This window comes from Gossypium arboreum, chromosome 12, assembly GCF_025698485.1.
Source record: "Gossypium arboreum isolate Shixiya-1 chromosome 12, ASM2569848v2, whole genome shotgun sequence".
NCBI classification, from domain to species: domain Eukaryota; kingdom Viridiplantae; phylum Streptophyta; class Magnoliopsida; order Malvales; family Malvaceae; genus Gossypium; species Gossypium arboreum.
Genome location: NC_069081.1, coordinates 117,375,886 through 117,436,833, shown reverse-complemented (window position 1 = coordinate 117,436,833; position 60,948 = coordinate 117,375,886). Strand labels below are relative to the sequence as shown.

The 60,948-nt window shown below is 31.6% G+C and overlaps 7 protein-coding genes across 12 annotated transcripts in view; 5 read left to right on the top strand and 2 right to left on the bottom strand.

The window, feature by feature from the left end:
• Positions 1-1,025: 1,025 nt before the first annotated feature.
• LOC108456075 (PP2A regulatory subunit TAP46) lies at positions 1,026-5,006 on the bottom strand. The gene is given in 9 exon segments (XM_017754668.2): positions 1,026-1,535; positions 1,712-1,992; positions 2,885-2,920; positions 3,695-3,856; positions 3,970-4,074; positions 4,233-4,319; positions 4,521-4,570; positions 4,573-4,642; positions 4,724-5,006. Coding segments are annotated over 9 exon segments (1,134 nt in total). The 5' UTR covers positions 4,820-5,006; the 3' UTR covers positions 1,026-1,288.
• A 525-nt stretch (positions 5,007-5,531) lies between these two features.
• On the top strand, positions 5,532-9,856 carry LOC108454154 (uncharacterized). 4 transcript variants are annotated; one of them, XM_053022926.1, is made up of 5 exons: positions 6,434-6,666; positions 6,821-6,890; positions 7,084-8,326; positions 8,441-9,309; positions 9,395-9,856. In XM_053022926.1, exons 3-5 carry the CDS (start codon positions 7,087-7,089, stop codon positions 9,734-9,736), a joined length of 2,451 nt encoding a protein of 816 aa, XP_052878886.1. In that variant the 5' UTR covers positions 6,434-6,666; positions 6,821-6,890; positions 7,084-7,086; the 3' UTR covers positions 9,737-9,856. The 4 variants fall into 4 exon arrangements, with proteins under 4 accessions (XP_017607993.1, XP_052878886.1, XP_017607992.1 ...); XM_017752504.2 differs by lacking the exons at positions 6,434-6,666; positions 6,821-6,890 and adding an exon at positions 5,532-5,726; XM_017752503.2 differs by lacking the exon at positions 6,821-6,890.
• Positions 9,857-17,076: 7,220 nt separating this feature from the next.
• On the top strand, positions 17,077-19,069 carry LOC108455999 (uncharacterized protein At4g00950-like). The gene is made up of 2 exons (XM_017754590.2): positions 17,077-17,835; positions 18,716-19,069. Exons 1-2 carry the CDS (start codon positions 17,251-17,253, stop codon positions 18,791-18,793), a joined length of 663 nt encoding a protein of 220 aa, XP_017610079.1. The 5' UTR covers positions 17,077-17,250; the 3' UTR covers positions 18,794-19,069.
• Positions 19,070-40,808: 21,739 nt separating this feature from the next.
• On the top strand, positions 40,809-44,422 carry LOC108455871 (protein ABIL2). Its single transcript, XM_017754440.2, has 10 exons — positions 40,809-41,049; positions 41,527-41,657; positions 42,112-42,194; positions 42,277-42,427; positions 42,667-42,766; positions 42,852-42,944; positions 43,038-43,104; positions 43,545-43,639; positions 43,728-43,846; positions 43,937-44,422. Exons 2-10 carry the CDS (start codon positions 41,562-41,564, stop codon positions 44,093-44,095), a joined length of 963 nt encoding a protein of 320 aa, XP_017609929.1. The 5' UTR covers positions 40,809-41,049; positions 41,527-41,561; the 3' UTR covers positions 44,096-44,422.
• A 985-nt stretch (positions 44,423-45,407) lies between these two features.
• LOC108454880 (uncharacterized) lies at positions 45,408-51,053 on the bottom strand. 2 transcript variants are annotated; one of them, XM_053022461.1, is made up of 12 exons: positions 50,812-51,053; positions 50,519-50,667; positions 50,224-50,422; positions 49,871-49,953; positions 49,627-49,727; positions 48,987-49,082; positions 48,465-48,518; positions 47,727-47,875; positions 46,715-46,832; positions 46,289-46,376; positions 45,750-45,933; positions 45,408-45,665 (listed from the first exon to the last, which is right to left on the bottom strand). In XM_053022461.1, exons 2-11 carry the CDS (start codon positions 50,634-50,636, stop codon positions 45,767-45,769), a joined length of 1,173 nt encoding a protein of 390 aa, XP_052878421.1. In that variant the 5' UTR covers positions 50,637-50,667; positions 50,812-51,053; the 3' UTR covers positions 45,408-45,665; positions 45,750-45,766. The 2 variants fall into 2 exon arrangements, with proteins under 2 accessions (XP_052878421.1, XP_017608974.1); XM_017753485.2 differs by lacking the exon at positions 50,812-51,053 and having other exon boundaries at positions 50,519-50,797.
• A 2,943-nt stretch (positions 51,054-53,996) lies between these two features.
• LOC108457168 (RNA-binding KH domain-containing protein RCF3) lies at positions 53,997-58,924 on the top strand. The gene is made up of 8 exons (XM_017756065.2): positions 53,997-55,149; positions 56,289-56,762; positions 57,041-57,289; positions 57,420-57,653; positions 57,893-57,978; positions 58,157-58,265; positions 58,369-58,495; positions 58,578-58,924. Exons 1-8 carry the CDS (start codon positions 54,415-54,417, stop codon positions 58,595-58,597), a joined length of 2,034 nt encoding a protein of 677 aa, XP_017611554.1. The 5' UTR covers positions 53,997-54,414; the 3' UTR covers positions 58,598-58,924.
• Positions 58,925-59,835: 911 nt separating this feature from the next.
• Positions 59,836-60,948, top strand: part of LOC108454361 (protein PLASTID TRANSCRIPTIONALLY ACTIVE 7) — a 2,162-nt gene continuing 1,049 nt past the window's right edge. The window contains exons 1-3 of one of the 2 annotated variants that reach the window (XM_017752801.2): positions 59,836-60,000; positions 60,096-60,155; positions 60,253-60,312. In XM_017752801.2, coding sequence (XP_017608290.1) covers positions 59,935-60,000; positions 60,096-60,155; positions 60,253-60,312 — 186 coding nt within the window. In that variant the 5' untranslated portion in view covers positions 59,836-59,934. Of the gene's footprint in view, positions 60,001-60,092; positions 60,156-60,252; positions 60,313-60,948 lie in introns of both variants that reach the window. The other variant, XM_017752800.2, reaches the window with a different exon arrangement.

The window sequence follows — 60,948 nt, the reverse complement described above, 5'->3', positions numbered from 1 at the left end:
TATCCTTTATTTATCTCTAATATTTTTATAAATTATTAATTAATATAATTGAAATATTTGTCTTCCAAATTGTCTCATAATATCTTTATTTATATATTTAATTCAAAATTATTAAAAATTTCTTTATAAAATAATAAATATTATTATGATGGTGTTTGTTATATTTTATATAAAATTAATTTAAATAAATTTAAATTAAAATATTATGGTTTCTAAAGCTGAAATTTAACTTTTAATTAAAAACACTTTTAAAATCTAATGTATTTTGTATAATATTTATATGGTATACACCACTATTTATGTATTTAAATTAAATTTTACAAATAATTAACATTAATTGTTTATGCAGTATATATAAAATATTAATAATAATTAATAATAAGTTATTTTTATATTTTTATTAAAATATCATAGTATTGACTTAATTTGAACATCATTTAAATACTTTTTTTAACTTTACAACATATGTTTAAAATAGATATTTTATTTTTTAGAGCACTTTTAGATAATAATACCAACACTTAAATCTCAAGGCAAATATTTGATATTCTAATAATACACTCTTTTGACTCTACAAGCAAAATTATAAATTTATCATATGTTTCATTTCTTTTATAGATTTATTTTAAATATTTTTACCATACTCTATATACACTGATCATCAACCTAACTCTATTTGTGAAACTTTTAAATTCCATTGTTAGGGTATTAAATATTTTCTTTAAATCTTAAACAAAATTTTTAGCACAGGTGTAAGTCATTCGCCCAAATCCAAAATCAGAATCGATATTTGAAAGGGTTTAGATAAAAATATTAAGCCCAAAATATAATCTTAGACTAAAAAATTAAGCCCATTTAAAACGCGAATCAAGCTTAAGCCCAACTCGATCCGACCTATTTTTTTAATTATGTAATATTTTATTTATAATAATTCTATATATTATATAATTTCTATCATAAAAGTCAGATCTATGATAATATATAATATTAGAATGTAAACATTAAATTAAAAGTGGCAATATAGATAAGTATAAAATAGACTTAGTTAAAAATAGACAAATATAAATAGAGTAAGACAAAATTCGAAGCACATAGACTAGTGCAAGCATGATCAATTTTGTTCTAATTGACGTGTGAATTTAATACATTACTCAAAGCAAACTGCTAAAATTTCGTTAAGTGAAAATCTATAATAAATATAGATTTCGAAGAATGTTCCTAAAACCACCATTAATTAGGTCTGAAAGAATACGTTATAAGAAAAGTATAAGAACTTACTTGTCAGCTTTCACCCGCAGGGTGTGAGCTTTTTATTGCCAGCACCTCGAGGATTATCATCTTTCCAGTCATCCCATGCCCTCGCCTTCTCTTGGGCAGCATCATCATCTTCATCATGTTCACTCTGTCCCAACTTCGGGCGGTCCTTATACCATGCCGAGTTAGCTTCTTCGAACATTTTTGCATTCCTCTCCTGCCATTTGTTCATCATTTCCATCTCTTTCAGACCAGCTTCCTCGATGCTCATCGTTGGCATCCTACAAGATAATTTGTTGTGTATGACCGCAATCAGTATCTGCTCATCATCACATGTTAATTTGGCATGATATGGTGCAAGGTGTTTAACAAGAGAATTTGATGCTCAAAGCTCTGCATCATCCCAGAGAACAGAACAGAATATACATAAAAGTAGTGTTAGAGGACAGGGATTTACCTATGAAAAGGTTGGAAAACTTGGGCTGCCATCCTTTCCCTCTCACTTGTAAAGCTTCCACCTGTAAGGCTTTGTGGTCCAAAGATTATTGGCTCGTGTTTGTGGTCATGTGCCTGTGAAACATTTGCCCTTCCTTCTATAACATCTTGAGCAAATGTAGCACACGTGATAGGTGGTGCAGGTTTAGTATATTGAGCCCGAGTTGCAGCATCACGATGCCATGCCTCAGCTTTCTTGGTGCGATCATCTAGGATAGCCTGAGAAAACTCCTTTTCCCCTTCCTGGTATACAAGGAAAAATATAAATGTACCAATGCATATTCACATTAGAAAGTAGTTCATTAGGCTTTAACTTTCAAAATTGGAGCAAAAAAAGTAAGAAATGAATATGATGATTGCTTCAAACAATTACTTTTCTAAAACCCTGAAAAGAAAAACAATGAATCTTTTTCAGCACAAGTTACCGACTGAAGCTGGCCAACATCACTGGTCTAAGCAATTCACAAGAAATTGGTTATATTATCAGTCAGAAATTGTAACAAGTCAAGGTTGGTCCGATAATAAGTGAAAGGTTGTAGCAGATCGAGTAATTTATCATTTAAACAACAGTACAATGTTTTAGCAGATCGAGTAATTTATTGCAAAATCTCAAATTTTCTACAAAATCAATGATCAGTTGGACTTGTAGCAAGTATCAAGAATGAAGGCAATGCAAATTTATGGTTCCCTTTCTATTTATCAGAAATATCTAGTAACCAAACTCTTCAGTGGGGTGAACAGTGTCAGCCTCGGCATTGTTCATTTATGTTTCCCTTTCTAATGCCTAACAGCATAAAATGTTTAACTCCAGTGATGCCGTACGCCTCCTAAGTGGAAAGTATGGTGTCGAGCTTAGGTAGTGCTTAGCTTAAAAGCTTCGAGTCTTCTTGTGGTGTAAAATTTTCAGCACAACTCACCTCAAAAATGTTAACAAGGTAAAGAAACAAAAATTTTCAGTAAAAAAGGAGAGTCTAATTTAAGAAGAATAATAACTTTAGGTGTTTTTCCCTAATGGCAGAAAGCATCTCTTCTTCCTTCTTTAGCATTTCAAGCAGATCAAAAGCCTACAATTCGTGGAACAAAGATATCCCTATATGGTGAAAACACCTTTGAAGTAGTGACATATAAGACTAACCTTACAAATAGCCAATGAGATGGTGGTAAGCCAAGCCTGCACAAGGGGAATATCATTCTTTTAGAGAAAGCAGAAAGTTTTGTGGAACCAAAACAAGCACAACTAATATTTTCAACAATAAGCATTAGGTATAATATTTCAGTTCCAACTTTAACGCATAATAGATTTATTCTGACAACTAAATAACCAAAATAATTTTTAGCATCAGCTATAGACTTCATGAAATAAGAAGGGCCATCCCAATTCAGTCCTAGTAATAGTAGATCAGATAAAAGGAAGGAAAAAAATGCTAACACTTACACACATCATATAAAGTAAAACTCAAGTCACAAAGCTTCAAATTATAACTTAGAAATGTATTACCTCACATGACATTTCAAACTGCTAGGCACCATAGTCAACCAGAACACAATTACAATTCTTGCTAGAAATTGCTTATGAAAATCGTACAAGAATTAGAAACAAACAGAGAAACAGTTCAGGGGGGATCTTATTCTGTAGTAGCCCTAACTAAACTTTCCCTGATCTCTGGTTTCATGAGCAGTATCTCAAAAAGTAATTCAAACGACAAACAAATTCAAAAGAAATCTTCTTATAGTACCTTAACTAAAACCTCCCTAAATCCTGGTTTTCTGATATAGTTGATATAAAAGAGTTGCTAGAGGTTCTTGTGCAACATTTCATGCAATAGCTTCTATAAGTTCCATGATTTTGCAGATTTTCAGATGATAACAACATAAACAGGAAAGTCTTAACAATAATGTCACATCTAGAGAAGAGTTTAAAAACCATTGTACGGATAGGACTAACCTCTCGTTCCTCCTCCCCGTCGTCATACAGCACATCCTCCTCTCCATGCTCAACAGGAGTGGATATGGCAGCAGCTTTTGTTGGACGCTCGCGTCGTTCCTTCTGTTCCTTTATTTCTGTCAGCTTTGCTTCTGCTGCTCTTTGGCGTTTGAACCGAGCAATCTGATTGCAGGCACAAAAAAGCACGTACACCACAACAGAATTTCCATTCGAATCTATGTATTCCTCCCCAAAAAAATACAAATCATGCTGTTAGCAGGAGTATACATAACTACCTTTAAGGCCCTTTGATCAGCAAAAGAATTTGATGCTCCTTGTACAGCGACTTCCAACTCTTCCTGTGGTACAAGCTCCATTGCCTCGCAAAAAGACATGAGCTCCTAGAAGACACCACACTTTCTATAAGTTCCAATTTACATACTAGATGGACTATAGACTACAAGTTGAAACAGATTAAAAAGTAAACAGCTATCAAGCAACACTATTCAGTATTATGACTAATCTTTCAACTACACTTCATGTTATGAACTAAACTTACTTTCAATTTTGCCTGTGAAGTTTTGAGAATCTGTATCCTATCGTCCTGCACAATATTTTCAGTCAGCTCTGCAAGATAAAATGGCACCTGAAATGAAAAAAAACGTTAAAACCTTGACGCTATGACATAACTACAGCGTAATACAAAAATAAGTAATTCCAGAAACATTATGAAATAATTAGAAATCCAAATTTCAAATGGAGCTTTTTCTTTTTTGAAACTTAATGTAGATACTACGGACAACTGATTTATCAAAAAAGGAAAGGGAATTATAATATTGAAGATTACCAGAATATACTTGAGATTGGTGGTGCTAATGTCATCAATGGTCTCATTGATGAAAAAAGTCCTAGCTTGCTTATCATGTCCTCGCACTTACCCAGTGCCTCGCATCCTTTCTTTACCAGATCCTATGAATCCACGGAGTGCAAATTTTATCAGATAAGAAGGTAGTAAAGGGACATTGAATCAAGCATGAGAAGGGAGCGTACCTGATCAGCACCGGACTCCATAGCCGTCAGATGGATCTTACTAGTTTGTTCGAAGAGAGCAGGCAATGGCATGTCCTCCATTTTGCTCTCACACATGGATCTATATCCAAAAACCTAGAAATTTCGCAAATTCATCGAGACAAATTTTGAATTTAACAATTTGCGATGATTTTGATTTGAATGTACCATGTGTACATAATATACATGGAGTAATTTTTAATATTAAAAATAAATTAAATTTTTAACTCAATTCACTCTTTGATCTAATGTATAAAGATTAATCAAATCTATTTCTTTTAAGTAAATGGATAAAATATAATCCAACTATTAATACAAGGGCTTTAGAGTAATTTTACCGTAATTTTCCTCTGCACTAGTGCTCCATGTTCTCAAACCTTTCATGGAAAAAAATTTCTGGAATCCCCGCGACTTCACCGGAATGCCACGTCACTCCACCAAATATTATAATCATTCAAAAACATTTCGCCATGTTTGATGGATATTTTAAAAGTCAATTCACATTTTCTTTATTATCATTTAGATCGAAGAATATACAAAAGAATACATATAAGAAATGCAAGAGGAAGAATCTTTTGATGGAAATGGAAGCCTTCTAATTATTATTCAATGCAACATCCACAGTAGGGTCACACTTAGCTCATATTCTTCACATTTTTTTAAAATAATTTATTTTTTATTGATTGCTTTGAGTATAATCAAGTGCTGGGTTAATCCAAATTCCAAGAGCAGATCTCGGAATATACATATATAAATTACAATCATGGAGCTGTGAGTGCTCTTCTCTTTTCCATTTGTATACTTCTTTTTTTATCATGTAAACAAAACAAAACTGATTTAATACCATTGATTTGCATATCATTTCCTCAACCAAGGAAGCAAATCGAAACACCCTAATAGTTCTGGACCCATTGAAGATTTCCTCTCTTTGTTTACAGATAATGCTCTTCGCCACCATTTTTGGTCAACCAAGGAGCTTTCGCAGGTAATAAATTGTATCAAATTGCCATCCTGTTTAAGTAAATTGAGTCTTCATTAACATTGTCAAGCATTAGGGTTCGATTTGAGTATTAATTGTTGGGAATTGGGATATTGTTAGGCTTTTAGGGAAGCAATTGAACCACGTAGAATTGGTTTTTTTTTTTCTTTGACTTTAACTTTTCATGAGTTTTGATTATCCGATAAATGATAAATGCATTGGTCTAAGGTTTTTTTGTTTGCTTAATAGTGTTTTAAAAACCGAACTAATGTTTTAGGTGATTTTTCGGTTTAATTAATTTATTCGTCCATTTAATAATAATTAAAATTTTATAAAATTAAAAAAATTTATAAATCGGTTTAACTGCTAATTTTTTGTCCGGTTCAGAGTAATTTATTTATAAATTGATTTAATTTTTTTGTCCAACTAATATACTAACTTATTTTCATTCCAACCAATTTATCTAGTCCAATTCTAACAAAATAATGTGGTCCAACCTTAATACTTATATGGTTGATATTTTCAATATAATCTTTAGGTATTGGCTTGATTTATTATAGGTCTGGTAAGAGTTGTACTCTAAAGTCTACAACATAATTTTCCATATGGTCCTAAATCATTAAAATGGAATTAAATTACACATTTATATTTTAACTGAAAATTAGTTTCATAATAAATTTTCAATTCTTTTCCTTTTCCAGATTATTATTACAGTTTTAATTTTCAACTAATAAGTTCATGCATTTAAAACTGAAAGACACTTTGGAAACAATAAAATATTTCCAGGATTGTTCAAGGAAACATTTATTTAAGGTCTTCAAACTTTTTTCCTTGTTAGTATTGGTGACAAACCATCAGAAGAATTATTTAAAAAAAGTTGATGGGATAGCATGTGGGTTATCAGGTCACTGAAAACCAGGGAACAAGCCCTTCCATTCTGTAAAAGGTTTGCCCTTTTGTTTAACAGATTTCGCAGAGTTTTTCACATGTAAAAGTTCATGCTTTTGGTATTCCCTGATCATTTTATAAAAAGGATAAATTGCGACTTTGGGTTTTTTTTTTCTTTGGCTATCCCTTACATGATTTCCATGGAAAACCAGCATTGGGGGCTCTACTTTCTAGCATTTTGTCTAGTTTTGAATTGAAGACATCTTTCAACCTTTTATTCTTGTAAGTTTTACATTATTCTTGTCATGGATTGTCCTGTTTTTATAAGGTGTCCTTGTGCTGCTTACTGTGTAGGATATTATTGTTCCTCCATTATTGTTATCCCTTTTTGTGCTCAATTATTTGTCCTTTTCTGAGTGACTATATTGCCATGAATATATCATATGTTTTCTTTTATGGGTCTGAATCAAAACAGTGAATGCCTGGAATTTCAGTTCCAGAGGTAAAGAAAGAAACAAGTTCCTCAGCTATGGATGAGAAGGGAATCTCTGGTTCATATCCAATTTTCTCCGAAGACAAAAAGGATAGCTTGTATCCAATGTATATTGGTGTTTCTTGTGCCTTTTTTGCTCTCAGACTCCTTACAGGACCCGAAAAGGAAGATGAGAAATGGTCTGAATCCCGAGATAAAATGCTTCATGGAAGTGCTCAACTCTTGGGATTGCTTATATGGAGAATCCAGAGAGAAGAAGCCAATGAAGCACAGTGCGAGCTTCTCCGAAAGCTCGAGATTGCTAAGATAGAGATCGAGGAGTTAAAGAAAAGGAGACATGAAGATGCAAAGGCAAATGAAAAGGTTGTGAGCATCTTTGCATCTCAAGAGCAAGGATGGTTAATGGAAAGAAAGTCACTTAGGCAGCAAATCGGAGCTCTTTTAAATGAATTAAGAGTCCTTGAGAAAAAGAAAGACCAAGAAATCGATGACTTGAACAAAAAGTTGAATGAAATGGAGATGGTGGTGGAGTCTAAGGATAAGGTAATTGAAGAAATGGAGCAAAAGGGGAAGGAATTAGAAGAAAAGGTAATGGAATTTGAAAGTATTGCGGAAGAGTTGAAGGAAGCTGCAAAATGGGAAGCTCAAGAGCATTCTAATGAGCTTTGGAAGCACAAAACTGCCTTTATCGAGATCGTTTCAAACCAACGGCGACTTGAAGCAGAGATGGGGCGAGCCTTTAGAGAAGTTGAAGCTACAAAGCTGGAGCTTGATGCAGTCCTAGAGCAAAAAGAGGAGTCAGTTTTGTTGGCTCAAAATTTGTCCATGGAAATCGCGAAAATGCGGAAGGACTTGGAACAGAAAGATAAGGTCTTGTCTGCAATGCTGAGGAAAACTAAGTTGGATACCGCAGAGAAGCAATTGCTTTTGAAGGAGGTTAAAGTATCAAAGACAAAGAAGAAACAAGCTGAACTAGAAACAGAAAGGTGGAGGGCAGTATCTGAGTCTAGACATGAGAGACATTCATTGAAGGCCATGTTTGCTAACCAAGCCAGTGCAAAATTAGATGCTTCCTTTGGTGCTAAAGAGGTTTCTAACTCTGCCAAAACCAGATCACTGCCGACTGATGCTGGTTTTGAATATGACCTTTCAGAGCTAAAAACAGACCCAGCGATCTGTTCTCCTCTTATGGATTGTAACTCCCCAGAAATGAGTGAGGATTGGGGTAAGAACAAGATCCAGTCAAATGCTTAACTTGTCATGAACTTAAGATCATTTTCTTTGTTTGTTCTGTGCTTTTATTCCCCCTTTTTGTTTTTCTGTTCTTGCATTGAAGCAGTGATGACAACTGATGTCAAAAGGTTGGAACATTGGGTTCGAGATGAAGCAGAAAAGTATGCAGCTGTCATTGAGAAGAGGCATCATTTGGAACTGGATGCCTTTGCAGAACAAATGAGACTGAAAGATCAGAAGTTAGAGGCTTTTCGTTGGCGGCTACTGAGCATGGAACTAGAATCAAAGCGGATGCAGTCCCATGCTGAAGGATTGAACCAGGACATGTCACAACTGAGACAGGACAATATGAAATTAGAAGCCTTGCTACTGGAAAAAGAAGAAGAATTGGACTCCTTGAAGGAACAGCCTTTGAGTTGTCACAAGAACAACCTAATAAACTTATCTCTGCATGATCCAGCATTATTAACACATGATACAGTTTGGCCCAATGTGAAGATTATAAAGAAAAAATCAACCGACAAGGAGCAAGAAACAAACACAACATTGCTTGATGAGTCTCAAGAAATCCCATCAAACAAGGAGACCAAAAACATCAGATTGATAGTCCAAGTACCCGAAAAGGAATTCAAAGAACAGAAAGAAACTCCTAAACCAGATCCAGTCGAGAAAGAAACTAATAGTTCGGCACTAGCCGGTTCAGTTGAATTACCTAGGCAGTCATTGAGTAAAACCAAAAGTACCCTATGGAGGATGGATCTTCAAGCTCTTGGAGTTTCCTACAAGATCAAAAGGCTGAAGCAACAACTTCTCTTGCTCGAGAGGTTAACAGGAAAGCAAGAAACTGGAGAGGACACGGAAGGAAGCAGCGACAATGGGATGAAAGGCTTTCTATTGTCTATATCTTTGCTAAACAAACAAGTCGGCCGCTATCAGTCCCTTCAAGGGAAGACCGATGATCTCTGTAAACGGATGGTAAGAAAGCTTATACTTTTCTGCTTATAGCCAATACAATGGTAATTCCTGTTTTCTTATCATTTTTACCGATTTCAATTTTCAGCACGACAATGACATAGACGTGAACCAAGGAGATTGTAGTAGTACTAAAAAAAGCAAAGGAGATACTAGAAAACTAGAACATTACCTTGAGGAGACATTCCAACTGCAGAGATACATGGTTGCAACAGGCCAAAAGTTAATGGAAATTCAACCCAAAATAGTCTCTGGGTTCATCGGGGTGGAGCTAGATAAGGTACATACCATTGACATGAAACGGTTCTCCGATAATGTAAGATCTTTGTTTCAGGAAGTTCAAAGAGGTCTCGAGGTTCGTATAGCTCGAATCATCGGAGATCTTGAAGGGACATTGGCTTGTGACGGAATGATACGTTTTAGAAGGTAATATCATATCATATCATGTAAGAGCTATAATACCAAGTTCTTCCTTGAACTCTGTATTCCAACATATACAAGTTAGTCAATACAATTTACTGCAACATGAATAATTTTGAATTTTACTTAATTTTTTCGACCTCCCAAATGATAAAAAATTTGTTAATATACTTCAAAATGGCATTAGTTTAATAGTTCAATTCTAGAAGTTTATGATTTTGCCAAAAGAAAACGCTGTATAATATATGTAGTAGTTTTTCTGAAGAAATCAGATACATGAAACTCTTGTATCCTTTTTTTTTTTTTTTTTTTTTTGCTTGTGTTGGAGTTAAAGTTTTAGGCTTGGTTTGATAGAATGATGGAAAATTTTAAAGAAGAAAAACATTATTAATTTAATTATTAAATTAACAAAATCTTTGTAAAGCTAAAAGCACTTCACAAAGAAATATGCAAAAAGCCCACTAAACTGTTGGATAATCATAAAACAACAGATATGGGCTCAGCCCTCAACACATACATATAAAAGGAGACATTTCTCTGTTGATGGCCGAAAATTTTAAGGTTATTATATCAAATAAATCATTTTTAATATATTTAAAAGTGCTTATATGAAAAATAGGTATTCAAATTATGCAATTTTTTCTATTTAGGTTTTTTTAAAAACCTCCGAAATTTATCAAATGATGACATGTATCATTTTAATTAAATAAAATATTTAAAATTAAAATTACTTTGTTAAACCGATTAAGGATACTTAACAAAATTTACTTTGTTGTTAGAAAGTTTAAGATTTTGACCATAATATTACAAAATTTTATAGATTTATAGATTTTATTGAATAATAAAATCTAAATGTTTAAATTTTTATCATAAAAATACATGTTTTTATTATCAAATTTATGTTTTTAAACCTCCTATATAAATATATTCTCTTCCAAAATTTACTATAATTAATACTTATAATGATTGACTTTATTGAAACGGTTGATATATATATATATATATATATATATATGTATAATTAAACCAATAACCTCTTAATCTAATAAGTATTGAAATATTATTCAGTAACATTAAAATTTGAATCCCAAAATAAATTTATAATTGGAAAAGGGAATAAAATAAATTATAGTGTGATTCCATATATATATATATATATATATATAAAACAATTTCATTATAGGTTTTGATATTTTTTTTTTACACAATGCTTATAACTATCTGTATGTAACGCCCCTAACCCGAATCCGTCACCGGAATAGAGTTACGGAGTATTACCGGAGTTACCGATTCATTTATCAGATATTTTATTAATCCGATATCTTTTCTTTTCCACGTTCAAGTCTCGTATTCAAGCCATCCGGATCTTTATAAAGAAATTTGATTGTCGTTTTCATTTATTTCATGTTATAATACATTCAACTAATGCTCTAAACAAAATTATCATTTTACCCCTAAACTTTTAATTAATGACGATTTCATCTTTAGGTTAAAATAAAATAAAATTATTGCAACTTAATCCTTATTTCCAGCCGTTATTCTCACACAATTTGATAACAACCTATGAATTCTATAAAATGTCAGAATTTTCCATAATTTCAACACTTTTCAATTTAATCTTTAAAACATGTTTTTCCCTGATCTTGAGCTAAATTAATAATTTCATTCAATTTTGTAATTTAAATAATAAAATAATCCATTTCATGCAAATTGGTCATTTCGAACATTTTTTTTTACAAAATTTCCCATAAAATTTTACTTTTATTCAATTTAGTCCATGAGCCTAAAACATACAAATTAGCCATGCTAGCTGAATATTCATACATATTTTCCTCCTCCTCCTCTCCATTCCACATCCTTAATTTATATAACATGCAACAAGTAACATTATCAATAATTTTACTATTTACTTATGTATATTCAAAACTGTCCATTTGCATCATAGTCACTAAATTATTTATATCTTAAGTTACAAAACTCAAAATTAAGATCCGCTAATTTTCCCTAAAACTAGACTTACTTATCTTATTACCATAAAATTTTCAGAATTTTTGGTTTAGCCAATAAATACAGTTTATTCTTTAAAGTTGCCCCTGTTCTGCTATCTGACAGTTCCGACCCTTCTTCACTAAGAATTAATTATCTCATCGTACGAGATTCAGATGATGTTCCCGCTTATTTCTATTGAAAATATACTCTTTAAGGATTTTAAACATAAAATTTAATCCCTTAATTATTTTTCTCCAATTTTTTTATGATTTTACAAAGTCAGAACAGGGGAACCCGAAATCATTCTGACCTTGTCTCACAAAAGTTATTGTATCTCATGATTTACAATTCCATTGCTTACATAATTTATTTTATAAGAAACTAGACTCAATAAGCTTTAATTTTATATTTTATTCATCCTCTAATTCGATTTATACAATTTTTTGTGATTTTTCAAAGTTAAACTACTGCTGCTGCCCAAAACAGTTTTAGTGCAAAATGTAGATTTCCATTTTACCCTAAATTTCACAATTCATACAATTCAGTCCTTGCTCAATTAACCCCTCAATTAAGATAATTTTCTCAATTAATAATTTTTCTAGACATTATAAGTTATTTCATAACTATTGAAATTTAGAATTTCCACATAAAACTCTAACTTCAAACTCTTTTACAATTTAGGTCCCAAACATTCACTTCCTATTCAATTCTTTCAATAAAATCAGCATATAAACAATTTAAAGCTCTAATTCTATGTCAAATCATCAAATACTTCCAGCACATATTCATAGAAACTTTCAATTTCTTTCATAGAATCAAAAACTAATGAATTCAACAAATGGACCAAGTTGTAAAAGTCAAAAAAACACAAAAATTTCAAGAATTAGTCAAGAATTGAACTTAATTGCAGTAAAAATATGAAGAATCAGCTTAAGGGAACTCTTCCATGGTGTTTTTGCTGATGAGACTGCAGAAAAATAAAGAGAAATCTAGATAATTCCACTTTAGTCCTAGCTTTATTAAGTAAATTTTGCAATTTTCTAATTTTGCCCTTATTTTCTTGGTGATTTCATGCTCTTGCCGTCCATCCCAAATAGACCTTGGGTCTATTTCCCTCTTAAACCCTCTTTCTTTTATCATTTAAGCTATTTAATTATTTCTCACAATTTTGCATTTGATACAATTTAGTCCTTTTTGTTCAATTAGCTATCAGTACTTTAAAATTTCTTGACGAAACTTTAATACTAACTTATTAACACTCCATAAATATTTATAAAAATATTTATGGCTCGATTTAAAATTTCCGAGGTCTCGATACTTCGTTTTCAATTCTAATTATTTTAATATATATATTTTTTTGTACATTTCACTATGTCAAAATTTTTCCTAACTTCACATTTAACTTATACTCACTAAATTAATAATATTTTCTACTCATTTGTCGGATTTAATGATCTCGAATTACTGTTCCGACACCACTGAAAATTAGGCTGTTACACTGTAGCCCATTCCTAACCCATAAAAATAAAAATAATAGATTTCAACATACTCAAACTCACATCTTCCTATATTAATAAGTAATATAATTACATAGGTAGTTACCATTTGGACCATCTTCATAAAATAAAATAGATCTTTGCCATATTTGATTATTGCCAATATCACAAGTTTTGAGTTCCAATCCAGAATTTAACATAAAATCAAATAAAATCTCGTTTTTAGTTATTCCATCAAGCTCACATTAATTTCACTAAATCTCCCAATGCTTCAACCACAAGGCTTTAACTAATTCCTACTTAAAAAGTCGTTACTTGTTAATTATGTTCCATCACCAATTGTTCCCTTTAAGTTTAATCGAGGAACCCATTGTTCCCTTTAAGTTTAATCGAGTTGAAATTTAACCGATGAAATCAAGTTAAGTTGAGTTTAATTTAATTAATTATTTGAATGTTTGAATTTAAATTAAATTTGTTAATAAAATCTCAATATTATTGACAAAAATTCATGTTTTGAGTCTTTGAATATTCAAATTTAAAATTTAATATGCATGATTGCCACACATGGTCGATATTTCATTGGCAAAATTTTGGGAAACTTTAATTATGCCTCTCATATTATTTAAGATTTTTAATTAAAAAATTTAATTAAACGTTCCAAATATTTTGAAAATTAACCCTAAAATTTTTGGAATTTTAAATTAGACTCCTAATTTTTTTTTGAAAATTTTAGATAAGTCCTCTCAAAATTTAATGGCACATTCCGCAGTTGTCGCCTTGTGTGGATCTCCAATCCCCTATGTATCGTTGTCATGTCATGAGATTAATTTGAATTATTCTGATTCTTAATCTGATTAGTACTTTATTATTATTCATACATATATTTATATTTATATTTATAATTGTATTATATTTATACTTGTAAATTCCCTAAAAATTAAATTAGATTTGATGGGTGTATAGCACCGCTAGAGGCTAATGTAGGGGGGACCAACATGCCAACCTAATTCAATGTTGATATGAGAGGGATATATTTATAAGAGAATAAGAATAAATATGGTCATCTGTAGAAAGGTATGGGCGAAAAAGAAATATACATAAATATTGGACCCCAAAAATTATAAACCCATGCATGCATGGCATGGACTAAAAGGCAAATACTACAAGATGTGATATACCAAAAAGATCATAACTGTAGCTGTTTGACCCTCTGATGGTGAGATCAATGTCATCGTCGGAAAAACGCTTTTGCATACGTCTCACTCGCATTTCAAGATAAATACCAGTACCACGTACGTATTGGTGTTAATAGAAATTTGGTCTATTTGTTCTCTCAGTCCCTTCACTCATCGCACTTCTGAAATTTAGTGTTTGTAGTTTTTTATAATTCAGGAATTTAATGGATATTTTTTACAATATTATCCATTGGATTTCAATTATTAAATTAAAAGAATAAACGAATTAAATTACTAGTATTGAAAAATAAAATTACTAAATTTCAAATATGTGAAAAGCTTAGGGACTTGAAAAATAATAAGACCTAATAGTTTTTAAACGTTCAAGTTTTTGGCACCTGAACTTGGCAACATTTCCTAACTTGGGTCCCTAAAGTATTTTTTATCCATATTAGTTCTAGAATTTAACAACTTTTCTAATTTTAATCCATGTGATAACGTGACACTCTAAAATTATATCACTTTATCAATTTTTTTTAATATAAATTTAATATTTTTTTAGATGTCGATATTATTACATGAGTCGAAACCGTGAAAAATTATCAAAATCAAGGACTAATGTGAAAGAAAATATTTCAAACCTGATGCTTACAACGGGTTTAACCATTATTTTATTTATGTCATTAGACATTCGAATATTTCTACCAATATTCATAATTGTTTTTCATGTAATGTCATTTTTCTATCGATTTTTTAATTATTTCTCAAGATATTGTATCCATTAAGTACATGATTATCAAAAGTCTAAATTTGCCAAGCCACCTTGAACTACCAATTTGCAAAATTCTAAAAGAAGGCCCTAAAGTCTGCTGACTCACAATAAACCCCCCACCCCCCAAAAAAATTGCTTTCATGTAGGGTAAAGATCACGTTAGTAATTTAATAATCACTTTTTTTTTAAATAAAAAATAATTTACATTCCGGTCAGGTGACCCAACCCATTTAAAAAGTAAAATGATTTAGGTAAAAATAGAGGCTCAAAAATTAGATTTGGGCTAAAAAATAAAACTTGTTTTCTAAACAGGTCGAGTCTCATGTAAGTTTTTTTAGCCCAACCCTGGCTCGACTTGAATTTACAAAAAAAAAACTGCTGCTTTTTCCTATTATTTTCCTTGTTTTGCTGTTGTTTTGTTTCACTATTATATATATTACTACTATTTTATTGTTATTATTTTAGATATTATATAACTATTATTTTATTGTTAATTTTATTACTATTTTAAAAATATTTACTTATTAAATTATATCTATTTTAATATTATTTAATTATAAATAAATTTATTAATTTATTATTAATTTATATTTTTAAATATATTTAATTAATAGAACAAATCAGATGGAACTTAAATTTTAACACTTCTATTCAAATTAGTTACGGACAAAATTTTAAATGTATTTTAACTCAAATCCAAACTTAAAATTATATCGAGGAACGACCTGACACATCTTCAAATAATATTGTTTTTTTTTTTTTTTATGAACAAAATACTGTCGTCGTTAGGTAAAGATGAGTCGAAAATTTATTCTCTGACGCAGTAAAGTCGCCATCATATCAACAACATGCCTTAATTAATTTTTTTAAAATCTTTTTTGTCTTCTTTAGGAAAGAAAATAGTTCGGAATATTCAAAATATCCGGCTCTTTATAGTTTTTGCACACCTTTTGACCCCCCCAACATTTTGCTTTTAATTTATTTTATTAATTATATTTATTCTTCTAATGACATTATTCTTATATTTATTATATTTATATAAAGGAATAAAGGGGAGTTTTTGGACCGTTTTGTGATTTGAATGACGTGTATTATAACTTGACCTTATGCCTTAAACTTACTTTAACAACTAGCTTAAGCTAAGGTGACTTTTCCAAAGATATCGATCTCAATTTCTTAAACTAATCAATGACTAATGATTTTACCCATTCCATCAATCAAAGCCCCCCAAGATTTTTCTATATGTGGAACCAAAGGGATTTTCGTTATATTTTCTTGGTTAAATTATACTTTTGATTTATTTACTTTTCCAATTTTGAAATTTAATCAATCTTTTCTAATTTCAATTTTTTTCCTTTTCTTTTATTTAATCAAAGTTGAATTAATAACATCTATTTAATATTTAAAGGTGTTATTTAAAAACTAAAGATTGATAGAATATATTAAAATTTAATGAAAATAAATTATCATTATTATCAGCCTCATTGAAGCCAGAACATTATGGAAAATTTTCATTGTGCTCTTCAAATTTTTGAATATTTTAATTAAGTCTTTCAAAATTTTTAGAATTTTTAATTAGATCATCCAAGAAAATTAAAAATCCTCTTTAATCCTCTCAAATTTTAAAAAAAAATTAAAACCCACAATTTGTTTTTAATATTTCAATAAGTCAAATAATTTTAGTTAGACTCTCTAATTTTTTCGAAAATTTTAATGAGGTGCCTCAAAACTTAGTGGCACATCCTGTCATTAAATTGAATATTAATTTTTAAATCAAACATGTTACTAAATTCGAGGAAGAAAAAGTAGGGACTAATTTCAAATATCCAAAACCTACAGAGGCTAAGAGCAGAATTAAACCTATTTTCACAACATCCGAACCGGTAAAAATAGAACCTTGGCATTTTCTCGTGTATATGAAGCGCCAGGAGCGTTAGCTCACATTCATCGGCACCTACTTTACCCACTCTTTTTTTTTTTTTTTTGTTCTCTCTATAAACTTTGAAACCCATTTTATAAATCTAAAGAACTTGTTACTATTTTACTGTGTTTGAAAACGTTTTCTGATTTGATCAGTTTTTTAGAGGAAAAAATGGGGTCCGTGGCAGAGTTCGAAAGTGAAACAACCCATACACCAAAGCTTTTACTATATTCGTTTCCAAGTAAGGCGGCGGAAGAGCCGCCAGGTATCGCGACGCCGCCGATCCATACCTCAGCTTCGATTCCATTCCAGTGGGAGGAAGCGCCAGGGAAGCCTAGGTCTTGTCCCGCCGCTGAAAGTCAACCAAAGCCACATACTGCAAGATGCTTGGAACTGCCTCCGAGGTTGTTAGCCGAGGCTAAGGTTGCTAACATGCCGTCTCCAACGACTGTCTTGGACTGGCCTGATTCGGGTCGGGTTGTGTCTCGTACCTTGTCGTTTCGGAAAGGCGGGTCTTTTAGGAGCCCTGATAACAAGAGGTTGAGTAAGGAGAAAGTTCTGTTCGGGTCGAGTCGGTGGGGGAGTTTTAGAAAAGCTGGACGAGTTGTTCAGGGAAGTAGTTTTGACTCTTCAGATCCTCCGATGGTTAACGGCCGTGATGGTGGCGGAAGTGGCGGCGGTACGCAGGTGAAGATCACGAGAGTTAGGCGGAAAGGGAGCCTGTTGAGCCTTACTCAAGCTAGGTCACACGTATTGGTAAGTACCCGAAACCAGTACTTCATTCACTGATTAATGAATATCCTTGAAATAAAATTACGTTTTATGCAATATTTTAATATTTAAAAATCCACATTAAATTAAACATAAAATATAACTAAACCAAATCGAATTTTTATATAATTTTAGATCATTTCATATTTTATATTCATGTTTAAAAAGTGAAAAATTGAAATTGCAATGATTGTGAATATTTAAATACATTAAATATTGTCTAAAAACCCTAAGAATCCATAGATAAACTTATCATATAATGCATTTAGATTGTTACCTGTTACTGTTGAAACTGATAATTTGATCATGCTATTCACAATAGTACTACTTATTGCCATTATCTACCAAATTAATTAATAAGCATTTAAGAACCCATTTTCAACCCCAACGTAATTCAAAGGAATGTTCTTCGGACAAGATTAGTTATTACTCTTATATTAGGTTTAAAACTTTTCTCGATAAAATTATTTTCGATTTAAAGATTTGGGGTAATAATTAGTAGTAAAAATTATATAAAAATAAAATTTTACTATTATTGAATTAGATTAATAATTAAATTAAGAATCGATTAATATATCTATTTGAATATATGAATTAAATTTAAAATTTTAATATTATTACCAAACCTGTAATAAATTCCTTCATCGATTACCTCTAAAAATTAGTGGCTAGAATCTGTCTAAAAAAAACTATTAAAACAATATTCCCACATGAGTTTTGAAAATATGCAGTCTTAGGGTAGGAAATTATGCTAATAGATATACTTTTTATTATACATTGACTTCTTATTTTCTATACTACATACATGATGTTCATTATTACACGTTCTCTAATTGTGCAAGACACTGTTATGTAATAACTGCAGGCAAGCATTTATGAAAGCTTTAAGCAAGTGGTCCCATGGAGACGTGGAGAAGGGAAAATGAAGAAGAAGGGCTCCTGAACTCATTACCCACCGTTTGATCTTGTGAGATTAGATCAGTCTAACTCTTGTATAGGGAAAAAAAGAAAGAACATATACGTTATATTATATTATATTATATTTCAGGGTATTTTACAATATATTCTGTTTGGTCAAATTTCATGTAATAATGAATAGTTTAGAACCCTAAGCGGCTAAGCCTTCTTCACACAGTACAGTGTGAGGTTCATTTGGCTTTTCTGTTCCTCATAAATCATTTGATATAAAGCATTAATGGAAACAATTTGTTACGACAAATATTTAAGGTTTTGGTGTGCGTATATCTATATATATATATATGAAATTTCGAGAGCAGGACCAAGTTGAGAATTTTGTTTAGGGATCAACATAAAATTATAAAATTTTAAGGGTAAAGATAAAATGTGTTAAAAATTTAAAATTAAAGGCATAATTTTCAAATTTAGTCATTAATATTTATTTTTTCAGTTAAATTTGATCTTCAACCTTCAAGAAAAGTCATATTTGACGTCAACATTTAAGAAAGAGTTGAATTGTTAATATGACAATTCACATAGCAATCAACATATACTTCAAGCTATTTTTTTTTAAATTTTAAGTTCTTGGTTGGCATGATATATAAGATAAATATCATGTCAATATAAAATACACGTAGACTATCATGCGTGTTTTAATTCATATTTTAGTTTAAAAAGTGATTTCAGTCTTTTCTAAAAGTTAAAACTAAATTTAACTAAAAAAATAATGAACAAATTAACAAAAATGTAAACATTAAAAGTTAAATTTAACATTTTTCTAAATGAAATTATATTAATTTTTAAATGTATTAAAATACATTTCTTTTCATTTAATCAAAGTTGAAAAGAAATAAATTGAATATTTTAGTATTTGAGAGGAGCTATAAAACAAATATATCCATTAACGCTAAGCAAGGTCAAGCCCCTACCTATGCTTTTGTTTGAGAGCATTGATGGTTTAGCCTATTAATCGATTTAGTTGATGTCACAAGTTAATCAAACATTAATTTAATTGAGAAATAATTTTAAAAATAATCTATATAAAAGAATAATCTAAACTCGTAATTAATATGAGACTTTGAATTTAGTACGTGACTATTCTCAAAAGTCTAAGAATTATTTCGTTTGATTTTTAAAAATATTTTTATTTTCATTTTTATTATTTTTTAAAATTGAAGAATACATTTATCAAATAGAAATAAAATTTTATTTTTAATAATGAAAACATGTTTGGTTATTTTTTATATAATAAATACATGAGAAATAAAATAAAATAATTATACATTTATTTTCAACATTTCCGTTTTGAAAAAAAACATTTTTAAAATTTTCAGCCCAATCACATTTATTTCCAACAATGGTTGGGACTCGACGTATACATAGAGGGAAAGGTAGCTATGGTGAATGGAATAATGACACAAAAATAAAAATTCTTAGTAATCGACTTTGACACTCAAAGGCAGCCTTTAGCTTTGGTGGACATCTCAGTCAAATCCAGAAGTAGCAGCAGTTCAACTCCTCTCCTTCTCTTCCACCTTCATCACTATCTTTATTAGTTAAAAGCAAGCTCCATGATAAAGTACAAAGACATGAATAGTTTCATAAAGTATACACGCAAAAACATATATACCTATACATATAATGGCTACCAATACTTCATGCCATGAGTGTATATTGGAGCATGCACAACGAACCAACCCTTGTCTCTTTATCATTTTATTTTCTTAATTATCCCATGCATATTTATCACATTGGAGCAGTCTTCTTATACTTATTATCCTCATATAATATATATATTGTCTATTTCTTCATGCAATAATGGAAACCCTTGAAGGTCGCAATATGCTAAAAATCATTTGATATTAATGTTAAAAAAATAAATAAAGTCGATTAAGTCTTAATTTAATTGATATCGGTATTGTTACTAGTGCAGGAGAACGTGAGTTCGAATACGCTAAAGCACATTATCCTCCTATTTAAGGATAAAGAAGAGATTATGGACAATTCTAAGTATTGTATAAAAAAACAAATATGATAAAAATTTATAATAAGATTAATGTGAAAAAGAAAAGAAACAAACCAATAACGACAACACTTGATTGATTATGTTATCAATTATATATTTTATATAAAATTATATAATGATAAAATTCACCCTACTCCAATGGAATTATATATATACATAATTTATTATTCTTGTTTTTCCATATTAAATCTGACTGATACAATGGTTAATTTCACCCTATCATTAATTTTAAGCTTCTTAATGCACATAATTTGGTACCTAAATTTGACACATATTTTTAATATGGTACTTTTTTTTGGTTCAATGTGGTCCTTAGATTTAACAAAAGTTATACATTTTAGTACTTGAAGGTAATAATATTAATTTTAGTGTTTAATTCAGGTTTTAGAGTAAATTTGATAAAAATTCATAATTAGTTATTAAATCAACTCTAAAACCCAAATTAAATCACATTAATTGAATCGTATTTGACAAAGTAAATGTAAAATTAAACAAATTGACAATTGACACTAATTTTATTCTATTAACAAATAATGAAAAAATCAAGCCTAATAATATTAATAATTAAATTTCACCAGATTAACCCTAAAATCTAAATTAAATGCTAAAAAGTTAATACTGTTATCTTTTAGTATCAAAATATATAACTTTTGTCAAACATAAATGCCAAATTGAATAAAAATAACACAAGTAACTCATTAAAAATATGTCGAACTAAAATACCAAATAATATATTAAATCTTATTATCAATTTCACCCCTCCAAATCAACTTTAGCTACTTTTCATTAGCCAATATTTCTTCCTCAAAAATCTGATCGGCAAAGTCACTTATATAATCAAATCTAACAATTTGCACATTTAAAAAAAAAATTATTACTTTTTTTTATATGAGTGTAGTATCAACAATTTTTTATTTTTGTTTTTATATAATGTATAAAACTATTCATAGTCACTCCTCAACCCTTAAATAAAAAGATAATGCGTTTCAGTATACTTAAACCTACATCCTCTAATACTGATAACAATATTAAAACTCAATCTGCTTTTAAACATTCTTTTTAAAAGCATTGTAAAGTTGAAAGAATTGAATGGAAACCTGAATGTTCAAAAGAAATAGCAGTATATACTGTATAAAGTATAATAATAGTATTATATAGCCGGAATTTTATGAAGATAACATAAATGGAAGCATCTTAATAACTTTGCAATATTGGGGTTTTGTTCAAAGTAAAAAGCAGTCAAATTCAGCTGCCTTTTCTCCTAACTTTAGGAAAAAATTGAAGATGCGTAGGATATCCATTATCATCCGTGATAAGGTCTAAGGATATGGGAATTTGAAAAGGTGGTATATTTTTTATTTAACTTTACTGATTTGATATTCCAAACATAGACTATAAATTTTAGATTTTGGTTTAAAATGTTATGTGCAAAAGAATTAGCTTGAATTGAGATAATATACTGTAATGGCCAATTTTTGGTCCAAACAAACAATCAAAAAATAAAATCCACATAACCAAATTTTAAGTTCATTTACAATGTTAAATAGCTCAAAAATCAAAACTACCCAATTACAATAACTAAACCTACCTAAACTCTATACAAAAAACCAGCCCAAATTAGAACTACCCAAACCTAAGCAATTTTCAGCAAAGAAAAGTGGTGATGAACCCTAGCCGTCACCCCACCTTGGCCACCTACGCCACTACCAGTTGTCTGCCACCAGCACACCCACTTGCCTCCACCACTCTATACCTGCAAAAGAAACAAAAAAAAGGACAACAAAGAAAAACACCAAAAAATAAAATTCTTTGTATTTTTTCTTTGGATTTTGGGCTATATAAAAGCCCTATGTTCCTTATGTCATGGGAAAGGGGGGAATCGATTGTATTTTAGAGAGAATAGATTGTATTAGAGGGGGTTGTATTACAGAGATTTTTGGGAGAAATCAAAAGGATAAAACAAGTTCAAAAGGTGTTTGTCCTTATTTTTATTTATTTATTTTTTTGATCTTCTTTCTATTCGTTTGTTTTATCTATTTTACAAATATTTTTATCAAAAAAAAACTTGCAAAAAAAATATAAAAAAGGGAAAGAGGGAAGGAACTTACCGGTGTTCAGTTTTCCAACATCGTGGACGATCGAGGAAGCCACCGCCGAAGATCGGTGGCCAGAAACCGATTGGATTCTTGAGTTCTAGGGTGCTTCTCATTAATTTTTGAAGGTTTTTGGGTCGTTTTAACCCCAAATCCGGGCTCTACTCGAGAAGAGAAGCGAAAAAAGGCCTCGGAAGATTTTTCGGCCACTGTGGACGGCGGCGCCGCCGTCGGTGACCGGTGACCGGTGACCGGCGTGACGGTTGATGGCCGGTCCGATGACCGGAGGAGGGGAAGGGTTGAGAGAGTTGAGAGCCTTCTCTCTATTTTGAAAAATGAATGTAGGGTGGTAGGGTGATGTTTTAACTCTTTTTTTGTTTTTTTGTTTTTAAAAAAAAAAGGTTTTTTTTTATGATAAAAAAAAAGAAAAGAAAATAAAGTATGGTTTTAATTAATAATAAAACAAAATAGTACGAGGAAGTAGTTTTAATTAACAATAAAACAAAATAGTATGGGGAAATAATTTTAATTAACAATAAAACAAAATAGCATGGGAGTGTTTTTGATTAATAATAAAACAAAGTAACATGGGGGGAGTGGGATCAGCTTTTTGCTTGGGACCATGCATGTTACCTTTAATTGGGTAATTTACGCAATTGGTCTCCTCCTTTGTGCTAACCTTCAATCGGGTCATATTTAAGTTTTTTATATTATTTTAAATTGGCCCTGCAGTCTGTGTGCTATTTCAATTTGCCCCCTTTGCGCGGTATTTTAAGATTTGGGGCATTTTTAATTTTAGATCTCGGACATTTATACGCAATTAATTTTAGCCCAAAATTTTGTTTCAATAATTTGTTTTACTTGTAAGTTATCTCTTGGATTTTGTTTCTTCTCTCAATTAAGTTTCAGTTATTCTTTTTACAATAAACATGTTTCTACATATTATTTTGATTTCATACTTTTGTAATTATTATTTTTCTCTTTTCTTTTTTTTTTTTACGTGCATACCTGTTTATATGAAATAACTTTATATTATTATTACTACTATATGTATATATTTATAATATTACTAATAGTTTATTTTTACATTATTATGTATATACCATGTAAATATTTTAATATTATATTATGTATACATTTTATATATATATATATATATATATCTTTTAATATTGTATTTTATTGTTTTGCATATGCCCTAATATTATATCGTTTATATATATTTTTTATTTCCCATATTATCTTACTTTATATATTTTTAACTATATCATGTATATGCTACTACTATATATCTATTTATGTAGTATTATTAATAGTTGTTTCTAATATTATGATTATTTCTAATATGTATATATTATGTATTTACCTTTAATATTATATATTGTATATTTCTAATACTATTACGTTATTACTACTATTATATTATTATTATATTTTTACCCATTACTCTTTAAATACACTTATTTTACCTTTTACTCTTCACTCACTATATATATTGTCTATGTAACGTCCCCCCTACCCGAGACCGTTGCCGGAGTCAAGCAGGAGACATTACAAAACTTATCTTAGCACTTAAACAGTTTTCGTAGTAAACTATCCATCTGCGTCACAGTCGCTAAAAAAATCATATCTCGAGTTACGAAACTCGAAATCCAATTCCGTAAATTTTCCCTGAAACTAGACTCATATATCTACTTACTAATTTTTTTCTAAAATTTTTGGTCAGGCCAATTAGTACAGTTTATTATAAGAAGTCTCCCCTGTTTCAGGGTTCAGCTACTCTGACCCTTGTGCACTTCGAATCAAATTTCTTCCTGTACAGAAATCCAATGACTATTCCATTTGTTTCAATTAAAAATAGACTCAATAATGAATCCATACATATAAAGTTTGAGTCCTAATTCTTAATACACAATTTATGGTGAATTTCTAAAGTCAGAACAGGGAATCCAGAAATTGTTCTAACCCTGTTTCACCAAAACGTAAATATCTCATAAAATACAACTCTTTTACCAATTTTGTTTCTTCCATATAAAAATAGATTCATTAAGCTTCAATTACATATTTTATTCATCATCTAATTCACTTTATACTATTTTTGGTATATTTTCAAAGTTGGACTACTGTTACTGTCCAAATCTGTTTTAGTATAAAATGTTGATAACTAAGTTTATAACATCTTCATTTCTTCTTTCTACAACATTTACCAACAATTCCTCTTATTACTCTTCACTAACATATCAAAACATACCATTCTTAAGGTTTTGGTAACATTTACAAAACATACCAAAATATCATTTAACAACTTAGATACTTTCAATATAACCAAAAGACATCCTAGGTACAATGCCATTTTCCAAAAGATAGAAACTTCACCAATTTGAGTTTGGGGATCGCTTGTATCTTTGAGTCCTTATATTTTCAGATACCTAGCCTCATGCGACGAAACAAACCGTCGCTGAGAATACTCTCAGTGGTATTTCCATAAACAATAGCTTAATCAACTTTAAAACATGGTAATTCAAACACATTATTGCTATTATTTAATATCAATCAAGACTTTAATAACCTTTACTTTATTTACCCTTATTAACATAACTCGGATACTAACGGATACACGGATCCAACCCACACTCGGGATAAGCACATAGTGCTTCATCGGAACAAATCCGAACTTTAACATTATAGTACACAAAGTACTTCATCGGAACAAATCCGAACTTTAACGAAGAGTCGACACATAGTGTCTCATCGACTCAATGTCGGAATATCCCAATACTTCCAATTCCTATGACATGTCAACTATATCCGACTAGCCCGACACTCGTTAATAGGGTATTCAAAATCACATTCATTTCAATATGGTAAAAATACTTACCTCATTCACATTTTCATACAATATAAATATCAAATATAGCAATAACGATTAAGCTCGGTTTATAGAAATACAAACCACTATTTATCGAATTTAATCGATATCTTCGTTCACTTTCTCTTTTCCCTTCTTTGATGACGTATCCGGTGCTACGTTTGCTACTAACAATCATACAATTAAAAATCATCAATATACTAATTCATAAAACACATTTTCACTTTCTATCAAACTTTTACAAAATTCCAATTTCGTCCTTTTTCCATTACTAATCTTTTTTTCTTTAACTTAAGCTTCATATTCTCTTTTAATCAACTCATTAACAATTTCTAACTCATAAAATTCATTATAAAACATAAATTTTGAGCTCTATTCAACTTAATCCCTATTTAAACCTAACTTAGAATTCTTTTAATAAATCACTCAATTTTCACTTCTAACTTCAATTCCTATCAATTTAACCCATAAAACCTCAATTTATTCAACTAAATCAATATCTAAAATTTTCTATTTTATTCATTTTAACCTCATACATGTAGAACTTTGAATTAGGCATCCATAAACATAAAAATCATAAGAAAATGAGCTAAAACAACTTACCAATTAAACTTTAGGGCCTTAATCCTCAAATTTCCTTTTCTTTTCTTTCTTTCTTTCCTTCTTTCTTTCTCACGTTTGCTCTCTGTAACTCTTTCTATGTTTCTTTACTCATTATTATTTATTCATTATACTATATTATATTATTATTAACCTATAAAAAATAAATTAACATGTGTAATAGCTATAACATAAAATATCTTATAGCTATTACACATATATACCAACTATTACACATGTTATATCATACATTCACACACATGGCACTTAGGGTCTAATTGCTAGATTAGTCCCTTTTACTTCTTTAATCTATAATTAAACTTTTATTCCTTATGCAATTTAATCCTTTAAACTAAATTCAAGCTACTTCACTTAATTAAACACTAAATAACCATTCAACTATAATTCATAAATACTTCTAATAAATATTCATGAATAAATTTCACGAAATAAAGACTCAAGACTCAATTTCCGATACCGTAACTTTCGGTTCATTACAATTCTCTCCCCTTAATAAATTTCGTCCTCGAAATTTACCGAAAAGAGATGGGGTATTGAGATCTCATCGTTTCTTCGGTTCCCATGTAGCTTCTTCAACACTGTGACTTCGCCATAGCACTTTTACTAAAGGAATACGTTTATTACGTAATTCTTTTACCTCTCGTGCTAGAATCTCAACCGGTTCTTCTTCATACGATAAGTCGGTCGAATCTCTACATTCTCGGTCGTAATAACATGTGAAGGATCCGATCGATATCTTCTTAGCATAGAAACATGGAAGACATCGTGCATTTTCGTAGTTCGGAGGTAAGGCCAATCGATACGCCATCGGTCCAATTCTCTCAATAACTTCGTAAGGCCCAATAAAACGAGGACTTAATTTTCCTTTTGACCAAATCTTAGAATTTTCTTCCAAGGTGAAACCTTTAAAATACTTTATCCCCGATCGAGTATTCAATATCCCGTCGTTTCAAATCAGCATACGATTTACGTCTATCAAAAGTAGTTTTCAATCTTTCCGAATTTTCTTAATCAGTACTTTCCGTTTCTTGAACCAATTCAGTCCAATCATCTTCTTCTCATTCGATTCATCCAACATACGGTGATCGGCATCTTCGTCCATACAAAGCCTCATACGGTGCCATCAGATACTTGATCGAAACTATTATTATACACAAATTCGCTAATGACAAATAAGATTCCAGTTAGACTCAAAATCAATCATACAGAGCTTGAAGCATATCTTCTAAAATTTGTATTACCCGCTCAGATTGACCATCGATCGTGGATGAAAAGTCGTACTAAAATGAAGTCGAAAATCAAAGATTCATGTAATTGCTTCCAAAACCTTGACGTAAACCTTGGATCTCTGTCAGAAATTATTGATTTTGGAATACCATGTAATCTAATGATTTCCCGAACATAAACCTCAGCAAGTTTCTTTAACGACCAATCGGTTCTCACAGCTAAGAAATGAGCTGACTTCGTAAGTCGATCAACTATTACCCAAATAGCATTCTTTTTACTTGTAGACATCGGTAATCCCGTCACAAAGTCCATCGTTATTCGGTCCCATTTCCATTCAGGAATATTGATGGGTTGAAGTAATCCCGATGGAACTTGATGTTCTGCCTTTACTCGTTGACAAGTCAAACACTTTGCCACATATTCAGTTATATCCTTTTTCATTCCCGACCACCAATACAATTCACGCAAATCACGATACATTTTCATACCTCCAGGATGAAATGCAAATGGACTATTATGAGCTTCTCAAGAATTAACTCTTTCAACTCGTAATTATTCGAATGCAAAGTCGATTCTCAAATCTTAAATGACCATTTCCATCAATGCTAAAATTTTCGTTTGTACCATTCGAATCATCTTTCTTTTCTTTAACAACTTATCATCTTCTAACTGTGCTGATCCGATTCGATCAAACATTACGGCTTTATTCTTAATTCACCAAAAGGCTTCCATCTTCATGATACTAAGTTGTGCAAACATTACTCGTAATTCAATCGCAGCTTTTCTACAAAGTCGTCGGCTACTACATTAGCCTTCCTGGATGATAGTCTATGACACAATCATAGTCTTTTAGAAGCTCTATCCAACGCCTTTGTCTCGATTCAAATCTTTTGTGAAAGTAGATACTTCAAACTTTTATGATCCAGATAAACATAGCACTTTTCACCATAAAGATAGTGCCTCCAAATCTTCAAGGCAAAAATTACAATTGCTAATTCTAAATCATGAGTTGGATAGTTGCGTTCATGCGGTTTCGATTGCCGTGAAGCATAAGCAATGACTTTCCGCTCGCATCAAGACACATCCCATCCACTCAATGAAGCATCACCAGACACTACAAAATCTCTTTCGATTCGGTAAAGTCAACACCGTGCCTCTGTTAACATTCGTTTTAATGCTTCAAAACTTTTCTCGACATTGCTCATTCCAAACAAATGGAATATTTTTCAGTAGTAGCTTGGTCATCGGTAAGGCTATCTTTGAAAATCCGTTGACGAATCTTCGATAGTAACCACCAATCCGAGAAAACTTCGTACCTCGATACATTCTTAGGAACTTTCCACCGAATAACCGCTTCAATCTTCTTTGGATCCACTCTAATTCCATCCACGATACGACATGACCAAGAAACACAACTTCGATAACCGAATTCACACTTGCTCAATTTTCCGTACAATTGCTTTTCTCGTAGTATTTGCAAAACAATCGGAGATGTTGCTCATGATCTTTTTCGACTTGGAATACACCAAAATATCGTCGATAAAAACTACTACGAACCGATCCAAGTATGGTTGAAAATCCGATTCATAAGATCCATAAAAGCAGCAGGGCATTTGTCACCCAAATGGCATCACTAAAATTCATAATGCCCATACCTCGCATTTTAATGCCGCTTCAATATGTCGCACTCTTTTACTTTCAACCGATAGTATCCCGACCTTAGATCAATCTTTGAAAATACTGAAGCTCCTTTCAGTTGATCAAACAAATCATCTATTCGGGAAGTGGATACTTGTTCTTGACAATCAATTTGTTGAGTTGTCGATAATCAATGCACAATCGCATCGACCCATCTTTCTTCTTAACAAATAACATTGGAGCTCCCCATGGTGATGTACTAGGTCGTATAAAACCTCTCATCCAATAAGTCTTGCAACTGTACTTTTAATTCCTTTAGCTCAAGAGGTGCCATACTGATGCGGAGGTATCGATCACGGATCTGTACTGGTAGACTTCAATCACAAATTCTACCTCTCGATCGGGGGTAATCCGTAATTCCTCGGGAATACATCGAAAATTCACATACAATCCAAATTTTACTACATCGACTTTCAACCTAATCCGAATTAATCACATATGCTAAGAAAGCATTACAACCTCGATGAAGAAGCTTGCTAGCTTTAATGGTCAAACAATACGAATTGATCCACTAGTCCAATACCATTTACTTCAATTCTATCTTCACTTTCATTCGAACAATAAACTTCTTCTTATAATACTAAAATCACTCCATGTTCGATAACCACCCATTCCCAAAATAACATCAAAGTCGCCAAATGGCATAATCAACAGATCAACAGGAATATTCTATCTTGAATCATTAACGAACATCTTCGACATATATGGTTCACTAAAGTAGTTTGTCCCATGGACTAGACACTTCTATTATAACTTTAGACAATTCAAACTCTAATTTTTTGTCTCAACTACTTTCAGATTAACATATGAATGTGATGACCTGTGGTCTATTAAAGCATAAACGGTGTCTGAATTCAATAAGAATATACCGTCACCACATCGTGAGCATCTTTCTCTTCTCGAGTCCTCACAACATACGCTCGAGCTGGAGCTCTAGCTTCAGATTGTTGTGTAGCACTCTCACTAGTTCTTCTAGTACCACCTCTAGCAAACGAACTACTTCGGCCTGATCCCCGGCCTCTGGAAGCAAATTCAGATCTTTGCACTACTGTCGGTGTTGTTCCAGATATCTTTGGGCAATCTTTAATAAAGTGATCGGTAGCTCCACAACGGAAACAACCTCCAGTCAATTTTCTACACTCCTCTTTGTGTCGGTTTCCACAATGCTCACATATTGGAATTTCAGTATTCTGAACTGGACTTCGGATACTGCCAGTAGACACAGTAGTCTGTCTTTTCCGACCTCGATCACTCCTTTCTGATCGAGAACTAAATCTCCAATTACCTCGTGATTCCTTTGACCGCTTAGGCTGCGGACTTGAACTAACCATTCCGGGACGTTTTTCAGTCGAATGAGCAACTTCAGACTTTTTATCCCTTCCAAGAATTTGTTCAATCATCTTAGCTCTTTCCATTAAATCCGCAAACTCAGTGATTCTAAGAGGCATCAACTGTAGTCTAAATTCATCACGTAATCCTCTTAAAAATCTTTTACATCGGTCGGCTTCAGTCGGTACAAACTCAGTGGCATATCTGCTCAATCTCAGAAATTCTCGTTCATAATCCACTATAAGCATCTCACCTTGTTTCAGTGTTAAGAACTCTTGTCTTTTGTCTTCTATGTACATTTCTCCCAAATACTTATTTTGAAACTCTTTTTGAAAGAAGTCCCAACTTATCTGTTCCTCAAGTACATTCTCAATCACCGATTCCCACCATACTAAAGCTTCCTCTTGCAGTAATGAGACAACACACACTAAGCTTTCTTGTGGTGTACATTCAAGTTGCTTGAACTCTCTTTGTAGTCTTTAACCAATTTTCAGATGAGTCGAATCAATTCCCTTGGCACCCAAAAATTCAGTAGCTCCATATTTTCTCAATTCTTTAATTGGAGCTCTTCGGTAGTAGGGATAGAGGACGTAGCAAGCATAGTTCCTACCGCTTTTGAAGGGCATCGCGATTATTCTAAAGACTTCAGATTGTCACTTCCAACATTCGGTTGATTTCCTCTGGATTCACACTTGGAGTTGCAGACTCGATTCATTCACATTATACGGTTCATCATCTTCACTATACATCTCTTGATCAGTATCTTCAATGCTTTTATCGACATTCTTAATGCTATAAAACAAAAATATTCAACAAACATATCGACATCCAATCCCAACTCAAATTTGACTCAAGAATGGCATGTACCTCTAGATTCCCATTGACATTCGATTTAGTCCTAGAACCGACTAAACCTAAATAGCTCTGATACCAATCAATATTGTAACGTCCCCCCTACCCGAGACCATTGCCGGAGTCAAGCAGGAGACATTACAAAACTTATCTTAGCACTTAAACAGTTTTCGTAGTAAACTATCCATCTGCGTCACAGTCGCTAAAAAAATCATATCTCGAGTTACGAAACTCGAAATCCAATTCTGTAAATTTTCCCTGAAACTGGACTCATATATCTACTTACTAATTTTTTTCTAAAATTTTTGGTCAGGCCAATTAGTACAGTTTATTATAAGAAATCTCCCCTGTTTCAGGGTTCAGCTACTCTGACCCTTGTGCACTTCGAATCAAATTTCTTCCTGTACAGAAATCCAATGACTATTCCATTTGTTTCAATTAAAAATAGATTCAATAATGAATCCATACATATAAAGTTTGAGTCCTAATTCTTAATACACAATTTATGGTGAATTTCTAAAGTCAGAATAGGGAATCCAGAAATTGTTCTAACCCTGTTTCACCAAAACGTAAATATCTCATAAAATACAACTCTTTACCAATTTTGTTTCTTCCATATAAAAATAGATTCATTAAGCTTCAATTACATATTTTATTCATCATCTAATTCACTTTATACTATTTTTGGTATATTTTCAAAGTTGGACTACTGTTACTGTCCAAATCTATTTTAGTATAAAATGTTGATAACTAAGTTTATAACATCTTCATTTCTTCTTTCTACAACATTTACCAACAATTCCTCTTATTACTCTTCACTAACATATCAAAACATACCATTCTTAAGGTTTTGGTAACATTTACAAAACATACCAAAATATCATTTAACAACTTAGATACTTTCAATATAACCAAAAGACATCCTAGGTACAATGCCATTTTCCAAAAGATAGAAACTTCACCAATTTGAGTTTGGGGATCGGCTTGTATCTTTGAGTCCTTATACTTTCAGACCTAGCCTGCAAGACGAAACAAACCGTCGCTGAGAATACTCTCAGTGGTATTTCCATAAACAATAGCTTAATCAACTTTAAAACATGGTAATTCAAACACATTATTGCTATTATTCAATATCAATCAAGACTTTAATAACCTTTACTTTATTTACCCTTATTAACATAACTCGGACACTAACGGATACACGGATCCAACCCACACTCCGGGATAAGCACATAGTGCTTCATCGAACAAATCCGAACTTTAACATTATAGTACACAAAGTACTTCATCGAACAAATCCGAACTTTAACAAAGAGTCGACACATAGTGTCTCATCGACTCAATGTCGGAATATCCCAATACTTCCAATTCCTATGACATGTCAACTATATCCGACTAGCCCGACATCTGTTAATAGGGTATTCAAAATCACATTCATTTCAATATGGTAAAAATACTTACCTCATTCACATTTTCATACAATATAAATATCAAATATAGCAATAACGATTAAGCTCGGTTTATAGAAATACAAACCACTATTTATCGAATTTAATCGATATCTTCGCTTCACTTTCTCTTTTCCTTCTTTGATGACGATCCGTGCTACGCTTGCTACTAACAATCATACAATTAAAATTCATCAATATACTAATTCATAAAACACATTTTCACTTTCTATCAAACTTTTACAAAATTCCAATTTCGTCCTTTTTCCATTACTAATCTTTTTTTCTTTAACTTAAGCTTCATATTCTCTTTTAATCAACTCATTAACAATTTCTAACTCATAAAATTCATTATAAAACATAAATTTTGAGCTCTATTCAACTTAATCCCTATTTAAACCTAACTTAGAATTCTTTTAATAAATCACTCAATTTTCACTTCTAACTTCAATTCCTATCAATTTAACCCATAAAACCTCAATTTATTCAACTAAATCAATATCTAAAATTTTCTATTTTTATTCATTTTAACCTCATACATGTAGAACTTTGAATTAGGCATCCATAAACATAAAAATCATAAGAAAATGAGCTAAAACAACTTACCAATTAAACTTTAGGGCCTTAATCCTCAAATTTCCCTTTTCTTTTCTTTCTTTCTTTCCTTCTTTCTTTCTCACGTTTGCTCTCTGTAACTCTTTCTATGTTTCTTTACTCATTATTATTTATTCATTATACTATATTATATTATTATTAACCTATAAAAAATAATTAACATGTGTAATAGCTATAACATAAAATATCTTATAGCTATTACACATATATACCAACTATTACACATGTTATATCATACATTCACACACATGGCACTTAGGGTCTAATTGCTAGATTAGTCCCTTTTACTTCTTTAATCTATAATTAAACTTTTATTCCTTATGCAATTTAATCCTTTAAACTAAATTCAAGCTACTTCACTTAATTAAACACTAAATAACCATTCAACTATAATTCATAAATATTTCTAATAAATATTCATGAATAAATTTCACGAAACAAGACTCAAGACTCAATTTCCGATACCGTAACTTTCGGTTCATTATATCTACTTATCTATATATTCACATACATATATATAATTTCACACATCATTCCAAAATTTTTACTTGTATTATTACTATTAATATTATTATTATCTTCACTATACTATCATTCTTTAGTCTTACATAATGATTGTTTATTTATTACTAGTTTTTTTAATCTCAAATATTTCTTAGCTTATTCGTTATTATCTTTTTATTTGTTTTATTCATTTATTTGTTACCTCGAAATAAGATTTTTTGCAAATAAGGCAAGGCTTGGTGTTTGGAAATTTCGAGAAAGCAGTGCCCTAACTTATTGGGTTGCCACTTTTCTCGTTGAATTTGAATAATTAAGTACCCTTCTAAGTTTTTTTAGAGGTTTTCTAAATGCAAGCCACTATCTTGGAATTTCAAAGCAATATGTCCTAACTTATTGGATATAGCGTTTTCTTTGTTTGAGATAGGAATTTCAAAAAAGGGATAACTTAATGTCAATACTTTGACGCTAGTGAATCCCAATTTTCAAAGTTAAAATATTTTAAAGAGGACTACATCTTAAATTTTTTTTTCTTTCGACATTAAAGACATTTGATAATCAATTAGGTACCAATTTTTGGGCGTTACGAGGGTGCTAATCCTTCCTCGTACGTAACCGACTCCCGAACCTGTTCTTTTATTTCGTGGACCAAAACTAATGATTTTAAAACCAAATGTTTTAAAGGTGATCCAATCACACCTAAAAAGATTGGTGGCGACTCCCGTTTGCATTTTTAAAATCGATTCCCATTTTCTAAAACTCGATTTGAAAATGGTTTCGACACTTACAATTATTGAAATAAATTATTATATTGGGATGTAATCCGAACAATAAATAAATATAATAATGAATTTTTTGAAAGTTTATAATATTTAGAACTACTCATAACTTTTCTAACCTTTAAATATGAGAATAAGCGTGTTTCAACATGATTGAACCTACATCCTCTTACGCTGAAAATAATGTCAATGCTAACCAAGTTAAGACTCAATAGGTAATAAGTATTTTTTCTTCAATCAGTTTAAGGTAAATATATGTATCATTAAAAGATTTAGTCCTGTTATGAAGTGACGACGTGGATTTTGATGTGATTTAATTACTACACATATAAGAGATAGATCTTGATAAAAAGTTTTAGCCTTTCCTTCATTGGAAAAAGATGGTAAGAAACAAAGATGCCACATCATGTTGTCTCCTTTATCAATTATTTAATATCATTTCAACATCTTTTTCCATGTCATTAGCACATCACTTTGATAATTGTTTTTCACTTGGGCCTGAACTTAATCTCTGGACCTTGAAACCTTGAATATCTAAACCTATGACTCAGGGTTTAAGGTCCAAGGTTTAGGTTAAAAAATTACTTAAATGATTATGTGTCAACAACATGAAAAAAGATATCGAAATGATATTAAATAATTAGTAATAGATACAATCCAATCCTATATAATAATCAAATTATTTTTCGACTGTATTGTGAATTCTCCTCGTTCTCTTCCTTGATTAAGAATTATTACATATAATGAAGTATTCATTGGTTGTGCATTATACCAAGGATTTTGCTTATCCATCTTTTTTTATCTGCATTATGCTCCATTTTTTAAGGATTCACACGTGAATTACTTTAATCTAACGAAAAAGATTAAAATCTTTTACCAATTCTATTGCCATTTTTTTTTTTAATTTCAGAGCAATGGGCCAATTGTAAGTAAGGCCTTAAGGCCACTTGTAATAACTCAAGACACATTGGGTCCAAAGAAGATAAGAAAGATAAAACAAATAGCCAAAATATATATCATCTCAATCCATAATTCCGAGTCAGTTTTCTAAATTTATTTAAATAGATTTTCAAGTTTAAATGGAGTATAATTTTTACAACATGAAAATTTTAAATAGATCGAAAAATAAATTAGTATAAATATCCATGCCATTCCTATCAATTTTAAAAATTAAAATAAATTGATTCATCTAAAAGAATGGATTAAATCATATTTTGGCTTAAATTTGGTAATTTTTCTCTCATTGAGACTTGAACTTTTTTTTTTTGTTTAAATTAGGTATTGAACTTGATAATTATTCTCATATTAGGGCTTGAACTTTTTTTAGCTCAAGTTAGTCCCTGAACTTGGAAAACGTTCCAACATTAGGACTTAAATTTTTTTTTTTGTCTAAGGTCCTAGAAAACCCTAAAATTTAGACTCAAATTTGGGAACAATTGCTAAGTTTGAGCCCCAGTGTGGGAACAATTGCCAAGTTCAAGACCCAACGTCAATAAAAAGAAAGTTTAGGCTCCATCCTGAGTAAATCATGAAATCAAGTTTACTATACTAAATTAACTTATTTTCTCTTGTTTTTGCTTGAAAGAGTTTTCAAATATATACAAATATCAAATTCATTTGCTCTAACTTGAAAATTAGTCTTGTCAACAAGATTTTAATTTTAACTTATTTAATATTTTAAATTTAACTTAAACAAATTTACTTGTCTCGACTCAACTTATTTTATAAAAATTTTAAATTAAGTTAGGATTATAAAATAAGACTCATCAACAATCGAATAATCACCTCTAACTTCCCACATTGATATTCTCCTATTATTGTACAAGTTAATATGTTAAAATAAAACTTATCAACTAGACTAATTTAAATAATTCACTCGATTCAATTAAAGGGTGACAAAATTTTCTTTTGCAACTGCAACTTATAACTTTTATATTTTTTAAGTGATTATTCATTGCAATATTGAGAAGAGCAAGAAATAACAAGGTTTAAAGCTTAAATGTGAAAATTCACCAGGCCGCATAAGGAAGTCCATAAGAGATTTGGGACTAACAAATTGGTTCAACCCACTAGATTTTGTACAATGATGAACTAGATTTGTTCATCGAATACAAAATACACGATAAATAATACAATATATGGTCTAAAATTTAAGTTGTTTTATATAATTTTAATATTTTTATATAATTAATATTTTAATAATTTAATCTTTAACTTTATTAATATTTTAGTATTAATCATGAATGTAAATTTTTAATTAATATAATATCTCTATTATATTAATTTAAAATATTATATATATTAATATATATTTAACGTTTAAATTTTTACATAATCAAAAATTTTAAATTTATATCAAACTTAATATGTATAGTCTATATTAATAGAATATAAAATATAATAGTTAAATTATTAAAATATTAATAATATAAAAGTTAGAAAAAATATAAAATTATTTAAATTTTTAAACTAGTGTAAACAGATGAATATATAAAACTGAAGCTAGACTTAGGGGCAGGAAAATGACTTTTTCGGAAAGAAGATAAGATAGAGAAATTGAGAAGCGGGAAAATTAAAAGAAATAAATAAATAAACAATCATTTTCCAGCCATAGTGGGAGGGGGGGCACATACAATTCCCATTTCCCACCAATCACGCCACTGATTGGTCCACTAATGCACGACTCGATAAATACACTTTTAAAAATATTTATATTATTATGGCCACTATAAATCACGATTTCTATAAAATACCAAGTCTATTTCCACATTATAAGAAGGAAATATTCCTTTAATAAAAGATGCATACGTACCACACACACAAAATCATAGATTGTTAAAGTTTGCATAAATATAATCTATTGAATTTTAGTTCGACTAATATTGTTATTATTATTAATATAGGAGGACAATAGTTTGAGTGCGTTGAAGACATTATTTTCTTATTTAAAAGTTGAGAAGAGGTTATGGGTAGTTCTAAGTATTATATAAAATAAAGCAGATATAATAAAACGCATAAATGATATTAATGTTCAAAAATATTTTTATCTTTAAAATAATCCAATAAAATAAAAAGCCAATTTGTTAGTATTGCAAAACTAAAAAGTTTTAGAATAAATTTTATAAATTGCCTTGATTAGTTAATTATCCATTATTAAAGCTAAGTATTATTGTTAATGTAAAAGAATATGAGTTCGAGTATCCCAAAATGCATTATTCCTATTTATGAATTAGAAAGAGTTATGAATAGTTCTACTTTTCAAGTTCGTAATATTAATACAATAATGACAATAAAATTATAATATTAACATACCCAAAAATTAATATAAAAATTGGGATCGTCATGATAAGCTTGGTTTAGTTGTAGCTGAAATGCACGACCAAACCATGAATGTCTAATTCCTATTTAAAAATTAAACATCACTAAGGCCACGTCTTTTGCAAATCATAAAATTCCAATTTTTAATTCAAATTCAAATTATTTTTTAATCCACCATTTAAAAATCACAATAACTTTGAAGTTTTAATTTCTCCAATATTTTTTCTCTCTCTGTTTTTAGACTGCAGCTTCCGTTATTCATATGGGGAACGAAATGATTGTTCGTTGGAATTTAGAATAGGCTGAGATGGAATCCATTTTCATGATTCATTGAGAGGTGTAGTATTAATATCTATTTTGAGATTTTTCTTTCAAGAGGTATATGAGTGTTATGTTGTATTGTCTGGCTTGGTAACCTATATTCATAATTAATAAAAAATCAATTAGATTTTAATTTTTATTTAGATAAATAAAAAAAATTAAAAGTATATTTCCAGGGCATATTTTTTTTGAAGGACTAAGGGTAGAAATAGACCTTTAAAATGAGATAAATTTAAATCAGGGCAATGGAAATTAAACCATCAGTTCCTCCGCAACAAGAGGAGAAAAGACTGATATCTCTAAAAAAAAAAAAAAAATTAGAAGAAGTTGAGATGGGGTCCCCCAATTAATGGCCCAAACCAAACACAGCCTCTTTCAATTTCAACAACTAAACAAAGGAAATTAAGGGAGAGAGGTAAAACTCAAAAGGGCAAATGTAAAATCTGGCCCCCAATATTTTTAATTAAGTTCAATTTGGTACTTTAACTTGCTAACTAGGTTTATATTGGTACTTGACTTTGGATTTCATAAAAATTATCGCTTGAAAATAAAAAAAAACATAAATATATTTATTTGGTTAAAACATGTTATAAGTTTCTGTACTCTTTACAAATTTTGGAATTGAGTTCCTATACTTTTTTATTTAGGAATTTTGTCCCTCTATTTTTAAATTTAAAAATTTAGATTTAACAGTTAACACTGGTTTTTTTTTAAACCCGTTGGTTTGACATTTTGAAATGAAAAAAATTACTCATTTAATAGTCATGTAACTATAAAAATGTCATTGTAATGAATCTAGATTTAACAATATAATTTTGAAAATTGAAAAGCCAGATGACTAATTTCCTTGAAAAAAAAATATAATGACTAAATTCTAAACTTTCAAAGAGTTCAAAGACTTATGTTTTAATTTTTTTTATTTTTCAGTTGTACCGCATCATCACACATTGACAAAATCCAAGTTCAAGATTCAAACTGGATTTAGTTATCAAATTCAAATATCAAAGTGGCTTAAAAACATATATATGGACCAAAATGAATATAATTACTAAATTCAGTACCAAAAACTAAAATAACCCAAAATCAAAATCATCATACATGTAGGACTAGCTAGACTAGGAGTGCAATCCTTGATATGATTGGAGCAAGTCAACGTCCTTTACCGGCTCCTTTGAAAGCTGCAAACTTTACTTTGTTTTTCCTTACTAAACAAACTTTTGTTTTTAAGTCCTTGGAAGTTCCCTTTCAAATCAAATATTAGCATACAAATTTGATTATTTAAAATAATCTCCAAAACCAAGAGACGTCAACAATGGAATTTTAGGTCATAATATTTTATATATATATCAGACAGGGACCTGTTGCAAATAAATGCATGTGTTTCCTACTGCTTGAAGCTGTCATAACACTCAAAAAAGTCCAAGCATAACCAAATATAAAAGGCCGATTTAAAGATTTTTTTATTAAAGGTTAAAAATTTGACATTACTACTTGTACTATATGTATATGTAAGTTATGAATTTAGTTTATGAATTTTAAAATTTTATATATAATTAAATAATAATTATTAAATTTATTAAGTTTTATTATTTATAAATTTTGATGTGGTAACATATTATCGATATATAATGACTTAATAGCTTGCTATTTTCGCCTATTACACAAAAGTTAGTTATGGATTTAACTATTGTTGCCCCTTTTTTTTGTGTCAAATTTGAATTTTTGAAATTTGAAAAATTGTAGGGACTAATAATGATATAATTGGAGAATATGGAGACTAAATCTACAACTTTAGACATAATACAAAACTAATAGTAAAATTTAACTAAATAGATTTAACTGCTACTATTGGGTCAAGACTAGGATTTCAAACTTTGAGAAGTCTAATGACTAAAATTGACATATTTGAAAATTGCAATGACTTAACTTGACCAAAGTAAAGTATAGAGATTAAATCTATAATTTATACGGAGTACAGGGACCAATAGCAGAATTTGACCTTTCTTAAACAAGTGATGAAACCATGTTTGGTCATTGTAGTTATGGTTCAGAAAATACTTAAGACCAGATAAGAACTTTATTACTGCTGCAAAAAAGCAAGTTTTGTCCCCACTAAAATGGGGTTTGAACACTTTAAAATTTCCCAGGTTTTACTCCATAAAAATCAAGTATATATAAAGGCGTGCTAATTCTGTTTCCTGCCTGTTTGTTTCCCTCTATAGTCCCTCAAAGTTCAAACAAGGACCAAAAAGCAAAAAAAGAAAAAGGAACAAACCCCGTTCATTCTCTCTCTTTTAAAGCCTGTAGACGCCTGTTGACGTTGTCGTTTTCTAATGTTTAGTAAATTTTATTTTTTCTTTTATATATATTATTAGTCTCCTTCAATCATTTAGTCCCTGTTTGTGTCCCCATTATGCCTTTGGTTTTTTAAATTTCTGGTGATTTTTAAGGTTAAATGCGAAGTGGGTCTAAAGCTATTTGCTTCTTTTAAGTTCAGTTGTACTACAAGTGGGAAAGCAAAAGAACAAGCTTGTTTATAGACGAGGTTAGTCTCTGCAATTTCTACTCCACTCTTTTTTTTTTTCGGGTTTAGCTTCAAGTTTTTGTACAAAAAAAACAAGGGTATTGCTTGTTTTAATCATCTGAGCTTTGATCTAGACCCATTTGTCTATTTGGCTTAGTTAATTAAGCTAAAGGGTATGGAAAATTTCAAGCTTTTTGGGGGGTTCTTAAAATGTTCAATATGGTGTTCTAGTTTTGTTGAAGATTCAGACAAAAATGGGGTTTTCTTGTTTTAGTACCTGAAGTTCCGTCTGGATTTGTTATTTTTGCTTTTTAATTTCCCTAACTTAGTAATGTTTGGTTGGAATAATTGCTTTGATTGATTTTATTAACTGAAACTTAATTTTGAAGTGTCTCACAGTGTCTATAAGCAGCCTTTGGTCATGGATTATCTTGGTGGTGTCTTGAGCTTAAAATGCTCAAAGAGATTTTAATGTTCTGATTATTTCAAATGATGCAGGTCAAGGCGTACTCCGTCGGTCCGATCTCGGTTTAATGGCTGCAGCTGCTGCAATTCCCATGTCCCGACAACCATCGAATTATGATGAGATTTCTATGCAGCAGAGCTTGTTGTTCTCTGATAGTCTTAAGGTACCTAGTTACAGTGCTTGTATTTTGTTTGTGTTTAGCCCTTAGCCAAAGTTAAGCATCTTAAAGGTTCATTAGCTTTGTGCTATAAGCTGATTACAATGGTTTCAAGCTTTAATTATCTCATGAATACATATAATCATGTTTGAAATTTTACGCCTTTACTGTAAAGTTGCTGAAACATTGCCTAATTTGGGTGATTTCTTTTTTGTGTTTAATATTTCTAGTGGTGGATGTTTCTTGTTTCTCAAGGTTGCTAAGTCCCTATCCGTGTCAGTCAAGTGTGAAACTACTCGTGTCTGACACTTTCAGACAAGGGCCTCGAAATATATGGAAAACATTAGAAAAAATGAACATACTGGTGGGAACATATACTGGTTTCCAACATTCATGCGCGAGTCCGATTACTGTTGGCTTTGGATGCCGTGGTTTTTATGACACGGTTTCTTTGTTTCAGGATTTGAAAAATCTGAGATCACAGCTCTACACAGCAGCTGAGTATTTTGAACTTTCCTACACCAATGATGACCAAAAACAGATGTGAGTTGCTTTAATTCCTGTTTCATACCTTAAATTGTTGCCATTGTTGTCTAAAAAGTATAAAATCCTCATGTATATGCAGAGTGGTAGAAACATTGAAAGATTATACCATCAAAGCACTTGTGAATACTATAGACCATTTGGGTTCTGTGACATACAAGGTTAACGATCTTTTAGACGAAAAAGTCGAAGAGGTTTCAGGAACTGAGCTCCGAGTCTCTTGTATTGAACAGGTTAGCAGCTCAGATTATTTTCATTGAATAGTGAGATAACTATGATAACTACAAGTCTATTTTACGATCCTTTCTTGTTGGTTGCTGGTGAAAGTATGCTTGTAGAGGGAAATATCCCTGAAGAAGCATGGGGTATCATGCATGCATGATCCCAAAATTGAGTAAAAAACACCACCCTTTTCTTTGCTTCATCATGCGATGGTTCATGAAGTACTGAAATTTTACGTACCGTATTGTAGAGACTACGAACATGCCACGAGTATATTGATCACGAAGGGATTTCACAACAGTCATCGGTGATTAATACGCCAAAGTACAATAAACGATACATCTTGCCAGGTAATGTACCCTTCTCTGTTCCTTTTAGCAATTACGGAGACAATGATATGCGGTAATGTTTTCAACGTCTTTGATTAATTTTCAGTCGGGGAGACCATGCATGGTGCAAACCTTACAAAGTCGAAATACGTAGGATGTAGTCTAGATGACGAAGATGACTGGCATCAGTTCAAGAATGGTACTTGCTCTATCGAACCTTGTTTATCGATTTTTTTATATGTTGGACAAGATCATAATCTAACTTGATCGTACTTGTAATGACTCCTCTAAGCCGTTCGAGCTACGATTCGAGAAACACCAACATCTTCAGTCCGGGAAACTCCGACATCATCGGCCAGGTAAGGCTTAAATTTGCATTAATAAATAAAGGTTAAAATGTGCCTATAGTCCTTGTACTTTTCGAAAATTAGGAATTTAGTTCCTGAACTTGTATTTCTAGGAGTTTAGTCCTCTAATATTCAGATTTCAAATTCAAGTCCAGCTATTAACACTGCATTTTTTTTGTTTAAATTTATTTTTGTGGTATTTTGAAAAAAAAAAAAAAACTTACTCACTTAGTAGCTATGTAATTTAAAAAAGATGTCGTAATAACTTGAAGTTAACAAAAAAAAAAAACTTCGACAGTATTAACATTTGGACTTGAAATTTGAAAAGTAATAGGATTAAATTCCTAACTTTTGAAAAGTATAGGGACTATAGGCAAATTTTAACCATAAATAAACCATATGTACTTAATTGTGTAATTAGAAGACACTGATATTTATCCTTGTAATGACAGTTTCAGAAAAGGGCGATCTCCGTCACCTTCTCCACGGCCTCCGCAACGATCTTCAACCTTTTCTTTTACTTCCACGGTCCCCAAAAAAGAACTAGGTCGGATGCATGTTTTACTAAATTATATTTTTGAACTGCAATCCTATGCATGTTTATAGTCACTAATGATGTTTATATACATAATCAGAGAAGCGAACAGTATCACCGCATCGATTCCCACTTTTACGTACGGGATCAATGAGCAGGCCTACCACCCCAAATAAGAGCCGCCCGACTACTCCAAATTCAGCCGGTGCAAGGCGGCGGGTGAGCATAAAATAGTTTTGTTAATGCCGGAAATGATTCATTTGATGTTAATGATGCTGATATAATTTGCTGTTGTTTTATCATTGGCAGTATCCCTCGGAGCCCCGGAAATCAGCTTCGATGAGACTTCAAACAGAGAAAGACATCGAACAAGTTCCAAGCAAAAGTAAAAGACTGCTGAAAGCATTGCTTAGTCGTCGGAAATCGAAGAAAGATGAGATGTTATATACTTATTTAGATGAATACTGAGAAACAAACGAACAAACAAACCACATATGGATGATAGGTGGCCAAAAAAATGGCCAAATGATAAGAGGTTTCTTTTTTTCTTTCAGTTTTCATTTACGTTTTTCTATTTTTCATTTTTATTTTTGGGTTTTTTTTCTTCCTATAAATGTATTTCACAATGTATCGATGTTACTATCATATTTCATCCTACGAGCTATGTATAATTTTTTTTATTTCACAGTTTTCCTGCAAAATGCAAAGATGTATGTCGTTTGTTGACATTGGTGGAGCATCTATTTGAAGTTTGTAACTTTGTATGAAAGGGATGATGCAACTCTTTTACAATTATTTCATCGTGCATTATAAATTAACAGTTTCGTATCGTGGTTTGTGTATTGTTCTAATTTTATCCGATGTTCCCCAAGGGCCGTAAGTGAAACACTTTTTTTTTATATAAAAAGATTATAATAAAGTAACTATATCAACAAATGTTGGTTAAGCCATGAAATTTGCAAAGAAGCAAAGGAAAGAAAAACAGAGGTTGATTTCTTACTTTTTAAATTTTAAAATTAAAGTTCAAATTATTAGTGTAATAACTTGAAAAAGAAAATAAATAAATCTGAATTTAAGTGTATCAACAAATCTGAAAGGTAGAGAGATCAAATTTCTTAAAATAAAAAATAGAGAGACTAAATTTCAAATGTGCAAAAAGTACTGGGAACTGAAGCAAATTTTAACCAAAAACAGAATACATTGGTTTTGGGCTGCTGCGAGTGGTGAGAGAATTACATAGGCCCACTTCTTTTGGCACAATTTTTAGTTTGACCCTCAACGCGGACCGAGAACTTATATAAAATAAATAAAATAATAAAGCCTTCCAAGCATATATTATAAGGATATTCCAGGGGCATAAGGTATATTTTTTTGGCATAATATTATGATCCCATCTTTCCTTTATTTTGCATCCCCCTATATTTGCTTTGTGATTGTAATGATATTTATACATAACCTTTTTTTGTAAAAGAAATCATTATTTGAAAATAAGAGAAGAAAAGAAGAATTGCGAACGCAAATAGCAATTTAAGAACAGAAGCTAAAATGCTTCAGGTTCTTTTGCATGGCAACCTGAAAACAACAGCCAGGCATGTTCTCTTTCTCTCTCTTTTTATGTTATATTCATAATTTCTTTGTATAGACAGTGTTACTGTATTAAAACCTTTCTAGTTGTTTAGTACTGTAAAAAAAAAAAAAAAAACAAGAGCACTAAATCTAGAGAAAACAGGAAAAATTATCAATGGAAATCATGGAAGCATATTTGCATGCATGAGACAACTTTAATAGTTTTATGGCCATATTTATTTATTTATACTTTGTGTTGGTTGATAAAAATGTATCTCCTCAGCTTTATCTTGGTATACAAAATCAAAGGAAAGTTTTTAGCTTTCTCTTCCAGCTCCACTGTGTTATCTGGCCTGTTGGTTTTGGCTATATTGATGTCCTTCCATTTACAGTAGGTTTTGCATGATATAACATGAAAATCAGTTAAAAAGCCAAATGGGGTGGTGTCACAATGGCAACAAATTTATAAAACCTGCAAAAAAAAAAAGAAGAAGATGATTTGAGCAAATTAACCGGACCTGGTTTAAATACAAGGAAAGATATACCCAGTATTTACCAGTTTAAAAATGGAGACTATTTTGGGGAAGAGGCTCCAACTCTAACGGGTTTTAGTCTCTGTAGAGAACTTCTTCCATACTTAAATACCGTCATAAATAGACTGATTAGACATACTAGGAACACGTGGATCTTTGCGATGATTATGTTGGTTTCTCTTTCTACGGTTGCTCTGTTTGACGCTTCTGTTACAGCTCAATGAAGTGAGCAAAATTATAGATTAAAAACAGAAGTAGAATTCTACAGGTTTCAAGTGAATTCTAGCATTTCTATATCTGTTTGATCAGATAAGATAATCCATTTATCTGTAATAACACCTAGAAGATTGATCTCTAGTCGTAGTGAATATGCACCATTCTTATATCCAAGCATTTAGTTGATAGATTAGATAGAAATAATAAATATTTACTGCATTAAAGTCATCTTGATGATGAACCCCAAGTTGTGGAGTCTGGGTTTGAATAATCATTGTACCAAAAAAAAGTCATTTTGATGATACAATGCAGGAGAAAAGGCTTTTAACTATAGATAAGTACACACCCGATCTTTTCTTGGGGAAATTGTTCCAGTCATGTGGGCTCATCTTCATTTCGGAAGCCTTTATCAACTCGAGAAGAGCTTGATTAACCTGAAAATTAGTGAATAATTCAGTCTTGTAAGGTTCTTTCCACGGGCAAATACAATCAAATAAAACCTATATACTTTTAAATATCTACTAATGATGGAAGAGCACCAACTTTGTCAAGTTTGTATTCGATATCAAGTAACCTTTACTTCACAAGTCTAGATATTCTTCTCTACACAATTCTAAAAGCTCAACATGTTTTGTTACCGTTTTTCCAATAAAATTCATTCTTACAAACATTTTCAACCTTCGTAAGTGCCATTTTAGTGCCCTTGCATCACAGAAAGCTTCTCGGGGTGAAAACCCCCGATGCCTATTCCAAACGGATGAAGAAAAATTACCTCTTCTGTTCTCTCATGAGTTACTAGATGCCCCCCATGAAACTCTACCATTCTTGCAACAGGTTGTAGCTTCTCTGCTAGCCTCCTTGCATGATTTATTTGAGCAATGACATCTTGCCTACACATTGCAAAAATGTTAAATTAGTTGAGTGTCATCTCAAGAGATAATTATTATGATACATAAAAGACATTAGCGTGTTGCTGTTTATGATACATAAAACACACTATAATCCTTATCAAACTATAACAACTAGATATTCTTATACTAGTAGTATGCAACAAATACCAAATCTGCTAACTTCTTGTAGCTTCTTTTTCTTCTTTTATGTATTATTATTATTTAAAGAAAAACTGAAAAAGAGAGAATTTATTTCAAACTTCAACTTGGAAGTTGGAGCTGTTAAGATCAGAAGTGAGCTTTCTAAATAGCACATTATTTTTAAGATCGTTTATTTAACTTGCACTAGCATGCACAGCAGAACAACCATACAGCACACTGAGAATAAAATTTTAAGAGGAAGTTCCCATAACTTTTTGTTATTTCAAAGACGAAAAATCTAAACAAGCCCATTACATGGAAATCCAAAAAAGGGGAATGCCTGGAGATTAACTAGCCTGGCTTATACCCCATTTTAAAGAAAGAGAATCGTTACTAGGCCTAGTAATTACATTATCTAATTCTCATATCAGTAGCAACCAGATGAAACCCCAACAAGTTGATTTCTGCATGAACAAGAAGCACTGGCAATGTATTAACATAACCACAAATAATCTGCCATATTGATAGAGTATAAAAAGTTTATCAAGAAGATGGCTCTAGTTTCTCTCTCACCACATGCTTACATTGGGAAAAGAAAAAGAGAACATTCTAGAATATGTTAAGTGTAACTGAAATCTAAAAACTCGATTAACTAGAAATTATTATATTTGGCTAAAAGCATAGATACATCCTATGGGAGTTTGAAAGTATTTGCATAATAAAAACTATTTTCAGGGTCATGAAATGTAGTACCTGCCATGAATGACTGATACAAGAAATCCACCTGAACGGATTAAATCAATTTCTGCTCGGGTCATTTTATGTCTCCAGCATGCATTGATTTGCCCTTCAAACCCATGATTGGATTGCATGCCACTTGCTGTTATGCCTTTTACATATTCCTGCCAAGGACAAGCAAGCATCTGGCAGTTAGCATCTTAGAGTTAATCTACGGTTTGTATAAACAGTAATATTGTTGCAAAAACTTCATAGAATTATCTTCTTATGAGCCAAAAAGCTCACATCAATGCTTCTGATAAACAATGATAACAGATCGTTGACTATGTAAACATTTGACAACGATTTTCAGAGGCATGGTATCATCCTTGAGATAAACAGGATCAGTACATTTCATCAGAGGCATTTCCGATTGGAAAAACCATTATGGTTTCCAGGAACTATAAAATTTAAATGAAGTATATTTCAAAGAGTATTCAATCAAAAGCAAACTTGCACAAAAAACAAAATTAATCAAAAGCAAACAGATAATTGCAGCTTCAGTGTGCCGAAAAAATTTGCTACTCTTCAATACGCTGCCCATCTAATGGTATGGTGCAGAATGATGTATCCATCACCAAGAAAATCAGAACATCCACTCGAAATTATTAGGTTATGGACTTATAGTGAACAAGAAGTAACTTTTATCAGGGCTTAAGTGATTAATATGGTTGTCATTCAAATCCAGCAACTATCAGCTTCAGTGTAACTTACTTGATACAAAATTACTCTTCTAGTGTCAGAACCGACAAACTCCTCAAGATATTCCTGCAATCATATGTAACATGAAACTCTGTGAGTTGCCTTTGTGCATGGAAAAAAAAAAGGGTTATATTTACTCATTTGTTTTAGAAAAAGAACCAAAGTGTATCTTTGATATAACTTCAACTGGATGCTGAATTTGACCTTGTTGAACTCAGGAAACACTTAATTCAGAATGGCTGGCCATTAGTTCTGAGGGTTATGAAATATATGCTAAATTAAACCTCATTGTCATAAGCCAATTTAATCATCCTCTTTCCTCAGTTTCACATTCTAAGCTATATAAATAATGGGGTGATTACTGGATACTGCTATACTAGTAGGGTTTCTTTTTTTCTGAAAAGTCATATTGCCATAACCATATCTGAATATAAGACATTGGTATTTCATGAAAAAATAAAAAGTTGGAAACAACATAGTTCACACTCACCAAATAAAAAGGAAAAGGATTTTGTTAACAAAGAACAACATTACCTCTGAGTAGTGCGTGTCTAAGTCAACCGCTGCTCTTTGCTCAGGAGTCTTTGCCTTTAAAAATCGAATTGCAATGGATAATGTTTTCCGGTCAAGCTGCAACAGAGTAAAACAAGTTACTTACTAGCTGCTCCTAAATCCTAATATAAGTTCCAAAAGTATGAAAGTGAATCTGGTTTTCAGGTCATGAGAACTAGTTAACTATATATCAGTATGTGAACATAATTATAAACAGTACTACTGCTGACATCATATTGGATGATGACCAGGAAATTAACTGTCATGTTTCTTTCTCAGCAACAAAGATACAACAGTGAGAAGTGATATCTGGGGAGACTTAGCAGATCAAGGAGTCTTTCTAAACTGAGAGAGAGAGTGCTTGGCAGAATGGCAGGCTATGATAAACTTTAACTTTTCGGATACTGAAATCCACTGTAAATTAGTAAAATCTATCCTCTGTGTTCTACAGTTTAGCAAATGATTCCAAAGTGTGTCATAATCTCTACAGTTATCATTAAAGTCTCTTAAGCTGAGTTAATAATGGATATGCATAAAACTCATCAAATTTATGAAAAAATGAAGAGAACTGAATTCAAGGCAACCAAATGCCCAGAAACACAAATAGAAAATAAAGAATTACCTTCGGGCAACATTCAAAACCTCCACCTGTTACATTAAGTAATGCTAAAGAAAGAATTCTATCAGGCACCAATGCCGCCATCTTACAAGCAATCATAGCCCCTGTTTCGGATAACAAATTCAAGCAAGCTTTATATTAAAAACAAGATTACCATTTCTTCATTAATACAAACTAAGAAGGTTAAAGTTTTTTTTTTCTGGATTTTTTTCATTCTTGCAATGAAAATCCGAATGAATTCACTCACCCATTGAATGCCCAAAAACATGGGCTTTCTTCCAGCCCAGATGATCCAGTAAGGCAATTGCATCTTTTGCCATAATTCTCGTCCTGCACTCAACATCCAGAAATAAGAAAGAAAAATCACTTTCCTCGCTCTTCTTCTTCAACCGGGGTTAGTAATTTTTAAGTCACTTACAGTATTAAACACATTACAAAAATTTGATTGACTTTCTTTATTTTTAAATAAATAACAAGCTACAGTTCACTGTAAAAAGCAGGAAAAAGCGCCTTTATTAAATAACTATAAACAGGAAAAAGAAAGTCAAAGCATAATAAAAATTGAATGCTAATAAACCGCTAAAAACAAAAGAGACTCACGAATAGTCTGATTTTTTTGTGGGAATGGAACTCCGGCCCATCCCACGATTATCGAGGGAACAAACCTCGATGCCGCCAACCTCATTATTAGCTCCGTCGGATTCCCGATCAACCGCCATAGTTTCATCGTCGTTGGCCCTATCGGTTCCGGCCAGTCCCCTGATTTGTGGGCCCCACGAATCATGTGTACCCGCCAATCCTGACCATTCATTCACCAAATTATCAACTACCGCCCAAAAAGAAGGATACATTCCACGAACATTTGAAAGTAAAATTAAAAAAAATTAAAAATCACCTGTGATTAAGAGGACTTTGATAGGGCCGTGACCGTAAGTCCGATAATAAATCTGGATCCCATTGTTTAGAGCAGCGTCGACGGCGTTCTGCGTTTTTCCCACCTCGCAATACGGCATCGTTTCGTAGATTGGATTCACAATTTATGCTCTGAGGATTAAAAAAGTAATTGATAGAGATTATAATTTTCAGTTTTTTTTTTTTTAAGTATAATCTGAGATTATTCAGATTTCTGCTGTTCCAGAATATGAAAAGAAGATAAAGAGGGAAGACGAGCAAAAGGACGATGAATACTTATACGGGTATTGGCTGTTGGATTGCACCACGTGGTTAGTGTCTATTGGTTGTTGCCACGTTGGATAGTTGATTGGCGCGAAATCGGTCAAAGGTCATAATTTAGATCCCTTTCCTAATTACAATTGCAACGCACCGACCGCGGGCATCATGAACTAAAGCTCGTCGAGCCGTACACGTGGGAGGCTTTTGGATAGGTTTTTTTTATTGCGCAGTTTCATCAAATCAGTATATATGAATTTAGCCACGAATTACACATGCTTTGGGGCAGTGTATATATTTTTATCCAACACAGCAGTATAAGAATTTTTATTGGGATCTTAATACTAATGCTCAAAATTTGGGTCTTGATACGTTAACACAAAATTTTTAATCATTTATTATTTTAAGTTGTTGATATTGATGATTTTAAAATCTATACGTTTGAATAATGTGATTGAATTGACTCCATCTTCATTAATGTTTCGATAAGTATTAAAGTTTAATTCATATATATTAAATTTAATCTTTTAATTTGGTTAAGTTTAGATACAACATTAATACTTGTTATTTATCCAACTATGTTATATTTTCGATTTTTGGAGATAAGTTTTGAGTAAATTTTTAGATTTACTCATTGCAAGAATTTTCTTTTCTTTTAAAAAATACTTTTTCATTTAATGTTCGTGTATACTCAACTCATTAATCATCATTTCTAACTTTAATTATCGCATTTCGTTTCAAGTGATTAAAAGCACATCTAGTCGTCATCCTACCCAAGTCTATGATAGCAAACCACTTAACCATTTGTCTCTAATCCACTAATAAGGACTAAACGTGAGGCACTTCGAGGTTATAACTAAAGGTATAAAAATCTTCGGCTTCAATAACTTGGATCTAAGGTATATTTTTTTACTCGTTGATGGGAATTGATTCATCATACTGATTATCAAATCGTCACTTGGAGCTCGTTAGCTGAACTTTAAAAAGAAACTTAACAGCCCAGTGACTTAAATAAAAAAGTTTGAATAATTCAGTGACTTAAATGAAAACTTTCGAATAGTTCAAAAACAAAATTGTAATTTTTTTTAGTTAAATAACCAAAAATGAAAACTTACCCGTAGTTTAGTGACTAATGGTGTAATTTACCCAAAAATAAAACAATGCATTTTATGTTTTCTATGATTAATAGAGACATATTGATAAATTTAGTCTTTAACGTTTATATTTTTTGTCAATTTAGCCCTTATTCTCTTTTAGAGCTAAATTTGACCGTTAACACTTTTAAAAAAAATCGAATTTGATCATTGACCTTTCAAAAATAGTTTAATTGTTATATATTTTAAGGAAATTATTGACTAAAACATTAAATTTTAAACATGACAATCTATGCGAATTTCATACTTTTTTTTATTTTCTGAATATTTTTATAATTTTTAATTTATTTATTATGTAGAGTATAAGATAAATAGTGAAAAGTCAACATGAAATACACTTTAGCACACAAGTCGTCATATCAACATTGTTGAAAATTTAATATTTTAGTTAACATTATTTGACCTTTTGTTGAAATCTTATTAGACAAATTTGGTTAAAATATAAAACAAAGACAATTTACAAAATATGTAAACATTAAAAGTTAAATTTATCATTATACTATTAATATACAACTTTCAATTACATAAAGATTTGGGATGAAGTTTTGGTTAAAATATTTATTTTTATAGAATAAAATATATAATATTATTTAAACATTTGTGTAAGTTTAAATATGTGTTCTAAATATATAATTTCTACATATATATGCGTGTGATAAAATTTATAGTAAAGTTAGTATTTGATATATTGATAGTGTACTTTTTTAACTTGTTATGTGTCACATTTGACACTCGTCTCTACACTTTAATTCATAAATAGGAGGATAATGCACTTCACCGCACTTAAACCTATCTGCTCCTATATTGATAATAATACCTATACCAATCGAGCTAAAGACTCAATAAGCAACATACAACCCTTAATGTTTCCATTTAGACTTTAATTATGATTTGTTTTAAAATTGATAATATTTTAATTATCAAAATATTTTTAATACTTGAATAGTATTATTTTATATTAACTCCATGAAATAAAATTACATTAATTGATTAATTAAAAAAACAAACATGTAAACTTACGTGAAAAGTTTACGACATCAATAACTATTTCTTTTAAGACTCGTTTCCTTTTATTAATAAATAATTTTAAATTATTAAAAATAGTTTTATAAGATTAAAATTTTAAAAAGTAATCACCAGATTAAACATTTAATTTTATAGTTTAAAAATAATAATTTTTATAAGGGACCACAAAAAAAAAAATAGTCAAGTTTTTAATTAATGGGTGTCCCTAGTTTCCAACCAAGTGACCTGGGAGACTGACGTTATGACTGTAGTAAATTAATTCCGCTATGACTTCCATCATTACTTTACATTGGTTAGTCATTCATTACCTCAAAAATGGTAAATTATTGTATAACAATTTAGATCTTAAGTAATATTTTTAGAATTCAGATAAATGGTTCAATCAGTATTTTAATTAAATCGGTACGTGATTTGACTGCCCATCAAATAACATTTATTTATTTTTAGAAAATTATAATTCAGTTTAAATGATTCAATTGTCGTTTGCAGATTTTTGGTCTGTTAGTTGAATGGAAGTTAAATAGTTTTATCCAGATTAATATATTAATTGATTTTCAATTTAATCGATTTTATCGATTGATTTTATTTATTTCAACAACATTAATTTTACTTATTAAAAATAAATTTATTGATATTATTCAAATCTAAAGGGATGGATATGGCCTTAGCCCTAAATGCTAAAATTGTTTTTCAGGTCTCTTGAAAATCTATAAAATTATAAATTAGTATAATGGTAAAATTATCTTTTGACCTTTCAAGAATTTATAATTTAATTTTGTCCCCTCTTCTTTTTTTTTTTTTGCTTTTGCCATTGCATGTTTGTAAATATGTTTTATATTATATTTAATTAACACCTAAATTGATGGTTGGGTTAATGGAAAAACGTGTTTGATGCAATACTGCCTTGAGGATTCGATTATAATACGCAGCAATATAGGGACTAATTTAGAATCTAGGCGATAGTTTAGAGATGTTTTGTGAAATTAAGCCTTCCCAAAATATAAAATAAGTGAAAATTAAGAAAACGATGCCGTTGAAGCCCAATTAGTGATTTGTCCACAAGTAAAGTATCTTAACTGGACGAGGTGCATAAAAACCTTTGCAGCTCAAATTCCGTATGACTGCTAACATAAGAAGCTCTCTGTGCTCATTTTCAGATTCTTCGTCTCTTGCTAGGTTTCTCACCAAGACTTGCATTTTCTCGAGAAACAAACGGAAGGTAACTGAAGAAGGCACAGTCAGAGGGACGAAGACATCAGCGTAAAGAGCAAAGCTTTGCTTCTTTTGAAAACCCTAGACCCGATCCTTGACAAGGAGCTGAGCCATCAATCGTCCCAAAAGAAAACATTGACGAAAGGAAAGAACTGAAATCTTTTTGATTCGAAAGTTTGAGAACCTTAAAAAAAGGGGAAAAAGGAAAAGTTTAGTAGTGTGTGTGTAGATGGACAGATCTAGATCCAAGAGGAACTATTACTATGACCAAGACTATGATGGGGAGACCATGGGTAGGACGAAACCTCGGTACAACAACCATCACTACCTACCTAATAGTCATCGTCACCGTGGAAACAATCCGAACAACAACAACAACAACGGAGGCAACAACGGTCGACCTCCGAATAAGAGCGGTGGTGGTAGCGGCGCCGGCGGAGGGGGACAAGACTCTTCCCTTATGGTCACTACTAGCTACCGCATTCTTTGTCACGATATGAAAGCTGGGGGTGTAATCGGTAAGTCGGGTAGTATTATCAAGTCTATAAGACAGCATACCGGCGCGTGGATCAACGTACACGAGCTGATTCCCGGTGATGACGAACGCATCATCGAGATATCTGACACGCGTCGCCGTGACCCTGAAGGGAGAATGCCGTCGTTCTCGCCTGCTCAGGAGGCGTTATTACTTGTACATGAGAGGATTCTGGAGAGTGATTCACAATTTGGGTTTGGTGGTGGCGGAGGAGAGGAGGAGGAGGAATACGGAGCGGTGGCGAGAGGAGGAGGAGGGAACAGGGTAGCGACGAGGTTGGTTGTTTCGAGGATGCATGTGGGTTCTTTATTGGGGAAAGGAGGAAAGATTATTGAGCAAATGAGAATCGAAACAAAGACTCAGATTAGGATTCTGCCTAGAGACCATACTTTGCCCCGTTGCGTTTCCATGTCTGAGGAGATTGTTCAGGTCTGCGACCGATTGCATTTGGATTTGCATTTAATGCACACACACTAAAAAGGGGATTAGTTACAAAATGCTAATACTAAGCTTGGGGTTTTCAATATTTGATTGATGATAATATGTTTAAACGCAATGGCTTAATGGAATGATTTGGGCGGTTGAATGTTTATGTACTGATTAAAGGATTTTTAGGTCTCGGATTTGGGATTATGGAGCAGAACCCAAAATCTTGATCTGAATGAATGCTACCCCTGGATTATAGGAGTTACTAATGTGGTTTCCTTTCATTGCTTTTCCCCTTAGAGAAACCTCTATTAAGAATCTAATACTAGTAGATGCCATTGGCATTGCCGGATTTCTGCTCTGATTTTTCGATCATTTTAAACAATTTACTCTTTGCTGAAACTAATAGCTTATCCTCTGCTGTTAAACTAAAGAGGCTTAAGGTTTCAGAAGGTTTTATTATGGAGTTTTTTGCTGGTATATTTTTTCAAAATTTCAAACTTTTTGCCCTGCTCCAAACGCATTCCTGTTATTTTGGTCATCTGTTGTGCTTTCAATTGTCTTCAAGTTTTTGCTTCATTCATGGTTCAAATTTATCTTCTTTCTGTTTTTGTTGATACTTGGAGTCTTGGGCATTGAAAATGTGTGCAATGCAGTTTTTTTTCTCTAAAAATAGCTAAGTGATATGTATTCGTATGCTATAATGCCATCTTGACATTCTCAACATCATGCTTCTCTGTTATTTGAATATTTTTGAGTATCAATCATTCCTATGAATGCTGCATAATTATTATCATCTTCCACTTAATCTTATTTTTCTACTGAACCATATTTTAATGGTTGCTGACAAAGCAGTTTGAATCTAGGTATTCTATGCAGCTGAGGCTGCAAGTGGGTCAAAATAGTTGGATAGTTCAGATCCATTCATCTTGAATAGTGTCCCACTGTCAATACTGCAGTGCAAAGAATAATTCTTCTATGGTGCTATCTATTAGGGGTGGTTTGCCTACCATACATGGCTATTCTGGAAAGCTTTATTGGTTTACATCTATTTATGCATATTAAGTTTGAACTGGTTTTATGATATTTGTCTAATGTTGAAATGGTCTTATGATATTTGTCTAATGTTGTTTATCATGCAGGTTGTAGGTGATGTAAATGCTGTAAAAAATGCTATAGCAATTATTTCATCACGCTTAAGGGAGAGCCAGCATCGTGACCGCAGTGGTCATTTCCACGGACGAATGCATTCACCAGAGCGGTTTTTCCCTGATGATGATTATATACCAAACATAAACAGTGCTTCACGTAGATCATCTATGGAAGGTTCTTTTGGTTCTCGGATGTCTACTATGAATTACAGAGGCAACAATTATTCCTCACGTCCATCTGGCTTCATTGAAGCTGGGGCTGCTCCTATGTCTGACAATGGACAGCCTCTTTATGGTGAGGAGCTTGTGTTTAGAATACTTTGCCCTATTGACAAGGTGGATAGTGTTTTTGGAGAGCCAGATGGCATAGTAGATTTACTTCAAAATGAAATCGGTGTGGATGTCAAGGTTGCTGATCCCATGGCCGGGTCAGATGAGCAGATAATTACCATTTCTTCCGAGGAGGTACTTACCATCTCTCCGTTTATTTAATGATGTCCCATCACTTGGGTGGATAGTTGTTTCTTTAGCCTACACTCTTTTTTTTTATCTTGTTTTCTGCTTTTTTCGGGTGATAAATTCCATCTGACTTCAGCTTTTTGGATGAGATATTGTCATTAACTATATTTAAAACTTGAAAGACATTTAAAAAAAATAAAATAAAATCGCTCATCTCCTTTTGAATTTTCATTTCTACATATTCAGAGGTTTCTAACATATCTTTGGTTTTCATTTGTCCTTAGGGTCCTGATGATGAGTTGTTTCCAGCTCAAGAGGCTTTGTTGCATATCCAAACTCAGATTGTCGACCTTGTTCCTGATAAAGATAACATAGTAACTACTAGGCTACTTGTTCCATCTACCGAAATTGGATGTTTAGAGGGAAGAGATGGATCGTTATCTGAACTGAAAAGATTAACTGGTGCAAACATACAGATATTGTCAGGGGAAGAACTACCGTCTTGTGTATCACGACCCAATGAGATTGTGCAGGTTTGCTACTTAGATTCCTATTCTTTCGAAGCATTGAGAGCTTAGCTTCTTGTATATCCTGAATGAGGGGTGAGATGATAGGATGAATTTACCTTGTATATTCTGAATAATACATTGATTTACTCTGCAGATTGTGGGGGAGATAAAGGCAGCTCGAGATGCTCTTGTTGAGATCACATCACGATTACGCAGTTACTTGTATAGGGACTTCTCTCTGGACCCTCCACCTTCAGCACCATCTATCATTGCAACGGCGTCCATGGGGAATGTTTCTCCAAACTTAACTCCAGCTCGTGATGGTCAAACTGCCAGTCCCGGAACCTATCAAAATATGCCAACGCCAGCAACACCATCATCATCAAAGGTTGTACTTATGCTGCTTTTCTTTTAATTTTGACTTTCCTTTCACTGCTTCTTTGTGGGCATTTGTTTTCTTCTGTGTTGCTTATGTAGTTGTAAGAGAAAATGGTTCTCGAAAACATCAAAATTTTCTTCTTTAACTGTTATATGTAGTGCACAAGGTGAACATCTTGAATGTGATATATGCGGTCCTCTACTGATTCTAAGAATATGATTATAATAAAAGTTCATTATTTTTTATAGGAAGTTGTGAAATCTGGTGCTGAAACAGTGAAGCAGACTGAATCTGAACGCCGAGAAGATGTACCAAGTGCAATTGCAATTAGCAGGTGACTAAGTTTTGTGTAATCTTACTCTTATTTGGTCCTTTTTAATATATATATGTATAAAAGGAAGGTTGCATCATAATCTCTCTCTCTTTTTGCTGTTAAGTAATATTTCCATACAAAGAATGAAGGCTCTTCTTTCTAATCAATAATACCTCTCTTGCTTGTAATTTTCTATTAGAATCGCCGTACCACTTGTTACTAGGAGTACACTCGAAGTTGTCATACCGGACTACGCTGTTCCCAAGCTCATAGCAAAATCGAAAACCAAACTGGCCCAGATCAGTGAGGTAACCAACACAGCTTTCTACTACCTATTTCATTTATGTTCTCTTTGGTTCAATCTAGTTCTCAAGTAATATTTATCTCTCGGTTTATGACTTTGCGGTATAGTTGTCTGGTGCCAATGTGACTCTGGTCGAAGACAGACCAAACGAGACACAAAAGATCATTCAAATATCAGGTACTCTGGAACAGTCTGAGAGAGCCCAAAGCCTGCTTCAAGGCTTCATTTTAAGCAGTAAGTCTCTCTTCATATCAATGTCTCCCATTTCCTCCTTGTAAACTGATGTCTCATTCGGCTCTTTCCATATTTGATTTAGCACAAGAAGATGGACCGTAAAGATAGATGCTGGAACTCGGAGCTGTCTTGTCTGTATGGGGGATGGCATGTTAAAAAAATTTTCTCGTACATTTTCCGATTATCTCCAGATGTATGGTTCTGGAGTTATAATGAGGATTTGTTCAGTGTCATGTAGGGCATAAAAAACAAACGAATATGTCTTGTCTTTAAAATCGGTGTTTTAGATTAAGAACTGTGAGAAGGGTGAGAGTGCTCCATTGTAAATTAGAACATGAGGGGTTCTCTCTGTCTTGGTTTTTTCCCTGCAATGCTTCAATTTTTTCCTGAATGAAGAAGAAAGACTGCAGTTATTTTCGTTGCTCAAAACTTTTACAGGAACTTGCCCACTGCATCATCTACCAGTAAGTTTCTCTTATATACATATAATTTCGGTTAACTTGATTATTAGTAGTTTAGTTCGGTTATTAAATGAACACTCTTTAGACTGTCGTATGAAGTTTGATGTGGCAGACAAGGCAATCAATGTATTGACATTGTTTTGACTTCATCACATGTAGAAGCTGAAAAAAACCTTTGGCAATGTCTGAAAGTCTCTATTTACCAATAGCTTCTTATATTAATGGAAAAGTCTGAATTTTCCTTTTAATTCTTTCGTTTTTTTAATTTTTTTAATATTATAAATTGTAATTATCAAATTGTATAATTTAACAGAAAACAATTTTTTTAAAGTCATTATGGCTAATTGCTTTTGCCCTATTCTTCAATTTTCAACCTCTTAAAAGAATGTGAGCGCGTAGAATGAGAGAAAGGTTAAATTAATAAAGAGGGTACAGTTAAAATCCTCAAGAATAAGGGTTAATCATCTATATTTATATTTACCTATACTATTATAAAATCTCTAATTGGATAGATAATATGTTTCAGTTAGAAAAAATATTTAAAATGATGAATATTACTACAATATTTTTCTTTTATACAAGATTGAGAAGAGATGATAAGGACAAAATCCGAATTCTAATATTTTAAAATTTAAAATTTGTTGACGTTAATTTAAATTTGTTTAATTATATACTATATTTTTGAAGTTATAAATTTTAATTTATTAGAAATATCGAATTAAATAATTGATCCAAAGGAGAACTCATACAAAATGCTAGAGCTAAACTCAAATCTGGAATCTGCGTTTTTTATTTTTTAATTTTTTTTTTGAGATATCATTGAAGTACAAAATGAAACGGCATGTATATTTGCCGTTTAGAACACTGGGTTCTCACCTATTTATCCACAACTGGAGTCATAAACACAGAATTGAGCTGTCCTACTCCTAAACCATCATAGCCGAGCTTCAAGCGTTCCAGAGAGTGCAGTGTAAGGCCATGGCCTTTGCTATTTCCAATCCAACTTCCATTGCTTCTTCAGTGTCACCATCGCTACTTAAATCGGTAACAGGTTCACCCATTTTTTCTTTTCCGAATTTGGTCTCACCATTTTCTTTGTAAATTTAAATTAATTTTTTTGGGGGGGATTTTTTTAGCAGACCCAAGCGAGAGCAAGGACTAATTCATGGCGTCTTAACACCCACCATTTAAACTCACAGGTTTTGTATTTCCAAACCCGTATTTTACTTGTACTGTTAAATTACCCGAAAAATAATTTTATTTTATTATATGATAAATAAATATATATATTTTCAGGTTGTTTCCCGGTTAAAAAGTGAGGGCGGTGGTCGCCGTGTTTGGCGCCGGAGAAAATTGGTATATGTTTTTTATTTCCAACTTTCTTTCTTTTCTTGTATATGTGATAAATTTGATAATTTCTAGTACCAATTTGTCGGTAAATTGATATCTTTTTCAAAATAAATAAATAAATGAACAGTTGAAGATTATTTAAGAAATGTTTAATTGGCTTAAAATTTGGATTAGCTGAGTGAGGATACTGTTTTTTTTTTTTATGTGAATTTATAAGATAAAATTCAATCTTATCAATTTTTTATGCTGGAGACTGATACTGTTTGAGCATTCGTCCTTTTTTTTCAGTAGCAAATATATGAATTAAATTTTTTTTGGTCAAAGTACCTGCTAAGTCCCTCTATTATAGGGACAGGATCAAACTAGTCCCTCAACTATTAAATTTATCCATTTAATCCCTGTAGTTAACATTTACTGTTAAAAAAATGACATGAAAGAATTAAATAAAGTCAAATTGTAACATAGGGCTTGGGAGGGAAAAAGGAAGAAGAATGAAATATGACCCAAAAAAAAAAAGAATAAAAGAAAATTTTGATTGGTGGAAAAGTTTTGACTTAGTATTTTATAATTGGATTTGATCAACAAATGATGTGCCAAATCAGTGGTTATGGGGTAAAAGTTTACTGTTAAAAAAATGACATG

Bases quoted from the DNA above. Each gene is read 5' to 3' on its own strand.
- LOC108454154 (XM_017752504.2), top strand. From the start codon at position 7,087: ATGCCTGGAATTTCAGTTCCAGAGGTAAAGAAAGAAACAAGTTCCTCA. The intron at 8,327-8,440 runs GTAAGAACAAGA...GCATTGAAGCAG, and splicing joins AGAAATGAGTGAGGATTGGG to TGATGACAACTGATGTCAAA. The intron at 9,310-9,394 runs GTAAGAAAGCTT...TTCAATTTTCAG, and splicing joins ATGATCTCTGTAAACGGATG to CACGACAATGACATAGACGT.
- LOC108455999 (XM_017754590.2), top strand. From the start codon at position 17,251: ATGGGGTCCGTGGCAGAGTTCGAAAGTGAAACAACCCATACACCAAAG. The intron at 17,836-18,715 runs GTAAGTACCCGA...TAATAACTGCAG, and splicing joins AAGCTAGGTCACACGTATTG to GCAAGCATTTATGAAAGCTT.
- LOC108457168 (XM_017756065.2), top strand. From the start codon at position 54,415: ATGGACAGATCTAGATCCAAGAGGAACTATTACTATGACCAAGACTAT. The intron at 57,654-57,892 runs GTTGTACTTATG...TATTTTTTATAG, and splicing joins CAACACCATCATCATCAAAG to GAAGTTGTGAAATCTGGTGC. The intron at 58,496-58,577 runs GTAAGTCTCTCT...TATTTGATTTAG, and splicing joins TCAAGGCTTCATTTTAAGCA to CACAAGAAGATGGACCGTAA.
- LOC108454880 (XM_053022461.1), bottom strand. From the start codon at position 50,636: ATGCCGTATTGCGAGGTGGGAAAAACGCAGAACGCCGTCGACGCTGCT. The intron at 49,954-50,223 runs GTGAGTCTCTTT...TGTTGAGTGCAG, and splicing joins ACAAAAAAATCAGACTATTC to GACGAGAATTATGGCAAAAG. The intron at 49,728-49,870 runs GTGAGTGAATTC...TATCCGAAACAG, and splicing joins TGTTTTTGGGCATTCAATGG to GGGCTATGATTGCTTGTAAG.
- LOC108455871 (XM_017754440.2), top strand. From the start codon at position 41,562: ATGGCTGCAGCTGCTGCAATTCCCATGTCCCGACAACCATCGAATTAT. The intron at 42,428-42,666 runs GTTAGCAGCTCA...ACCGTATTGTAG, and splicing joins GAGTCTCTTGTATTGAACAG to AGACTACGAACATGCCACGA. The intron at 42,945-43,037 runs GTACTTGCTCTA...GACTCCTCTAAG, and splicing joins CTGGCATCAGTTCAAGAATG to CCGTTCGAGCTACGATTCGA.